Below are 60,948 nucleotides of genomic sequence, written 5' to 3'. Positions count from 1 at the left end.
TAGGATCAAACCCAAAAAGTTGTCTCAAGTTCAATCCGAGCCCGAGCCCGAGCTTCGGGTTCAGGGCTCGGCCTGTCGAGCCCTAATTGGGTAACTCGGCCCAATTAGGGGTCGTTTAGTTCAATTATTATAAAAAAAAATAATAATAATAATAATAAAAAAAAAATAGAACCATAAATAAACAAATTTGAAATTTGAAGTCTGCAATTTACAGTTCATAAAACTACATACTGACATACATGAATCAAGATTCATCTAAAGCTAATAAATTACAAGTTTACAAATTAAAACATACAAACTACAAAGAGATCAGATTTACATAGTTTGAAAGAGATCAAATTTTACCCAAATACAAAGAGATCAAAATTAAAAAGATTACAAGTCTACAACTTCTAGAAGACAACTTAAATTACAGCACAACTGCAGCCTGCAAAATGTTAAGAACAATCTGAGTTGCCACTTGCCAAATGCCACAGGTCCACAGCTCAGAGGAATTACAGGATCACACTGAACTAAGACAAATAATAATAATAATAATAATAATAATAATAATAATAAAAATTAAAAAATTGTTAAACTATTTTTACTCCCTTGCACATTTAATCAAAGTTTTGTTTACCTTGATAAACATGTCAAGGGAGATTTATCATTTAAGATTTGTCTAGACAGACTATACATACCAACTGCAACTTCTCTATCTCCAATAGAAAAGGTATAAAATACAAAGAGATCAAATTTACAAAGGTTTACATGAAGGATGGGTAATTCTCATTCGAGTGAAGGATTAAAAGACAACTTAAATTATGACATATTAACAATTTGAAAATGAATACTTAAAAACAATCTGAGTTGCCACTGCCAAATTTACCACAAACCACACTGCACTAAGACATTCTTGGGATAAAATAAATTGCATAACAGATTTCAGATTCTCACATTTCAATCTTATCATTAGTGCATAGTTTAGGTCATTTGGTAATGTGGCTGGCATGCAAGAGAATCCCACTTGCCTCATATGCTTGTGATTCTCTTGAATTACGCGCATAAGAGGCAAATGGGAATCTCTTGGCATACAAGTCCCAAGCAAAATAATAGACATGGCATACAAGTCCCAAGCAAAACATCATAGATTACAAATTTCTAACTAAGCAAAGCATAACAAAGCATATCATAATTTTTAAAAAAACTCAGTTACTCAAACAAAGCCCAGCAATCAGCATAATAGATGAGAGATTTCTAACTAAGCAGATCATAACCGTTTATAAAGTACTCAGATACTTAAACAAGGAGTGATGTTCACCATTTCACCCAAATGGACAAAATATAAAGAGATCAGATTCACAATGCCACGCGTGACTTGTCAAATGCCACTCCTTACAAGACCGCACTGGACTAAGACAAAAAGAATTGTTAAAATTTTTTACTCCCTTGCATATTTAATCAAAGTTCTTTTAACCTTGATAACATGTCAAGGGAGATTTATCATTTAAGATTTGTCTAGACAAACTATACATAACAATTAAGAGTTAAGACATACCTCATGACTCATGACATGAGTCATATCAACTTCTCCAACAAAAAGGGACAAAGCCAAAAAGGGTATATTAGCTCAAGTTAAACAGATTGTCCAGCAGGAAGCAATTCAAGTTTTAAACAGTTCAAGTTTAAACAGATTGTCCAACAGGGATTTAGGATATACTTAACAAAAAATAAACATGTATAAAGTTAATAACGTCCGAATATCTAAATCAAACCTCGAAAGAATCAAGATGATGGCAATTCAACTTCAATCAGTTTCTACAAAAACAAGCATAAAGTCAATTAATAAAGTTAGTTTATACCTAAACAAAAATCAGTGATAAACACATGTAATTTCATGCAAATTATGTGCTTAAAATGCCACTTACAGTTTCAGAAGTTTTTTTTCTTGAGACCATGGATTGCTCTCACCCAATCGGAGCCACACAAAAGCATTTGAACAATTTCAGTTTTCAAGGATGCTTGGTGTGGATCAATTACCCTACCACCTGCACTGAATGAAGATTCAGAAGCAACTGTCGTGATAGGTACAGCTAGAATGTCCTTAGCCATCTTAGACAAAATTCGGTACTTCAAGGCATTGAACTTCCACCATGCCAAAGCCTCGAATTCGTTATCAATATCTTCACCACTGTCATCCTTATCACCTATGTACACATCCTCTTCTAGATAGATATCCAAATCTGATTTAATAGGCTGAATGACATCCGTAGTTCTGACACAATCCCAATACCTTGATCGAGCTGTGGACACTTTAGGAACATGTGAGGTAGAAACACAGGAAAATCCTGTAGCCTGCTCACTAGCACTTAGTTTCAAAACAGAATAATTATGGGCAGTGACATACACTTCAAACAACTCATGCAAAACGGCCAACACATTCTGTATGTGCTGTGGATACTCGGAATCAGGGTAAATAAGAGGAAAACAGAAATTGATCAACTTCATCTTGTATCTTGGATCCAAGACAGCAGCTATGGACATCAACAAATTGCATTCCCCCCAATACTTCTCAAACTTCTGAGCCATTTTTTCTGCCATTGATCTAATGTAGTCATGCCTATCAACACATTTCAACTGCAGAATTTCCTTCATTCTCCATACCTCAGGTAGAAACAGATTTGAGGTAGGATAATCATTTCCCGATACCATGTTTGTAACTTCATTAAAAACCGACAAAACTTGGTTTTCATTCTCAACCTTCTCCCACTGTTCCGAACTCACAACCCACTAAAATGCTTGATCAACTTGGTGATATCTTGGGAACACTTCTTTGAATGTTCCAACGTGTAGCTAGGGACATCTAGAACCAGTTTCTTAGATGGCAAATGCAAACGTTTAGCTATTTCACTAAACTCTTTCAACCTTCCCTCTGAAGCAACCACATACTTTATTCCTTGCCTAACAGAATCAACAATGTCTCCAATTTCAGCAAGCCTTGCTTGCACCAACAAATTTGTCACATGCGCACAACATCGCACATGGAATAACCGACCCCCAACATCCAGCTCATTCCTCAACTCAAAATCATCTTTAATGATTCTAATGGCAGAATCATTTGCTCTTGCATTATCAACTGTTATTGTTAATACCTTATCCTCAATGCCACATTCTATGAAACACTTCCTAAGGGCATCAGCAATAACAACACCACTATGAGGATGATGTACATTAAAAAAGTTCAAAATTCTTTTTTAGAGGAACCAATCTGAATCTACATAATGGCAAGTAACAACCATTTATGACACCCTCTGTGAAGATGTCCACATATCAGTTGTTATGTTTACCTTCTCAATCCCACCAAGCATTGCTTTAATCTTCTTCTTCTCACTAAGGTATATAGTTATGCAATCACTTTTCAAAGTTGCACGACTGATCTTTTTCCAATGGGGCGTGCATACCTTCATAAACTTGTTAAAAAGTTCATGTTCCATCATGTTAAAAGGGTACTCGTGGAAGAGCACCATGTGGACAGCGAGTTCCCTAACCCTCTTCTCACTAAAAGAAAAATTTGTCAAACTAGCCCCCCCACCTAGCTCACCACGATCACGTGTCAAAACCTTTTGCTTCTTACTGTTGGACTCCACATACTTCACACAAGCTACCAAATGCCTACCAAGTGTTGAGGTAGAACTAGATTTGGAAACAGCAAACAGCCTTTTACACCAATTACACTGAGATTTTTTTACACCTAAAACTTCAACTTGAGAGAAGTCATCCCAAACTTTAGAAGTCTTTTGCCTCTGTTTCTTCTCAAATACACTAGTACTAGTACTAACATCACCAGGAGTAGGAACACTACCCACAGTGTGAGAAACAGTAGGACTAGTAGTTCTTACAGTTGGGGGATCGAAATGAGGAGTATCTACAGTTACTGATTGGTCTGGTGCATTTCCACTGCCAGCAGCTCCAAGGGTAATGGAATGAGTAGTTGTATCATCACCTAAGTCTACTTCATTGACTAATACAACTTCATTGACTTCCATAGGCCGACTTCTGTCCTCCATGTGCCGTTTTAAGTTGTAAACAACTATTAAACTTTTATTTTTATAACAAAACTAGGGCTGTTAACTACAGATTATGTCAGGGACTAGGGATTTAGGGATTTAGAGTTTTAGGGATTAGAGATTTATGATTTATGATTTTGAGGGATTAGGGATTTATGGTTTTAGAGTTTTAGGGATTAAGATTCAGAGATTAGGGATTTAGGGTTTCAGGGTTTTAGGGATTAAGTTTTAGAGATTAGAGATTTAGGGTTTCAGAGTTTTAGGGGTTAAGTTTTAGAGATTAGGGATTTAGGGTTTCAGAGTTTTAGGGGTAAAGTTTTAGAGATTTGTCTCTTACGCTTGTGATTTAGGATATAGTGTTTAAGATTATGAAATATTAGAGTAACGAAGAGTTCTATGGTTTAAGTATTTAGTGTTTTAAGGTTATAGGGTTTTAGAGTCTTTTAGGGATTTAGGGTTTTAGAGTTTCAGGGATTAGGGATTTAGAGTTTTAGGGATAAGGGATTTAGGATTTTAACTTTTAAGGAGAAATGTTTTAGAGTCTTTTAGTTATTTAGGGTTTTAGAGTCTTTTAGTGATTTAGGGTTTTAGAGTCTCACACTATCAAACAACATGGCAGAATGGCAAGATATATACTCAAACAACATGCAGAATATATAAAGCAAAGCAAAGCATAATTTTAAAAAAAAAACTCAATTACTCAAACAACAAAACAGATGATGTACTCAAACAAAGAAACGCATAATATATTATAGCATCCTAGCATAGATTACAAATTTCTAACAAAGAAAAGCATATATTTTTAAACAACACAATTACTCAAACAAAGCATCGCATAATATATTATAGCATCCTAACATAGATTACAAATTCCTAACAAAGCAAATCATATATTTTTAAACAACACAGTTACTCAAACAAAGCCTAGCATAATAGATTACAGCCTTCTAACACGACTACAAAACACAACAATAATGTCAATAAACAAGCCAAAGCAAACAAAATTAAAACACTTTGTGCATATTATTTTTTGTTAACTAAAAAATTAACATGGCAAATTATGGATTACTCAAAGAACATGGTAGATTATGGATTACTCAGTTACCCAAACAAACCGTAAACCCTAATATATCACATATTTTCGAAAGACCTTTGAGTCGATATTGTTCTAATTGGTTTCATCGCTTCAGGTTTGAATCTGCAGTCAAGGAGGTTGATTTGGTGTCTCTGACTCTCTGTCACCACCTAGATTTGGACAAAAACCCATACATTAGATCTAAGTAAAACTGAAAAAATTAAAAACAAAAAATAAAAATAAACTTGTTCACTTCTTGAGATTTGAGAGTTAAGACCGAAGTTAGATACATTTAGGGTAGGTAGTATGCTCGTAGACTGTAGTTGTAGTCGGCTTTGGCAATCCAAACCCTTCACTCCTTCAGAGTTTAGAATATTTTCTCTCTCAACTCTAAAACGCCAAACCGTGAGCAATAGCGTGTAAGATCTATCATATGAGAAGATTAGAGAAAGAAAAAACATAAAAATAAATAAGTAAATAAATCACTCAAACACAAGTACTCGAGTAGCCCATCCATCAGATCATCTAGGTTTAGGGATTCTGGCTGTGAGATGTGAGGCATAGTAGCCTTTGGATGGATCGGGATGGGATTAGATGGCAGATCAATCATTGCCTCCTTGTACCCTTTACTGGTTTGAAGTCGACGAGAGTGAAGAATAAGAAGGAAATGGAAGACAGGAACCGCATTTGTGCCATTGGATTATCTCCTTCATCGTTCATCAACGGCGGATGAAGAGAGTTGATGAACGGGTCGTTGAGAAAATTGAATGAGAGCATAATGAGCATTCAATTTTCGTCTGATCTCCCATTAATGCTTGCCAATTCAATCGAGTGACGGTAGGGTTTTTTCTTCATTTTCTACCTTTCGATTGTGGAATTGGTAAAACAAATTCTTTTGAACGGCTTAGATCTATCATTGGTGATGACGGTTGAAGAGAACATTTAATGGGTTGTCGGCAAAATGGTTTCCCGGAAGGACCGAAACCATGCGTAGGTTAAAAAATAAAAATAATCCCCTACATTCGTGACGATTCGGTATGGCTGAAACCGGTGGCATCTCTGCATCTTGACCGTTGATTAGGACTACCATTTTTATTAAACTTAAATCTGCTCATTTAATATTGAGCTCATGTGGACATGCAAACACCGGATTAATTCTACCTCAGTGGTGCGTTCTAGCTGTCATCCATCTTTCAATCCAACGGCTAGAATTTCTTCCACTTTTAATCAGACGGCTAGGGGCGTTGCATTTTGAATTCTTGGGAAATGATGCTGGCCGAATGGATTTTTTTACCCCCCCCCCCCAAATTTTTTTCGGCTTCTACACTCTTCCTCAATTCGTCCTTTTTTTTTTTTTTTTTTTCGTTTTTTCTCTTCATTGAATTTGAATGGAAAAATAAAAATAAAAAATAAAAATCATATTCATTGTTTTCTACCAAATTCCCAGTTTTAGCTTCTTTTTTTCTAATAATACGAAGAAAAAAAAAATTAAAATAAAACAATGACTAGTCTAAATGTCTAATAAATTATAATATTTAATTTATTTTTATTTTTATTTTAAAAAAACAACAACACAATTACTTAACGAAGACTATTAGACTACTTTAATAAATTAATATATTAATATCATAATTTGTTTATTTTTCATAAGATGATTAAATGATTAGAAAAGTGATGAGTTTTTTTTTTTTTTTTTTTTTTTTTTTTTTTTTTTTAAGATTAAAATTTAAAGCATTAGGGTTATAATGTAGATATATATAGTTATTACAATATTACTTATTAGTTAAAGATTAAAGCATTAGGGTTTTAATATAGATATGGTTAAACTTATTAGGCATTAGCTAATGTTAGTCACTTAGTAAGTTAGTATGATAGTATTACACTATTACTATATAAGTTAATTTAAGTATGAATCTTACTTTTTATTTATTTAATTTGTGAATATAATTTTTAATATAACACATTACAATTGTTAATTATAATACTATTATACATTTATACTAATATTACTATATTAGAGAGAACCGAAGAAGATACAAGAATGTAATAAAACATTGAAGAAGCTTCAAACTGTGCATAACAAATACATGGAGAGACGAGAGGTTAGTAGATATATTAACGCAAATCACACACAAGACTCATAGAGTCATAGTCCATAAGTGAGTCTTGTGTGATGCAATCAGTCTGGAAGTCCAAAGATAGGAATACCGAGAGGTCAAAAACTGCAAAAGTTGTTGTTGGATTAGGAGAAAGTCTTAAGAGAAAATTAAAGATAATCGATTCAAAGATAATCGACTCAAAAGTTGTAACTTGTAAGGATTTAAGGAGTTTGGAAGGCAGGATGTCAAATATTGTGAAGATTTGAAGCACATAAAACAAAAGATCAAGAAACTTGATGATAAACTTGAAAAGGTGAATAAGATATTTCTCTAATTGAACCAAACACACATTTCTTTCTCTAATTAGAAAAGGAGTGCGAAAACTCACTCACAAACCTAATTCCAAAACTTGAGAAAAATATTCCAAAAGTGCAAAAGTTATTGCTGGATGAGGAGAAAGTCTTTGAGGAAATCAAAGATAATCGATTCAAAGATAATCAACTCAAAAGTTGTAGGAAAGAGTTTAAGAAGTTTGAAAGGCATGATATCAAATATCTGGAAGATTTGAATCACATGAAGCAAAAGATCAAGAAACTTGATGATAAACTCAAAAAGGTGATGAAGATGATATATGAACTAAATAAATAAGTGATTATGTAATACTAAGTTAATTACATTATAAATTATAATGTTAAATAACTTAAATCCCAACATATTTAATTACTTATGAGTTATGAGTTATGATAATATTAAATTTGGGAATTGTGATTTTAAATAATCACATTGTTGATTATAATTTATAATACTATTACCCTAACAACGTGATTTGATAAATTTATCATTGCATAAATCACATTGATACGTATGTAAGTTATGTAACGTATCTAATGATAATATATATATTGAACGGATCATATGCTTATATAATTATAGTTGTATTCATATGAATATGATAATGATATGATCTATATATGATATATCATATAATTAATAAATTATTATATCCAAATTGTTGATTCGAATTTTCAAAATTTCGAGCCCTAAACGAGTCGGGCGAGGGGATCGGTCGGGTCAAGCGTTACTCGAGTTGAAATTTTTGAGCCATAAACGAGCCAAGCGGGCGAGTCGGTCCAGTCGAGTCTTAAACGAGCTGGACTCTCGGGTCTCTCTTACAGCCCTACATATGCTCTTGTCCATTAAAACTTATTTGCATACTAATACGTCTAGCATAAAACTACTATACATCATATCATAAAGACATCACACTCATAAAGACAATGTCATACATGCTCATGCTATTTTTTGTTCATTGTGACTAATTACCCTGGGTTGTGATCTCCCGTTGCTCCTTACCAAATAGTATGGGACGTGAACCCCAATACTACCTGACAAGTACCATGGGACGTGAACCCCCACTTGATTAGTCCATTTACTCCTTGTTGCCAGGTACCATGGGACGTGAACCCTCACTTAATTATTGTCTGTTCATGCTGTTCTTGTTTCATGTTCCATGCTAATGCTCAATTATATATTCTTACTTTCATGCCCATGCCTTAGACACATGCTTTCAATATAAAACAATAAACAATTCAACACATCAATTCATCAATCAATATTTGCGTAATTTAAATCTCAACCGCAGTAGGTAGTCAAACATTTAAATCACAATTCATATCACACTTCACACACACATTTCAATTTGCAATAATATCATTGGCATAATTTTCAACGTACTTGAAACTACTCAAATCATCCAAAACATATATTTTTAACATATCGTCGGTTCGGTAAGAAGAACACATATTATTTGCATTTCTATAAGTTACATAAAAAAAAAAATTGTATTTTTCTCAATGAGTAGAATACTTACATTGGCTGCGCGGATAACAAGTTAAACTAAGCTTCCTAGACAACTTTCTGCAATGTGCCACTGTAAAAATAACACATTGCACATTACTTATTATTTCTCTAACACTAGAATAATATTTTAGCTCTTAAATTACCAAAGAACTAACTAGGGTTCCAAACACATACCTATAATATAAAATATTAAACCAACACATATACTACTAACCCAAATCATTTGTTTAGGGTTAAACACTAAAAATCACAACCTAAACAAATACACATAACAATAAACACTAACCCATAAATTATATTCACTAACCTAAAAATAAACACTAACCCACACTACAAAAAAAAAAAACTATTTTTTGAGCAGTTTTTGTTAGAGCCCTTTTAACAAAACGGCTCTAATTAATTTTGGGCCATTTTAGTAAAAACGGCTTTAATTAGATCCATTTTTGTTAAAACGACTCTAATTTGAGTCGTTTTTTCTAAAACGGCTTCGATTAGAGCTGTTTTCGTTACAACAGGTCAAATTAGTTTAAGCCGTTTTAACAAAAGCGGCTCTAATTAGAGGTGTTTTGTTAAAACGGCTCTAATTTGAGCTGTTTTAACAAAACGGTTCGAAATGGAGTCGTTTTGATAAAAATGGCTCTAATTGCAGCCATTTAAAAATAAAATAAAAAAGGGTCTCACATTGATCGTACCACGATCGATCACATGATCGTACCACGTTCCATTACTTAGATCGTACCATGATCAATCAAAGATCATACCACAATCGATCATAGATCGTACCCCGATCGATCACATTGATCGTACCATGTTCGATCACATTGATCGTACCATGTTCGATCACATAGATCGTACCACGATCGATTACACTTAGATCGTACCCCGATTGATCACACTTAACTCCTACCAAGATCGATCACACTTAGATCGTACCACGATTGATCACACTTAGATCGTACCACGATCGATCACACTTAGATCCTACCACGATCGATCACATAAATCGTACCACGATCGATCACACATGATCATACCACAATCGATCACACATATCATACCACGATTGATCACATTGATCGTACCACGATCGATCATAGATTATACTACAATCGAACACATAGATCGTACCATGATCGATCACATTGATCGTATACGATCGATCACACTTAGATCGTACCACGATCGATCAGACTTAGATCGTACCATGATCGATCACATTGATCGATCACACTTAGATCGTACCACGATCGATCAGACTTAGATCGTACCATGATCGATCACACTTAGATCCTACCACAATCAATCACATAAATCGTACCATGATTGATCACACAGGTCATACCACGATCGATCACATTGATCGTACCACGATCGATCACACAGATCGTACCACAATAGATCACATAGATCGTACCACGATCGATCACATAGATCGTACTACGATCTATCACACATGATCGTACTACGATCCATCACATTTAATTTTATTTTTTTTCGTTTATTTATTTATTTTGAAACAAATTTTTATTTGTTTTTTTTTCATTTTTTCTTTAATTTTTTTTAATATTTTTTATGTGTACTTTTCCCTATAATTAATATGTAATACTATATTTAATTAGCTAGTATACTATATGCTTAGTTATCAAAAAATTAATTAAAAATAAAAATAAGTGATTGGAGACAGCTCAAGTTGGAGCTGTTTTTCTTCCAAAACGGCTCTAAATTTTGGGCGGGATACGAAAATTTCATGTCCCCCGCGCACAGCAAAAAAAAAATTCAACTTTTTGAATTAAAATTTTTTTTTCCTTTCACTCACCCATAAAAATATCTAGATCTCTTTCTTTACTCTCTCTCTCTCTCTGATCGTCACTTTCATGTCTCCATCTCTCCTTCTCCCTTTCTTTCTTCTTTCATTTTCTTCTTCTCCCTTCTTCCTCTCTCTCTCTCTCTACCCACATCCTAGGTCTCAAGAGACCCACAACATGTTGTGATTTTGAAGAAAATGCATGTTGCTCTTCTTTTTTTTTTTTTTTTTTTTTTTTTTTTTTTTTTTGGTTTTCCCATTTTTTGATTAGGTAACTCTTGGATCTGCTGCTGATCGTGTTGGATCTGTCTAGGTGATGTTGTGATTGAATTTGATGGAAGCCTGTTGAAAGCATCAATGAGGTATTTGCTGTTCTGTTTAGTTTTCTGTTTTTGCTACTTTGTTGTTGCGGTATTGGGTGTTTCTGTTGTAAAGGTTTTGGTGTTTTGTGTTGTCTACTGCTTTGTTGTTGTAGTAATGTGATAGAATATTTTTTTCTCTTGATTGCGATTCATCTAGCCATGGCTGCAGTAGACCATATTCATTCATTAAAAAAAAAAAATTCTTTCTTTTTGTTTTCTTTAGGCCGTGAATTGTGTTCGAGAAATGGTTATAATCTGTTTGGTTGTTCGAAAAATGGGGAAAAGAAAAGAATAAATGGTGGATTTTAGTTTTCTAGGTAACCAAACGCTGCTCTGCAAGTCTTTTTTTTTTAAAAAAATTTTTAGAGTTGTTTTAGGGTCCTTAAAACGGCTCTAATTTTTGAACCATTTTTCTAAAGCGGTTCTAACTATTTTGATTCGCTTTTAAAAAGCGGCTCTAACTATTTTGAGCATCTTTTATAAAACAGCTCTAACCGGTTAAAGCCATTTTTATAAAAGTTGCTCAGCTTAGAGTCGTTTTAGGTAAAAAGGGCTCAATTCGGGTTTTAATACTTGATGTGTTGATCCGCTCTCAAAATGTTTTAAAAAAAAAAGGGCGCAAATTGTTTAGAGCCGTTTTAAGGGCTTAAAAAAGCTCTAAAAAAACGGTTCTAAATACCTATTTTTTTTGTAGTGCCATTAATATTGAACACTAACATATTCAAAATAACATTAACCCATAAGAAATTTTTAGGGTTAAAAATCATAAAATACCATTTAAACTAAATACCTATAAATTTGATTTGAGGTATAAGGCTTAAGTTTTAGTAGATCTAGGGTTTTTCATGAAAAACCCTAGAGAAAAGTGGGAGGAATTCTGCCCCACCCTTTTTTTTTTTTTTTTTTCAATGAAATAGGCATTTTGGCTCTTTCAATTAAATAAAGGGTCCAACGCCTTATTTTGTGAAGGGCTTGTGAAGGGCTGACTGACCCTTCATTTTCTTATGCGCCTTGTTTTGGGGCGCATGTGGTGTGGGGTGCAGGTCTGCACCTCACATCACACACACGTGCACACACACATTTTTAATTTTCTTTCTTTTTCTTTTTCTATTTCTTTTCTTTCCTTTTTTATTTTTTTTATTTTTTTTTTATTTTCTTTTCCATTTTTTTTTCTTTTCTACTTTCTTTTATATTTTATTTTCTTTGGACTTTAAAAATATTTTCTTGCATTTTTAATATCACTAAATTAATTTAAACCAATTATTTACTTAAAATTAATACTTTAATTATTAAATAATGTCTCGGATATTACAACTTAGCTGTAAATATATGTACATGTTCCAACCTCCCGTTTGGAAGCATACACATATAAGCTCATTTATATCATACATGTATGTATATCATATATCTTAGCTATACTCATGTATAAGCACACCATGACTTTCGAAAAATACAAGCGTACATATACATCTAAGCAAGAAACCATAAAAATCCTCAAATGCAAATCGGTCATAACAGTATACACATGCTTTGTTCCATTCAAACTCATAAACATGCCAATACATCTAACATAAAAATCCATACAAACCATGTCATACATTATCATCGTGTTATGCATACTTTTCGAACGTTTTCATCACATTTTAGTGCTGATGGGACTTCCACCCAAAAGGTCTTGTTACCTAATGCTGATGAGACTTCAACCCAATCAGTCTTACACATGATTTCGTTGGGACTACACCTCAAATAGCCTTAGTTTCACAGTGTCAATGAGACTCTCACCCAAACAATCTTGGTTTCGTAGTGTCAATGAGACTCTCAACCAAGCGGTCTTGTTGCTTGATTCTGATGGGGCTCTTACCCAAATGGTTTTGTTTAAGCGTTTCATGTTCTCATTTTATCTTTTTATAAACTACCCACTTTATGTAGGCAACTCTTTTCCCCAAAATAGGACCGAGTGTTACACAATCACTTTAGGTGTGGGAGTGGAAGAAAGACACGATATTCTAGATGGAGCTATTTTGATATTAGGAAAGGTAAAAAAAAAAACCTACAAAATGTGGACATGTTGTGGAAAAAGTAATTAGATTAGGCCCGGGCGAGATCAAGATATTTGCAATTATACTGTTTAAATAAAACAAAATTCGGACAACTTAAAAGAAATGATTGCAAAATTGAAATTATGATCCTCTCAAATTATTTGTCTGAATTTAAAAGAAATTGGGCAGATGATTGTGTTAGATTAGGACTTACCTGACCAAATAAAATTAGGCTACCCAACAACATATCTGGTCATGTAGGTTCAATAAGTAGTCTTTTACAATCACTTGTTTGATATTTATTAAAATTTCAAATAAATAATTTGAGAAGACTTAATACGACTACAATCAAATATAGGAAACCACTTGTTTGAACAGTAATGACGGGCAATCAGCTGGACCGCATAGGGCCGGATCCAAAATAAAGTCACATCAGCTGAAGAAATCTTAAAGCACTCAGTGATACCATAAGGGCCGTATGAATCTCAACCGTCAATACACACGGCTTCCCAAAGTATAGACGGTTCACAAGATAGCGTAACCACCCGAAACTACCCCTGCTCTTCTTTGCCTACTCGGTCCCACCCGTTCCTGCCTCTTTCATCTCTTCTCCCTCGCAACCCCGCCCTGCCTTCGTGTCGAAGAAAAAGCCTCTCTCTCTCTCTCTCTCTCTCGGTGCACGAATCCTTGGCCATGCAAGAAACTGAGCTAAACGATTTGTCCGACGACGCGGATTACGCTGCGTCACAGCTACATGTAAGCATTTCGCAATCGCATATAATTTTTCGATTACTTTATACCAATTTGTTTTAATCGAAATTGCGGTTAATCGGGGAATCATATTCAATTTTTGCAAAAAGTGAATCCCGGACGTTAGCTGAGTAATCCAACGGAAAGTAATGCGTAATGCGTAATCCTTGAGTTTGATTTAGGTTTTTGCTTGCTGAATTTGGTTTCAGGGGTCTGCAAGCATGATGCGAAGCGATAGTAGCAAACGGAGTTCGTCGAGCGAACCCGACGGTGCGGAAACAGTTTATCTGAAGGATAATGTGACCATTCATCCGACGCAGTTCGCTTCCGAGAGGATCAGTGGGCGATTGAAGTTGATTAAGCAAGGCTCTTCTCTCTTTATGGTAATTACTACTTGTTTTATATGTGTTTTAGTAGAGTGCATCGGTTTTATTGATCTTTGAGCTGCTTCTCTCTCTCTCTCTCTCTCTCTCTCTCTCTCTGTAACTCTAGACGTGGATTCCATACAAGGGGCAAAGCTCGAATGCGAAGTTGTCTGAGAAAGGTTGTTGGCTTTGGATTTGTAATTTAATGAGTGTTGTGCGTGAGATTATAAATAATTGCTGAATTTATTGTTGTTTGGTTTGTTAATGTAGATAGGAATCTTTATACCATAAGGGCGATGCCTTTTACGGAGGTGCGGTCCATTCGCCGGCACACCCCGGCGCTTGGGTGGCAGTACATTATCATTGTTTTGTCTTCAGGTAAAACAATCACACATGATTTTATAGGGTGTAAATATTTATAATGCTGACTACAATGTTTTGAAGCTCTGAAATTTATGATTCTGAAAGTAGTGTTGGATATGCTTATACTAGACTTTAATTTATGGTTTAGTAGTGTGGATACGATGATGGATTCTCAGATACAGTGCACTGAACATAATCCTCATAACAAAAAGACGTGTGGTGCAAAATATGCTAATGATGTTGAAATGTTTTACCTGGGAAAGAAATTCTAAGATCTTTGATGTGAAAGAATCTCAAACAACATATGTGTAATGGATGTTTGGAAATAGCCACCGAAGCCTTAACTTGCTCCATTTATCTGTACTCGATCTAGATAATTGTTTTGGGTGATTTGATTTTTTTTTATTTTTTTTATGTTCGTTTGTTTTAATTTTTTTTTTTTTAATAGTTCTATGTTTTTAGATCTTGAGTTCTTGACAATTATGTGAGATCCAATTTTCACACCATTTTTGGTTGAATTTTAGTGCTAAGTTATGATTTCCTGCTACCCTCTGTTTGGCTGGTTTATCCTTTTGTAATTCAAAGAAACTGTTCTCTTCTATGCTGCGTGGCCTGATCCATTTACTGTCGTGTATTTCTATAATGTTTAAATGGAAGTCTTTTGTAGGACTTGCTTTTCCTCCTTTGTACTTCTACAATGGAGGAGTCAAAGAGTTCCTTGGTACAATAAAGCAACATGTTTTTCTTGTGAGGTTGGTTATTGTTTACATGTGTTGTTTCTATTATTTTTGGTTTTATGTTATATAAGTACTTGGCTGTCTCATGCTATGCATGGAAATTCCTTTTTAGAATAAAATATTTGACCCAATCTGATCCAAAATACTGGTCAACAATGTAATGTATGAAGAGGTTTCCAATTTTTTTTTTTTTTTTTGGATAAGTAATCAAAGTAAGACGTCTCTATATACACAAGAAGTATACAAGAGAAGCTGCCTAGGTAGAAGGGGCAAAAAGAATAAGGAATTCATGAAAACTAATCACTAAAGAAAAAACATAAGCAACTATTCAAAGGTGCAAAGTGTTTAAGAAAAAGATATCAACTCTTCCAAAGACTTCTCGTGGTCCTCAAAACACCTATCATTTCTCTCCTGCCATAGACACCACAAAAGGCATAAAGACATCATCTTCCAAATAATGGCACTCTGAGTGCTGCCGTCAGTCCACCAACAAGCAAACAAATCAACAACTTGTCTTGGCATAACACAAGACGACCCGAAACATTTGAAGAAGACATTCTAAATGGCACATGCAACCTCACAATGAAGAAGAAGGTGATCCGTAGGCTTTTTTTTTGCACATAACACGCCAGTCTATCACGATGACCAGGGGTTTCCCCCCCAAAAAAAAAAATCCTAAAAAAAAAAAAATTAATTAATTTTACCTCTAAATTTTGTTATTTTTATAGTTTTGGCCCCCCCAATTTTTTTTTTTTTTTTTTTTTCAGTTTGGCCCCCCCAAATCTTAAAATCCTAGCTCCGCCCCTGACGATGACATGCCACTTTCGGAGATTGTCAATGGTAAGGATCTTCCCTATGGCCGCCGCTCACACAAAAAAGGCCACCTCAATGGAACCTTAGTCCTCCAAACACTATTCCAAGGGAAATGAAAACCATCAAGACAACCCAAGACACTGTAGAAAGATTTGACACTAAACAACCCTTTTTTGGAAGGGACCCACCATAACCTATCAATCCCTTCTCGTCTCAATCTTACTAAATACAACAACCTATAAAACAAGGCAAAAGCATCCACCTCCCAATCCACAATGCACCACAGCTGTTTGGTTCACCTTAAACATTCATTTACACACTATAACCAATACAACAAACTGTGCAAGCAACAAATCTTGGTGACACGAAGCACATAAAGCAGCAAAACTTTTGAAATATAGAGAAAGCAATTATTCTTTTATTTTTTATTTTTTTTTTATAAGTAATGTAATTTATTAAAAAGCGTAAGGCGCCCCTAAGTACACATACAGTATACACAAGAGGCACCAATTTCTTCTTTGAAACCATTAAGAATATAAATGAGGAATAAGATGCATATATTGGAGGGACTTTTGTTAGTAAAAATTATGTAATTTTATTATGTTAATAATTTTTATTATTATTATGCCATTTTGTGGTTGTGTTGTGTTACAAATTTCAGTATATCCTTCCATTCTAAGTTTCTTTTCATTAATAACCAGGTCCGCCGAAGATGCAAATGTATTTCTTGTGAATGATTTTGAAAATCCTCTCCAGGTGCACATTATACTGATTTACTCATTTGGTTGGTTGGTTGGTAGAATTACTACTACTTTTCGTTCATTAGTCGATGCATAATATTCCTCCTGCCAATGATGCCGACATGCGAGAATCAATTTTTATCATAGGAGAATATTTTTCTCTTTGTTGCAATATATCTTGCTTTAGAATTAAATGGAGGAGTATACTAACATGTAAAACATATATTTTGGTCGACATAAAATAATCCCCTGATTGGCCTATATTTTTAAATTCTGACCTAGTGTATATGGTTTACGTTGTATTTTGTTTGACTTTGTCTTGATGTCTTTATTCTTTAATGATGGACTGCGAAATAGAAAACTGCTATGTTTTATCATGTTTTCATTGTTTTACACAGAGAACTTTGTCTTCTTTGGAGCTGCCTAGGGCTGTTTCTGTTACCAGTGAGCCATCTACATCCATTTCAGTTGGTGAGTCCCCTTTAAATGAAAACCAGGAGAGAACTGATGTGGTGGTTGGCAATTCCAGTACTTCTCGGTACAATGTGAAGCAAAGGCAAAAGGTTCATGATCCTGCTCGAGATCTCTCGATTCAAGTCTTGGAAAAGTTCTCTCTTGTGACCAGATTTGCCCGAGAAACAACTTCACAACTCTTCCGTGATGGTAATGAATATGCTGCGCTTGAAAGGAGAAACCATAACCAATCACCCCTTGATTACCCTCAGAAAGCATCCAGTGTTACAGAAAAAGCTCCTGATGGAAGCCCTGTAGCCTCAGATCCTTTGGAGGTATCTTTTTGTTCAATTTGTATTCTAATGAAAAAAAAAGAAAAAGAAAAAAGAAGAAGAAGAAGGTAGTTTGAGGAAAATTGATGCCATGAAGTTATGAGTTTTTGAATATGCTCAATGAAATGGAGTATCAGTACATCCTACCTTTAGATATTGATAAATTCCAGTGCAAATTGTGAAGATGTTATGATATGTTAATTCTCCGGATCTTAAATAAGGCATAATATGCATACAATCATTATCATCAGATTATTATTCTTTCTTTTTTTTTTTTTTTTTGCCCTTTTGAAGTGGAACTCTGTCTAGATACTATGGTATTACACTTGCAATTTTGGTGCATCATATTGCTTTATCCTGCCAATTCTGTTTTATTTGCTGGTGTTTTTATGTTTTTAATAATGGATTGTGTATTTTTCTTTATCCTACCGTTTTATTTTTTTCCTGATCTTCATCCTTTTGTTTAGTGTGTGTTAGCCTGTACATGTGTGTGTTCTCTATCATTTTCCTTCTTTGTTTTTTGGTCAAACAGCCCTCTTAGAAACTGTTCAGGGACTTTGTAGACAAATTAGTCATTGGACATATTAGAATGCTTTGCATTTCTGTGCTCTCAATGAGGCATAACATGCACGGAGCCAGCTATCGGACAAGGGAAGCAAAAAGTTACTAGATAACTTTTAGAACTTTTGTTATGATGGATCTCAGTGATGCAATTCTTGCCTGTATCTCCTAAGCATTACAAAGTATTGTTGTTAATAGATATATGGTTCAAATCAGAGCTTTATTCTCTTGGTTCAACTGAAAGCTCCCGTGTTATTTTAGTTGGAAGAATTTGAAATTCAATTCCAGGAGTATCTGATGCAGACATCTATCCCTATTAAACGGAATATTTCTTATATGAAACACAATCATGTCGAAGAAGCTGCTACCAATTTGGGAACTTTTGAGCTAATCGATAGTAAGGAGGTATTAAAAGGAGCCTTCTGCTTAATTTAGTTTCTGGGTTTTTACTTTTCCTTTAGTAATCCTCCCTTTTAAAGTCCTTAGTTCACAAGGGCCTTTAGTTTTCATTGCAGACTGATCTTTTTGTAAGCCTTTTGCTATACCCTGCGGTTTGTGGTGTAAATTTTGTATTTGTGGCACATGATGACCTGGTTATTTATTAGCATAATTATTGCCTTGGCTCACTATCTTTTCTACATATGAGTGCTGTATCATTTACGAAAATTAGTCTAGCAGACCGACTATCATCCTCGATTCTTTATCCATCAAGTTGGAATATCTGAAGAGGATGGAAAGATTTTACAGGCCGAGGTGCTAAGCACTGAATTGTTACACTTGAGTTGGTTGCATTCATGGTGGACCTAGGACATATTTCTACTGGGCTACAATGTATTGACATGCATGCTTGTTCTTGGAATTTTAGCATGTTAATAAATTTCTAATCTGTTGCTGAATAATGATTAAGTTGAATGCTTCAAGCCTTCAAGCTTTGGCTGCAGATACACCTGTTGCCACTCAATTACAATCCAAAAAAATCTGGTTTCTGTTAGTGTGTTTGGTAAATAGATTATTATATATAGCTTAGTAACGCCCTCTATTGGCCATAAGAATGATGGGGTTAGGAGCTGTGACCTTGGAATGTTTTTATTGCAAAATGGTGTCATGCGCTTGATGGCTTCTGAGTTATATTTAATTACAATTAAAGCAAATCCAATTATTGTTTTAAATTTCTTTCTGAAGTTAGTTGATGAGAAGTTTTTCAACACTTTGTTTTATTAACTATTGACAATTCTGACTATCATCTAGCCATTTATTTTTCCTTGTATGAAATTGTGATATGCTGTGTAAGTTTCTGAATTTCCTTAGCACATTAATGAGAGTTGTTTCCACATTTTGGTTAATAAACAATTGATAGTTTCTGACTACTTATCTGGCCATTTTTTACGAATGTGATATGCTTCGTAAGTTTCTGAATTTGCTTCTCACAGTAATGAGGTACCATAAACAGACTCATTTAGTGAAAGCTAGAGGTAGAGGCAATCCATAAGCTGATGTACCATAGCTGACTTGTCCTAACGTGTTTCGCGTTCTTTCTATACAATATATCCATGTATATGTAGTCAATTCAAATAATACAGAAGATTGCAATTGACATGGTCATAGGGTTATCAATCTACTACCATTTTCTTTAAAAAGAAAAACTACCATTACATACCATGAATGTCTTTACATGGATCTTAAACTTATCTTACTTTGTGCTATAGCTAGTGATAATTAACATAATAGTGGGAGTACAATATGACTTGTGATTGCTAACTGTTTAATACAGATACACTTTTCTTTTTAATTAGTAGACAAAACAAACTTCTTATTTGCCATTTTTATCCGATGGCACAAAATTGCTTTCCTTTTTCGCATCCCAAATCAACAGTTTTTTTGGCAGGTTGATAAATTGACTCTAGTATGGGGAAAACCACGGCAGCCACCTTTGGGCTCTGAAGAGGTAAGAGCTGGGATTTATTGAAGATAAGCTCTCTTTGAGATTGCAAATGATATTTCTATAAGCAGATGTCTGCCGTGTCACGAACTATGAATTTTTCTTGTCAAAATGATTCCACTTCTTTACCAAACTATTTATATATTTGTACCATTGATGAACTGAACCATGCTATCTAAGAAAACTTTTTGAGTAACTTTTTATCCCATTTCTGTTCTTCCAAAGAAAGTACTTCTAGGCATACGGAGTATGATCATATTGGTCTATTAAAGGTTTAATTGTTTTGCAGTGGTTCACCTTCTTGGATTCTGAAGGGAGAGTCCTGGATTCAAAAGCTTTGAGAAAGAGAATATTTTATGGGGGAGTCGAGCATGGATTACGGAAAGAGGTATATATACTATAGTAGGCGAGGTGTGATTTATTCTTAATAGAATATGCCTCTTGTTCTCAGAAATCTCAATAATGAATGTAGGCATGGGCATTCTTGCTGGGATACCATTCCTATGATTCAACATATGCAGAGAGGAAATATCTTAGGTCCATTAAAAAGTCGGAGTATGAGACCATAAAGACCCAGTGGCAGGTTTGTAATTCTAGTGTCTTTTATACTTCTTGCTATCCTTCCCCCACATGGAGACTAATTTGTTTCTATGTGCATGAATCTGTGAGCACACATGCGAGAGTAGATGTAATTATGCTTGAGTGAAGATAACTCCTTACATCAATGTATTTTTTTTTTGGTTTTATTTATTTACTTTTTATATAAGTAAATGAAGTTCATTAAAAACCAAGGGACCCAACCAAGTACACATGAAGTATACAAGAGAAACACCTAACCGAAAAAAGAAAAGAGAAAAAAGAAAAAGAAAAAGATATGAAACCTAGAAATATGAATAACAATCATAAGCAGCTATCCACTGAAAAAGGGTATGGAAAAAGAAGGCCATTAGCTCCGCCACCGTCCTCTCTCTGTTTTCAAAGCTCTGGTCATTTCTCTCTCCAAATGCACCACATTAAACAAAGCGGAATCATCTTCCACAAAGCTTCACTTTGAGAATTACCAATCTTCCTTTTTCGCCATGAACACCATCCATCGCCCAATCCAATGGCATGTCGGGATGTAAAATACCCAAAGGGAAAAGCAAGAGATTGAAAGTGTTCTAAATTCTACAGAATCTTAGCTTGAGCCTACCTTCGCACACCTCTGTTACTCTTTAGGAGGCATCTGCCCCAGATAAACTACCCATCTCGCAAAGTCCACCCCCCCCAAAATGATTGGTGCGGCAGTTAGGCATCCTTAGACGAAAGAGCGGTCTTTCAGGATTGGTCGTTGTGTGTCACCACCTCCCACCTATCCTACACATTCGATCGATCCCACACTACAATCTCACCATCCAGGCCAATGCCTACTGGCCACTTCTAAGACTGTATCAAGCCATTAATATTGGAATCCTCACCCTTTTCATCATTTGGAGTGTTGCAACCACCCAAAAGGGTTGGAATCCCTTCCACCCCAACTTCCTTAGCAACAAGAGAAGATGACGACGCGTCCGACACTTTAGGCGAGAGAAGGGGTTGCACAGACAGACTCGGATTAAGGATACCCCTTGCCGAAACAGATTGCTCAACAACCTTCAAGGAAGCTGCCAGTCCATCAGAATCCAGCAATCGCTGTGCTGCAGCCACTGAGGCTTCCTCGACAGGCAGAGGATCCACCCCCTTCGAGCGCTGCAGAGACTTAGTCTCACCGTCAATATCTATCTTCATTGCTGCCACATACTCTGCAACTAAACTCTCATCCAAATGCACTGCTCTGCATTCTCTAGCCTTCCTATAGTAACTCTAGAAAAGCTTAGATACCGACAATGCTGGAATAGAGAGACGTATCCTTTCTCCCAACTCTGTCGTCCCTGAGTATAAGTCACCGAATAAAAGCGAGTTCTACCTAGCGGAGGTGGGCTGAATTCAGAGCTCAACAAACCCAACACCATTGCTAACTGGTGCCGCAGATGGCCCCTCAGACTTGTGGGAACCTTCCAATGATGCTGAAGACAGCATCCCCTTTGCTGTAGCAGAGAACGCAACAGCAGCAAACAAAGGATCAGGAGAGGATGTTGGCAAGGGAGGAACCCTAGCCAAACCTTCTATGCTTGGTTCTTTCATGAAAAACTAGGTATTTTAAATGTTGTAGTATGCTAGCCTCTCTCTGTCTCTCTCTCCTTCCTCTTCTTAGAGCGTTTACAGTAAAACTGCCCCTATATCCCTAGTCCTATCTCTAAACCCTAGCCTATCAATTTTTACATTTCTTTAAGCTAGTCTGGAGACAACTTTTCACCATTCGTTTACAAGATTGGCTATAAAAGTTGAATTACCTAGGATGTCCTGCATCGTAGGTGAGCGACAAGGCTAGGACAGTAAACAGGCAAATTATCTTTAAATAATTATATAAAATAAAATACGTAGAATTTTCTACTTTGTTCATTCTTTCAGCTTGAGCATTTTTACTACTATTGAAAAGTGGGGACTACCAATGCTTGAGTCATTATCTTAATATGCTATCCAGTAGGGGCTCTACCAGGGTCTTGTGAACCAATTTACACAAGATTTTAACATGACATAATTTTGTGTAAATTGGTTCACAAGACCCTGGTAGAGCTCTTATCAAAAAAACAAGACCCTGGTAGAGCCCCTAGTGGATAGTATATTGAGGTGAGAATTGCACGTTACAAGCAGTGTGCACCCATTTTGGGATCTCTCCAAGACAAGGCCAAAAGAATAGTATGAAATATTTAATTTTTCTCTTGCCTTGTGGTTTTCACTGCATTCTGTATATTGACAAAAAATTATCTTCCTCTTTCCAAATTAAGCTTCTGTTAGTTTATTGGAAAATTCTCATATTTCTCCTGATTATGATTTATCTGAGGCTTTACCTATGTATGCATATTTCCCTGTGCAGAGTATCTCCCCGGAACAGGCAAAAAGATTTACAAAATTTAGGGAGAGAAAAGGCCTTATTGAGAAAGATGTGGTATGCAGAAAACTAGCACATTGTTTCTGAACTTACAAATCGAATTCATTGGATAAATTTAAGAATGTAACTTTAAGTACAATTGTATGTTTATCCATTTTTTAAGGTGAGGACTGACAGATCGCTCTCCTTCTATGATGGGGATGATAATGCAAATGTGAATCTATTACGTGATATTCTACTAACATACTCATTCTACAACTTCGATCTTGGTTATTGTCAGGTAAATCTTTCTCATGAAAAGTTTATTCTACTGGACATTTGGTTTGTTGTCTGATATTGATTTTGTGTAGATGCTTCAGTGATCGGTTGGTTGGCTCAGATGTAAATCTTAGGAAAAAATTCTAAATGCAATGGAAATAAATAATATCTTGGAAAGTATGCATTCTTGCTTTTTGCTTGTTGTTTGGATGTAAATATAGGACTGTGCATTACATGCTTGTTCTGATAGCCATTTATGTAAGAGACCCAAGGGCCGGATAACATGGATGGTCTAAAACTTGTAATGAATGACATCTCTTTAACAAATCAGTTCATGTAAATACAAAGATATGCTATACCCTGACATTTTGAACATCTAACGATCGAATATACATTACAACACTGGCTTCCAAAGCACGTTCAACAGGCGAAATATTGTTGTATAAAATGTAGCATAAAAGCACGTTCAACATCCTAGAAAGTACTTTTGGTTATAACATGATCGAACATAGTTGCGTATTTTAAGCTCATCAACAAATAGCTGCAATGCGAACTCAATATTTCTGATACATGTCATATACATATTCCAAGTAAATGTTGGAAAGAGATATCACCCCCTGAAAATTCATGTTGAAAGTTGACACAAGCTTGAAGCTCTCGTAAGTCATATCATGTTATCTTAAGTTCACATACTCAATAGCCATCTCAAGAATATATATTCTCTTCTAGATATATATGAGATATAAATTTTTTTTTTAGGAAAAAAAAATCCCCTATTTAATTTTTTTTTTTCAAGGATCTTGTCAATGGATTGCATTTAAGAAAGGCTGAATTATATGTTCTCACACAGAAAATTTTGTTGCAGTGATAGTTGCATTTGGCTGTTACTTTGTTATGTATGTGTAAATAAATGTATTTATACATATATGTATTGTATGCATGTGTATGTATGGTGTACGAGCTTGATAGCTATTGGGCATATTCCCTATCAACTTAAGCTTTTGGATAATTGATTATTCAACATGATATTTGATCACCCCTCTTTGGCTGTCATGAGGGTTGTCTCGGGATTATTCAATATGATATCAAAGCCTAATATGTTTGTATGAAAGTCTTGTGTTCTTATCGTGAGAGCTGCTATTTGTTTAGCATGTGGGGGAAGGAGGATAGTTGCTGGCATGTGTGAGCGGAGTAAATCTATTAATACATTAAATGTCCATAAAGTGTTCTTCAAAAAATGAGGTGGCTTTTAAAATCACCATTGGGTGTGTGATTGATCAAATGATGATTTTGATCAAATGATGATTTTAAAAGCCACCTCATTTTTTGATGGACACTTGATGAACATTTAATGTACTAATAGAATTACTCGTGTGAGCGTGATGTACATTGTTAGACCTATTTCTTATCACTTCAACATTTTGGGACCATTGGTTAGCCAGTAATATGTATTGCCAGCATCGATCATTTTTCTTTTTTGTGGCTTAAATCTATAAATCTTCTTCCTGAAAACATTATTGTTTTCAAGATTATGGTTTATTTTCTTTTGGTGGTGTTCAAAAAGCTTATGAACTCTTAATGGTTAGTTATCTATATGCTGAATTGAGTATGTTTGATTCTGGGTCTGTTGAAGTTGTTTTAGGTCCTGCATTGCTTGTTCATTTATTCCAGTGCATGTACAGAAGCTTTTCTCCCCCTTGTTTGTATATTGTTGGGGATGTGCTCTGGTACTTATATCTGCGCATTATACATTTTTGTTCTATCCTACAGGGCATGAGTGATCTTCTGTCCCCAATATTGTTTATAATGGGGGATGAGTCAGAATCATTTTGGTGTTTTGTTGCATTGATGGAACGCCTTGGACCCAATTTCAATCGCGACCAAAATGGCATGCACTCTCAACTCTTTGCATTATGCAAGGTCCCTCTCTCTCTCTCTCTCTCTCTCTCTCTCTCTCTCTCTCTCTCTCTCTTAAACGTGCAGAAAGAAATCGGTTGATATATCATGTTTTATCAGTAGAGAGGTCACATTTAGAAATATAGTTTCTTAATTTATATTTCCACTTGTTATTTGGATTTCAGCTTTCTTCCCTGGCCAAATGAGAATATGAATATTTTTAAGCTGATGTGCTTTGATTTTTTATTTTTTAATTTTACTTATCTCATTTTATATATATTATCTATTTGGAGCTTCTTCACTGCAACACATGATAGTGTAACTTAATGGTATGGAATTTTGCCTTAGTTGTAGTAGTTTGTTTTGTCATGCCAAGTGATTTTAGGATTTTGCTTAATGGTTTTCTTCCATGATTACCTACTTTGGCCGTTTTATCTATAATAGTTGTTCTTGGTAAAAAGAAAGTATAAAATAAAAAACTTCAATGAAAATGAAGAAAGAAAGCCATTAGGCTTAGGAGTTCCATTGTTTTTGAGAATAAAGATTTGTGGTACAGTCTCTAACAGACTTCATGTGGGTCAGCTAGCTGGTGTTCACAAAGTATAATTGATAATATGATCTTTTAATTACCTTATATGACTTAATTGGACTATCAGCCTTGCAGTAAAATACTTTTGACATTGATCATTTCGAAACATAGTACTGGAATTTAGTGTTTTATCTGTTATGATCTTTTGGTCATTCACGTTACTGCATGTATGCGTTTCAGTTTCTTTATTAATATTTGTGGGTTTGATGAGGCTCCTTGGTGGATTTTAGACAAGCCAATATGGTACATAAAGAATCTTCTATGGAAGCCAGTGTCTTCAATGACCCCATTATCAACTTAAGAAATGGAATCTTTGTTTAATTGGACAATAATGACCTAAAACAGGCATAAGATCTCACTCGAAGTCTGTTTGGTTCATCAGTAAATGCATTCTTATATGTAGTATAATATATGAAGGCATTTTTCTTGTTGGTGGGCTTTTTGGTTAAATCTTCATGCTGTTATTGAAAATGAAACAACATAATAAGCTGCGAGTGTACATGTGCACTAAGTTGGAATCAAACTTCAATACTATGTTTCAAATCATTAATCAATATTTGGATGTGTGCATGAACATTTGGTGCCTCAGCTCTAAACGATAACAAGTGTTTTGCTAGCATAACAGTTGGTTCTTTGTTTTAGTCCTAATGATTTCTCACTATCCTTGTGGCAGTTGGTGGAGTTGTTAGACAGCCCATTGCATAACTACTTTAAGCAGAACGACTGCCTGAATTATTTCTTTTGTTTTCGCTGGATTCTAATACAATTCAAAAGGTCAGCTCTTTTACTAGTTGATTTATTTAATCTTTTGTTACATATTTCTGTTCATTTGGGATACCTGATCCTTTAAACATGTCGCACTCTACTTGATTTTTTATATTCGTTTGCAAAACGACAGTGAACATTTTCCAAAGGAAATTATGTTCTTAATAAATTTATGTTGTCCTTCAATTGCACTTTTTGTACTAAAAAGCTGAAGGAATATGTTGGGAAGCTAAACAGATGCACATCGTGCTGGAAAAAGACAGGAGCAGGAAAGAGAACTTAATATGATGGAACAGTTTGGTGTTAGTGTGTTTTTATGAGATTTAAGTTCTCTTTTCTCGCTGTTATCTATACAACCCAGCAGATTATTGTTGTCTTAGAGTAAATAATATGCTAGCATGCTAACACGTCTGCCTTTTTGTTTTTTTTTTTTTGTTTTCCCTTCTCTTTTGATAGGAAAGACTTGACATGTTTCAAATTTTAGACTGTCATTGATGCCTGAAATTGCCACTCATTGTACCTTTGACTTGTAAACTGTATCCAGTTTTTTTTACCTCTGGCAAAATCACAATCATCTAAAATTATAAGTTTCTCATTGCCAGTACATTTTTTTTTCTTCTCTCCCCCCTGATACATCTGTTGAGGTTATAAACTTAAAACATGAGATTGGCACATATTTTACAATTGCTACAAATTTGTCTCTAATATAATAATATCATCACTTTTGTAGGGAATTTGAATACGAGAAAACAATGCGTTTGTGGGAGGTATTATGGACGCATTATTTGTCAGAGCACCTCCACCTGTATGTATGTGTTGCAATCTTGAAGCGATATCGAAGTAAGATAATGGGGGAGCAGATGGATTTTGACACACTGTTGAAGTTTATTAATGAGTTGAGCGGTCGAGTTGAGCTGGATGCAATCCTCAGGGATGCAGAGGCTTTGTGCATATGTGCTGGTGAGAATGGCGCCGCTTGCATTCCTCCTGGAACCCCACCCTCGTTGCCTGTCGATGACGGTTCATTCTACACTCAACCGGATGATGACGTATTGTAATTGGGGTTCCCATCCTGGGGATGATATTTATCAGCTTTGTATTGTCAATTCTGTTGAAACACATTTACTGCTGTAGCGCTTTGTAATTGTTGATTTTCTTTTTATTAATTGACAATGTTATTAGTAGAGCCAGCAAAATTGCCACGGAACTACGGAAGTCCATTGGGAGATGGTTATTCTGTTCTGCTGTGATGACATGAGGAAGAAATTTCTACATCAATTTGGGGTTTCACGTGCATAAGTCTGACACCTTATGTATTTTGATGTAGAATTGATGTGATATAAAAAAATCATTACCCGAAAGATAGTGCATCCTCTGACAAGAGGCAAACCCGGGTGCCACGTCACGTTAGCCTTTAGGGGGTGCAAGGCCAGCACCTCTCTGCCAAGCCAAAACCGTGATTGTCACAATAGACCACTTTTACGGTAGGTCTTATTTTTCTCAAGGAATTTTCTTCTTTTTTTTGTGGTGTTTTGTTTTACCGGATAGAGTTGAGATAGCCACCGGCAATTTTATAGGGTTTTTATAAGAGATATGTTTCTTCTTCCCATTTTACATCCAACGTACACTCAATCTGACGTGGTGTTCATTTTTTTTTTTTTTCAAAAAATAAAAAATTAATTAATTAATCAATTTTTTTTAAAAGAAAAAACCAAAATTGTTGAAACCTTCTCTCTCTCTCTCTCTCTCTCTCTCACTCACTCACTCATGTTGATTATTCTTCCATAGCCAGTGGCCGACAACAGAAGCAAGATTCGACGGCTCAAGTCCGTTCTTCCTCCCTCTCTCATTCTTCAACCATATCCAAATGACCAATTTTTCCTCATGCTGGTTTTCAGTGTTTTGAATTTTTTTTTTCTTATATATATTTAAAGCGACGTCGGATTGGGTGTAAGCTGTGTGTAAAAATGGGAGTAGAAGAAACATCTCTCTTTTATAAATATCCTAATACTTTTACGTAGGTGTTAACTGGGTCCTTATATCTTTAAATAAAATAATTAAGCCCTCATATTCAAAGTTCATAACAAATTAATCATTTTATTATCGTTTTCTGTTAGAAGTTTACCACCCAATTCGTCAAAAAAATTCAAATGACATTATCTTCTCTCTACCCCAATCACCAAATAACACCAATAATGTAATGTAAGTTGATCGAAGCATCAAATCGAATATTAAAGCAACGCAGTCCAATGTACAAACTACAAGGTGTCAAATGCGAAGTGGTAAGTACCAAAGCACACGAAAGTATGGAAAGGCATAGTGCTTCACTGCTTCATATACCCAATACAGAGCTAACAGGCCCAGCCGATTGGCCCACTTTGAGAGTGCAGGTCGAAGCCCAAGTCGCAAATCACAGGAAGGATGGGAGGGCAGGCCGCTCAAGGAACAAACACTTGTTACTTGAATGACAAATGACAAATGGAAGGAGCCGCAGAGGATCAGATCTTCACCCGCGGCCATGCATTAACTCTCCGTTTATTCTCGGCAAAAAGGCAAGCAACGACCTCGATCAAATAATTTGTGAGCGCAGAAGTTACGTACCCGAAAGGTTCTTAGTTTAGACCAGTTGAAGAAAGAGCTGCACAATCTAGGAGATATTTGTACAAACAAATAATGAGTCTCCACCATGGATTATAAGACAAATAACAGTAATGCTAGTGTATATATTCTAAGGTTCAGATTTTGGATTTGAAATTTTCTTTGCAGCAAAAGAGCTCCACATGTAGGGAGCCAAAGAAGCCCGGGTAGAGAACCATCAAATCTATTAAAAGGAGCCAAAATGGGCGCTGGCGCATGCATCGTCAATGGAGAGAGAGGCGGATGGCTTGTACGTGTGGGTGGAGAGGTTACCGTACATCAAATGTTCCAACTCAAAAAAAAAAGAAGAAGTTATTTTGAAGTTAAAAAAGAAAAGGAAAAGGAGAAACCAAAAAGAAGGTTAAAGAAGGCTCATTTGGGTGTGAGAAGTGTGGCTTTTCCCTCCTTCCATGACTCACATCTTAATATATAGGTTTTTCTTGGTAGATATAATATGTTTACAACTTTTATATAATTTTTGTACAACTTTAACAACTCTTTTTAAAATCAACAATTAAATATGTATGTCAACCCACATGTAAAAATATAGATCTAATTGTTAATTAGAAAAGAAAAATTGTTAAAATTGTATAAAAGTTGTAAACATATCATACATATTTTTGTAAATTTAAGATTTTTTTTTTTTTTTTTCTGCTTTCAGGAGAGAGGTTAAATTGACATTTAAACCACTTATTTGTGATGAGTATATTATGACTGAATAATTTGTGAGGTTGAATTGAAGTTAGACATCCTTATCTCCCTGTTCTTTAGGAAGAGAGAGAGAGAGGTGTTTGAAAAGTAGATATATTTGGGCAATTACATGCGTACACAAAATGTCATAGTACTGCCAGTGCAGGGGAAAAGCACATGGCACTGCGACCCCTGTAGTGCTACAACTCCTGGCATGCACTCACTACTACCACAAAGTATGGAGGTGCTCGATCTTTTCTTTGATTAGGTGGGTCCTCTCTTCAGTCTTCTCACTCTATCACCGATTGCATCTGCTCGTACGCCTCGTCTCCAACGCATCCAAATGCTTCAAACAAGACAAAAGAATCCAGGTAAGCTATCAGGGGCTCATCATCAAACACGAAAGTTGCATTATTTCCACCCATTATTGGGTACTCCATGTCAGTACAGCTGAAGCTGTTTGTGTCCTCCTTCCAAGCGTTTGAAGTCGTGCTCTCCTCCTCTTTCTCTTCTACTTTCCTCCCATCCAAACACAGTTTTGTGGTGCCTGTCAAGTTCGGGCTTCCGTTGGGCTCGGAGTGGCACATTAATGGAACGAATTTGTTCTTCTTGTTTATGTTCTCGTCGTTTTCCTCGTGATCGTGGTGGCTTGAGTCGGTGGCTTTTCTTTTGCCGACAAGGCTTCTCTTGTTCAAATGGGTATTCCAGTAGTTCTTCACTTCATTATCCGTTCGACCAGGAAGCCGACCGGCAATCAATGACCACCTACGTACATGAACAAGAAAAAAATATTAAGGTTGATCACATGGGGTGATGAGTTTTCATCAAGCTTTTATAAATGGAATTAATGCAGTAATAAATTGCAACAGTCCAAATATCCAGCACTCGACAATAGACAGTGGGAACATTTATCTCCTTATTTGTACTTCAATGCTTTGTGAGTTGTGACAATATCAAAAAACATATGTTTCTTTATATTTGTACTTGCCAATAGATTTTGTTGCTGTTTTTGGGGGAACTGGTTTTGGCAGTCAAGGAAATCAATCAAGAGCCTAAAACATTCTCAATATTCTAAAAAGGATAAGTGGAGATCGATGTGGATCAAAAACATCAAAATATATATATATTTTTTTAATTTCTATATAAAAAGGAATAATGACTAAGAGTACATTGATATTTATATGGTAAATGGATGCTTTTTTTTTTTTTTTTTTTTTTTTTTTTTTCTAGCTTCCAATATTCAATATATTTATCCATTTACATCACATATTTCTACATGAAAAACAAATCCCATGAAATTCACATGCATGATATTCTAAAAAGCACAAACTTTTCAACTTAGTAATTAATTAACCTACAAGAATACCAAAAGTAGAATTATTGAAAATGAAGAAGAAATAACCAACATGATGAAGAAGGATTTCCAATCAATTTGGAGCAGGTTTTTGTAGGCTAGAGTAAGCTAATTTCAGTTACCTGTTGCCAAGAAGCTTATGCATTCGAATGATTAGGTCTTCTTCCTCTTTTGACATCTCACCACGTTTAATGTTAGGTCTCAGGTAGTTCTTCCATCTAAGCCTGCAACTCTTCCCACCCCTCATCAAACCTGAGAGAGAGAGAGAGAGAGAGAGAGAGAGAGAGAGTTATATATAATATAATTTGTATAAATTACAGGGGGATCGAAGTGATGGTAGAGAGAAGTTTTACTACCTGATCTCTCAGAGACAGTAGCCCAGTTGCCTTCACCATGAGCTTCCACATAATTTTTCAAAATCAAATCCTCCTCTGGCTTCCACAGATTTTTCTTCGGCTGTGGCTTCAGCACCCTCTGAACTTCCATGACTCTGTCTCTCTCTCTCTCTGTCTCTGTGATCTCTTTGATCACTTAGATTTGGTTGTATTGTGAAAAGGAGTGAGACAGTATGAATGGGTTATAAAGGAAAATGGTGGGAATGTTGGAAGCTCACTGCACGCACTCGTGCATGGATTTACATTACAGTACCATTATAGTGCTGGAGGATTGACCTGAGGGCCCCCTTTTGCTTCCTCTTTTGCTTTCCTTGGAATTATACCCTTGTAAAAGCAAATCTCCATCCACTTTTAACACTCAACATTCTCTCTCTCTCTCTCTCTCTCTCTCTCTCTATATATATATATACATATATGAGAGAGAGCTAAAAAAAAAAAAAAAGTAAATGTCAAAATTTGTTATATAGAATTCATTTATCGAGATAGATAGTCGAACAATCCAAAATTTATTTTGACAAATAAATTATATATGGACTCTCTTGCATTATATATCTAAATTGCTAACAATTTTAACAAATAATTATTGTGAATTTTAATCCAAATATAAGTGGCGCCCCTGGTGAACTGGGTATGTATATATATAGAACTCATTCTTAGTTATGGATATAATTAAAGAAATTGTGAATATAAAGTGGTTTCTTTCCATGGCAATCGGATTTAGCTTAATTAACTTAAAGAGCACTAGTTAATCTTAAATGTAAAATCTCCCCATCAAAAAGTAAACACCAATTAAATCCCAATTATCAGTATTGATCAGTTAGAAAGGATATTATTAATTAATTGCATGTGTTCCTTTTTGAGCCGCACGAGTGTAACCGGCCGGCCACTTGCGGAAGCATTAGGCGCGCGTGCATGTGGGTTTCTAGTTTCAAGTTTCAACCTGGCCTCTTCACTCTTGCGTGCGTGTAATTAATTTCTCCTCCCTCGCCTTTGCTGGGCGCGCGCGGTGTGGGTTTAAGGTTTTTCCAAAAAGGTTGCCGCTAGACGCTAGTGTTGTAAAAATGGTAATAAAGCATTCTTTTACTTTTTATTCTCTTCTTTTATTGCATTGCTAGTCTAGTCTAGTCTAGTCAAGCTTTTCTGACGGACGCACGATGTCAAGGAAAAGGTTTTAAACCCTTTTCTTTCTTTCTTTAAACCTAGCTTTAATTTTTAAGGCCCAGCTAATGCCCTATTTTACCATATTTTACTAGCTTAATTCATTTCTAGCTTAGTATATATTGGGGTAATTAACGCAATTCTATCTATAGACACAGAGAGTTCATTTAAAATGAGTGGCTTGAATTTATAATTTTTACAAATTTTTCACAATTATAAGGAAATTTAATTCCAATGATTTACATCATTCATTTAAAATGAACCTAGTTCCTAGATTGAACCACCTAGCTTAGTATTCAAAGGAATAATAAAAGAACAAAAGAAAACAAAAGAAAGTAAATTAAAAGGTGGTCGGACCACCCATAAAAGGGATTGTTAATCATTTTACCCTTTTATAAGATGATTGGCCACCTCCTGAACCTATGGGGTAATGGTAACACATCCTAGCCCTAAAGAACTACCCTTAAATCCTCAATGGGTGGTCGCACCATTGCCTGTGGGCTCGAGATCGAGTGGTCATACCTCACATTTTGGGTGCCTGGCCGGCCACTAATCTCAAAAGTTGAGAGGGTGATTGGCCAACCTTTTGGGATGTGTCAACTTACTTCAAGTATAATCCTTAGTGTGGTTGGAGGGGGGTGACCGATGTACCCCCTTCTGAGTGTGACCCACCACCTTATTTGGGGTTTTTTTTTATTTATTTATTATTATTGTTATTATGTTTTTGATATTATTACTTAGGTGACTAGCTTAATTAATTCAGGCTTTCATGTTCAATGAATGGCTTGATCGATCCTTAGAGGCACAAGGGCAACAAACACTTCCAAGGAATTGTGGAGGGACCTTGACCCCATCTAGCTAATTATAGCTAGGCTGCAGTAAGCCTCCAAAGTTTCTCAGTTCAGGATCCTGGGGCTACATATATAGCTACACCACTCACCATGTTCACTCCACAATGTGCTGCAATGAGCATGCATGGAAAGCTGCCGGGCGGCACAATAGAATAGAGCAACCTAAATTACCGAATCGGAGAGCCTAGCCTCCTTGCAACAGAACCGATAATAATAATAATAATATCCATTAATTATGAATAGGCTTACTTTTAATTAGTAGGGTCGAGGTGACTACTTGCTTGTTTTATATAAATGTTTATACATTAATTATGATGAAAGGCACCACAATATCAGAAATGCAAGCTTTTTAATTACCACCGCATGGCATGCATTATGACTGGCAGCTTATTTTCTGCCTGTACTGCTTTTCCGGTCGGTAAAAATCATTTCCCGGCCCTTTCTATTTGGAGAGAATGATATGTCTCTTCAGCTACAAGAAAAGACATTTCTGTTCTGCTCGATCACAAAAAAAATGACACGTCGACTGATAGATACGAAAAATCCAGCAGGACACAGAAGATACAAAGGTAAAATCGAAATCTCTTTGCTGTCACTTCAATGTACATTTTGGGAATTTGCTTTTGAAGAGCCTATAATTTCTCCCTTTTCGATCACATCCTTGCATTCAGCAAATTAATTTTTGTCTCCGTGTACGTCCAGGTGGCCAGACAGAAGACAGAAGAAAGACATGTCATCGTCGTTATCATTGTGGATGGCACTTGGCAGTCAGTATATCTTCAGTAATGGGGCTTACCAAAATCTACCACCTGCTGTTGCATGCACCCAGCCCCCATGCATAGATACCCGAGGAGAGAGAATAAATATATTACTATATATGAATTGTATTTGATTTTCTTCGGCAAAAATAAAATAAAATTTGCAAGCAGTACTACTTCATTATAACTCTTACTCTTCTTTTAGTTTGACTCCAAAATTGCCATATTGTAAGTTTAAATATTGATTTTATCTTTCCGGGTTTAGGCTCGGCCCAACAACGTCATTTCGACAATCATACTAGGCTGCAAAGTACTCAGCCACTCTTTTTGTCTAAAAATCTCGATGTTAGAGCAGTTTTTCTGGAGAATTTACGCCAGAAATGGTATGGGAGTACCAGTTTTGAGAACACTCATTGCAAGAACTGATGACCTTGGTTCATGAACGAACCACACATGACACATTTAGTCGTACGAGGGAGGGATGATCTTTGACAGGAAGGAACAGGGTTAAAAGGGGAGGTAAACACTTCATTCACTCGTTCAAAAGACACACTAATTCTAGAACTTCTCATCTCGGAAAAGAGTGATTATTTCTTAGTTCTCAATTAACTTAGGCATCATAACCAGCCCCAAAATGCCTGTATATAAGCCATTATTCTTCTAAGTGATTTTAGGTCCTCATTGATGTGACATTGGTCTTGCAAATTTCAGCATCATCAAATATTATCTTTAACTATCAGCTTAACAGGTAATCATACTTAAGGCATATATATATATATATATATATATATATATATATATATATATATATATATATATACTTGGAGTGTTCGATGAAGCACTAGTACTATATATACAGGATCTGAACAAAGAGTACCATAGTTGGATATGAAGATCTAGAGAAAAAGAGAGGAATGGAACAGGAAAAAGAAGTCGCTACCGACAGAAATGAGAGTAGAAGTACGTGGCTCTCAAACACAGATATACTGGGGGACAGACAGAGCAATAGTAACACAAGAATCATTCAAACTTAATCTTGTTTGTACAAAGAAAGGTACCAAGTGAAGCCATGTTTTGAATGTATGGAATTTATCCTTAAAATTTGGCAGGACGTCTACGACTACTGCTAATTATTCTCTTCCATCTGCCTTTTTGCTTTTCCAGTCATTATCGCATTGTAAAGTTCTCCACCACCTCATAAAAGGAGGCTTAGATTGAGGGGATGTAAATGACAAGTTTGTGTGGACTGCAATCCGTACGCTTTTTGTTTAATTCCTCCACAAGTGGATTTCCTTTGCAGAAGATGAAAAAACGTGTAAAACTGGGCTCTGCTGGGCTGGATGGAACAGGCTGGGAGCGGGTGCCACCATTACAAATTTTTTTTCCTAATTTTTCTTTTTCAAAAAGGTCTCTGTCTAAACTTAGGATCGGCAATTTTTAACAAGACTTATGAACCCTACACGAAATTAAAGGATTATGGCTTAGGTCATAAACGGTTCGATCCACTTGACTTTTTTAATTAATGGGTAAATTAAAAGGTGATCAACCTGCTTGACCCACAAGCCGACTTGCGGCCGTTTAATTATTATTTTTTTTGGAAACTTTATTTAACTCTTATGAACTTTTAGGACTTTTGCAATCTTCCTCTTCTTAAAGTTCAAAAATTCTCAATTCAGTATATCAAATTTTCAATTTTTTACAATCTCGCCCCTTCGTTAGAATTTTCCATCAAATCCTAATAACAGAGGACATGAAAGCTACCAAAAAATACCCTCTATCTTTTTTTTTTTCTTCTAAAAAAAGGGGATTTGTCTAGTAATTTTATAAAGTTTACAGGAGTATAAGTGTTATTTTACCCTTTAACTATCTGATTTAACCCCAAATTCTAACGGAATGGATGAGATTGCAAAAAATTGAAAGTTGAATATATAAAATTGAGAGTTTTTGAACTTTGGGGGAAAGATTGCAAAAGTAATGAAAGTTCATGGGGGTTAAGTGAAGTTTTCCCTTTTAGTTTTATTTTTTTTCAAAAAATACAATTTAAGGAAAAAAAAAAAAAAAAAAAACCTTATACGACTTCACTTCACATCTTCACCTAAGGATAAGGTCCTAATTCCTAAACAGCTAAACCCAAAAAATAAAAAAATAAAAAATAAAAATATTGTCTTCTCTGCATTCAATTCACATTGATATCGGAACACATTGGAGACAAAAACTTTCCGTGTTTTACTGACAATTTAATTGAAATTGATGTTGCCTCATAGAAAGTTATATACATTGGACTTTCATGAATGCGAAAATAGGAAAGCAAACAAGTGGACATTCCAAGAATTTATATATGTTGAAAAATTTATGACGCGGTGGGCCTTAATTATTACCTTTCATAGAAGAGAAATGCTTTCTTGTATTCTCCTATTGTAATAATCCATGGAAAAACTCTAGTCACATCTGCGCTATCCTCAAAATGATTAGTCAATTTAAAGCTTCTCTAAAATCACTTATAAATCTCAATTTAATATAGTCAGTAAGCAATGTAGGACTTAGTACTCATGAATATCTCTTATAAACTACCAACTCTCTATGTGGGCCACTCATCTTCTCAATATGGGGTTGGAGTGTCACACATAACCTTCTCCTATCCTCCCATTTTGAAAATCATCATTGGATCTTGCAAGACCCACACCTATTAAGCTAGTTTTTATTTTTCCCTCACCAAGTTGATTTAATTTAACACTACAAAAAAAAAGATGAATTATTGACGGTTTTTTTAGAACCGTCCATAAAATTCCAAACGGTTTGAAACAAACCATCTAGAAATGTAAACTTACAGACGGTTTTATTCAAACCGTCTATAAGTTTATAGACAGTTTGGACCAAACCGTCCAGAAATTTACATTTCCAGATGGTTTGGTCTCAAACCGTTTGTAAATTTTTACTGACACTTTTTTGAAAAGCGTCAAGAATTAAAAAATTTACAGACGGTTTGGGAGAAACCGTCCCTAAATGTTACTGACAGTTTGGCCAAACCGTCCCTAAATGTTACTGGAGGGGTTTTCAAAACTTGTGAAGTACTGATCGTGGCCATTGAATTTTCGCTATCGAAGACTTTAGTAGATTTGGAGAACTGCACACGAATCTGTGGCCTGGCGCCTTCATGCTGCTACAATAATAGTTTTTTTAAACCCCCATTTGCACAACAAGATGGAGGTCCTCCAGCCGGCCACTTGTCGAGCTCTCCAATTCCCAGGACTCCGCCGCCGGCGACGACACCTCCACAAGGCATGCAGCCACCAAGGCCGTTGAGGTCCTCATGGCCATGGCCGTCCTCGTCGAGGTCCTCACGGCCATGGCCATCCCCGTCGAAGTCTACCAGTACCTTCCTCAACAGCAAGGTTGTCAGTCAATACTCCACTCTCCTCGCTCCGCTGGCCTTCGATGTTGTCCCTGTCGTCAACCCGACCAAGCCGATCTCGTGGACTCCATAACTGAAACTCCGAAAAACCATTCGAAAACAAAAAAATGGAAAACTTTGATGAATCAGTACCTGACCCGAGCCTTGGAGAGCTCCCAGTAGCAACGAGAGCAATGGCGAGGGAGGTCGGCAACTTGGCAAACCCTAGCCACCGATTCGACGGCCATGCACGAGAAATCAACGGTCCCATCGGGCTTTGAAAACCCTAAATTGAACGATTTAACGACGCCATATGAGGTGGAAAATGAAAATAATATCATTATATTATATTTTTTTTATATATATAAAGTAATAAATCGAAATAAAAAAAGAAGAGAAATAAATCATAAAAATATATATGCGACTTGGCGAACCCTAGCCACCGATCCGACGGCCATGGACGAGAAATCGACAGTCCCATCGACCTTTGGAAACCCTAAATTGAACGATTAAACGACGCCATATGAGGTGGAAAATGAAAATAATATCATTATATTATTAATGATATATATATATATATATATATATATGTATATATATGTGTATATATATACACATATATATATATATATATATATATATATATATATACACATATATATATATATATATATATATATATATATATATATATATATATATTTTATGTTGGCTATATTCTGGATGACAAAAACACTTTATGTAATGGTTGCAAATTAACAGCATGGTCGGTTTTCAATTCAGAATCTTCATGTATTCAGACAGTGTTTAAATCAAAGAAAATAATTGATCATAAGCTTCTAGAAGATGTCCATGAAGAGTCCTTGCAAAATCCAAGATAAAACAGCCGATTCCTGTGCAACCGTTCGAATGAGCCTTTGAAAGCGTCTAGACGCCTCGCAGTGCCAGAAGCTCTTATGGTCAGAGGCCAATGGCCAAAAAATTTTTTTTTTGTAGGGGCCAAATAAGCTAAATTTTTATTTTTACCTTATTTTTTAGAAATTTTTTTTTTCCCACCTAATAATTTTATTTTTTAGGAAATTGGGGGGGGCATGGCCCCTGCCACCCCCCCTCCCTTCGTCCCTGAGTGTCTTACAGATAACAATGAAGATGTCCGGACGTCAGAGCATTACCGTCCAGATGCTAGGTCAATCATTGTTCAACACAGAGTTGGATTTCAGAAGTCAACATTGTTTGGGAAGTCTCTGCAAGCCGTCCGGACAACGTGGCAACACGTCCGAACGATGTCCAGTATTTTAGAATATTTCAGAGTTCCGTTTGAATGCGGAAAGGATTTTGGCGAAGACCGTCCGAAAGCTCGATCAAGCCGTCCGGACGTGAACCTGATAAAGATAGAATTATGTTGTTTCTGAAAGAATATCACAGAAAACCATCCGGACGTGGCTAACTTTCGTCCAGACGCTCGACAGCCAGATCCTGAATCTCAGCAGTTTTAGGTTTCCTGTAAGCCTATAAATAGAGGGCCCTAGGCTTGTATTTTGTACAGAATTCGACAATGAATTCCATAGTGCTTTGAGAGGGTGTTTAGGGAGAATCGAAGATCTGCTAGCTCTCAAGCCGTTGCCAGTATGTGCTCAAAAGTTCGTGTGAAATCTATCTTAGGGGTCAGCCCTAAGTTAAATGAATCCATCAAAAACCCCTTTAATCCATCAAAAACCCCTTTAGGTGGAAGATCTGGTTGGGAAGCGTTCACGATGGGTTTCGTGTCAAAGTTAAAAGTATGACTACTGCATAAGGGTATATGAGTACGAGTGTCTTGTAACTAGCTTTGTTTTTGGATAGTGGATTTCCTGAGTTTGGCTGCCCCGTAGTGGTTTTTCTCTTCACAGAGTTTCCACTTCGTCAACAAATATCTTGTCTTTTAAATTCCGCATTTTAAGATATTTTGTTGCACACAAACACACGTACTTGGTTATTAGAAGTCAATAATTAATTATCAATTGGTATCAAAGCAAGTACACTTGTGTTTGGATTTATTTCCTAAGTGTGACCCATGACTTCTTCTAACATAAATCTTCATGTGTTCTCTGAAGATGATTTTTATGATTTCTCTAAAGATATCCTTTTGATAGGTAAATTCTTTAAGAAATCCAATAAAGAACTCAAGAAGATTAAGCAAGAAAAAGAGTTTTTGATTTTACAATTATCTGAATTACATGTTTTGATTGACTCTTTGAAATCTAAGAATACCATGCTTTTTGATATTGTTGATACACTAGAGAATAAATTAAAAGAATCAAAGGATCTCTTGAAAAAATTCTCTAGTAATAATTTGAAAAGCATGTTTTGTATTCATACAGATATTTATAACAAGCCTGATTTAATTATTAATGATTTAAGTACTTCTACTTCACATGCTTCTAATCCTGTATTAGATTCTATTGATATTAAGCCTGTGATAGAAGATCCAACTTGTTTAGATAATTCTTGCTTAACGAATCATGTGATGCCTAACTCCAAGAAATCATGAATACAAGGTAAGTTTATTCCTAAGTGTCATAATTGTGGGAAGATTGGTCATATTAGGCCAAATTGTTATTTGTTGAAATCTCACAGGCCTTGGATTAAGTAGGATGCTATGAGGAAAAGTAAAGTTGAAGATTTTTCCTCATCAAAATATGTCCCTCCGCATAGGAGACATATAAAAGGTAAGGGCAATATTGTTTGTAAGAATGCTAACCGTATTTCTACAGAGAAATTCAAGCAGCATTCCAACAAAAGAAGTCTGCTCACCTGTCATCACTACGGCATCACCGGTCACATCCGACCCAAATGTCTACAGCTTCAAGCTCAGAAGAAGAAGGCTCAGAGGAAGTTGCCGACTAAGACCACATCAGGTACTCTACCTTCGGCGAGACATCAAGTTCCATAGAATCAACGGCAACAACAGCGGTCTGTTCCAAAGAACACATCAAAGCGTTACAAGAGAAAGCTGCAGAAGCCCATTAGCAACCATGGCTATGAAGGGTTGTTAAGCCTAATGCAATGTATGCTAAGAAGAATGGACAACGTGAACAAGACCTGCAAACCACCGCCACAGGTCAAGCACGTATGTGTCAGGAATAATGAGACCATTCACTCCTTGAGAGGGAGTGGACTCACCTAGTATAGGTGCAGTCTCACCATGCCTAAGATTTTGGCTCCTAAATCCTAGTGCATACCAGGTATATTTGCATTGCATTGATTGTCATATCCTATTTTTGCCCTGCATTCTGTTTAAGGAACCACATTTTCCATCCTTAGATTTTCTCTTGGTTGCTTTGAGAATTTTTTACAAGTACATTCTAGAGATGACAGAGAAAGCATGTCACTGCTTGACTATCTTAATATAGTCAAACCTCTCTCCCTGAGGTCAGGTTTGCTCTTATCTTACATGCTTGGACTAAACTATCTTCTTCTCTATGTAAGCATGTTTTTGTTGTTTTTCTATTTTATTGTTTTCAACAAAAAAAAAAAAATTGGGGGAGGAGATGCATAATTCTTAGAGTTGCTTTTTAGATATTGTATGTGTTTTTGCCTGATATCTCAGTTCATTGTGCATTAATTGAGTATGCTTATATATGATTAAGAATTTATGTATGATATCTGCTAAGTTTTCCTGTGCATCTTAATACTAGATAGTTGCTTTTCTCATGCGACGAAAAATTGTGCACTATCCAAAGCTTACCTAAGGTACATTTTTTCTCTCTAACTTTTTAGATTCTGGAAATTCTAATGAGAGAGATTTTTTTTTTTTTTTGCTAAAATGGTCAAATTGACCAACTCACTAATTGAACCTAGAACCTATAAATTCTGGCATTCTTTCTAGGTTGCAGCACCAAATGATACAAAGCATTCAAAACTGAATAAATATGGATAAATAAAAAGATCCACTACTTTTGTGCTATAAATATGTTCTTAAACTTGTCCCTATAGAAACAGTTAGTGACCAAATCATTGCGAAAATAGACGGTCACTAAAGGACGAAGTAAAAGAAAAGTGCTGCAGCTTAGGAGGAGTGTATCAGATGAGGGTGGCTAAGCCCTAGTAAAATAAGGTTTGACTTTTGACTGATCTAACATTGATTTTCTCTCTTATTTAGAAAATTCGGTTGCTTTAAGTCATATCAGTGAACTTCATACCTTATTGAGAAAGCTTTCACACACACACGCATTGCATGACTTAAGTTTACTATTAAAAAATTTCTATCTGCAGGGAATTTTTAGTGCTTATTGACTCTTAACTCTCAATTATATCTTGGTATATTTTTGAAATGCTATTTGACTGTTTTATCAGTTATTTATACATACTTGTTCTGAAGCAAACGTTAGGAAATTTTTGTTCTGCATATTTCCCTTTGCTTTTCAGCTTCTAGTGTGAAGCGTCCAAACGGACATGTTCTTGTGTCTGGACGCGCTAGGCTTTGTTGATCTCTTATCTAACAGCATGCCGTCCGGACGAGTATGTACCACGTCTGGACACGAGCTTTTTGCTTTCTCTGCCAAACACACACACTACTTTTTTCCTGTTCTATCATGTTGTGTTGTGTGTGTTTTCTCTCGAACTGATCCCGATATTTTGGCATTCTCTGCACATCTTTTCTCATTCCCAGGTATTTCCTTTGACTTTCCTTATTCTCTTAAGCTTTGGTTCTTTTTAGAATATTAGAATCTTTAATTGATTATGATTTGAGAGATTGCGCATGAATATCTTTTTCTGTCTTTATGCTGGATGGATATTACTAATCTGTGTCTTTTGGATTGCTATATCTACTTTTGTATTCTTTATGCATCCAATTGATAGCCATCATAATACCACATTCTTTTTGAAATTAACAAGATCTAATATTTCCTTGTGGTGTTATTTTTGGATAGATTTCTGTTTAAATATTTTCAGGAATATGTTCTCCAGCGGCTTCCAGTATAGTGTCAGACAAAGGGCTATTTGGAAAACAGACCAGTGTTGAAATCATATGTTCCAAAGATCTCAAATACCACTTGTCTAGAGGATTTCTTTCTGCGGATGATGAGTTTTGGGCTAGAAGACTCAAGTGACTGAAAATTTCCAGTCTATTATTTCCCGGCTTCAGGAGCAAGAAGCCAAAGTGGCTCAAATTCAAGAAATGTGATATCTTGAGGTTTTGGTTTTCTCATATGTTGATTTGAGCTTTTGATGAGACACTTTACTATTATTCTTGTTGTTTTGAATTTTAGTAATTGTGGTTTTCTCTTATACTATGTTTACCCATTGTCATTTTGAAACAAAAAGGGGAGTATTTTTTGTTTTAGACCGGGAATGCATTTTCAAACCAGTCAAGTGTTTTTTGTCCCAGAATGGCCAAAGGGGGAGTTTGTTAGTATTTTATGTTGGCTATATTCTGGATGACAAAAACACTTTATATAATGGTTGCAAATTAACAGCATGGTCAGTTTTCAATTTAGAATCTTCATGTATTCAGACAGTGTTCAAATCAAAGAAAGTAACTGATCACAAGCTTCTAGAAGATGTCCATGAAGAGTCCTTGCAAAATCCAAGACAAAACAGCCGGTTCCTGTGCAACCTTCTGGACAAGCCTTTGAAGGCGTCCGGACGCTCCGCAGTGTCTTACAGATAACAATGAAGACGTCTGGACGTCAGAGCATCAGCATCCAAACACTAGGTCAATCATTGTTCAACACGGAGTTGAATTTCAGAAGTCGACACTGTTTAGAAAGTCTCTGTAAGCCGTCCGGATGTCGTGGCAACACGTCCGGACGATGTCCATTATTTCAGAATATTCCAAAGTTCCGTTCGAACGCGGAAAGGATTTTAGCGAAGACCGTACGGACGCTCGGTCAAGTCGTCCGGACGTGAACCTGATAAAGATAGAATTACGCTGTTTCTGAATGGATATCGTAGAAAACCGTCCAGACGTGGCTAACTTCCTTCCGGGCGCTCGACAGCTAGAGCCCGAATCGTAGCATTTTTAGGTTTCCTGTAAGCCTATAAACAGAGGGCCCTAGGTTTGTATTTTGTACAGAATTCGACAGTGAATTCCATAGTACTTTGAGAAGGTGTTTAGGGAGAATCGAAGATCTGCTAGCTCTCAAACCGTTGCCGGTGTGTGCTCAAAAGTTTGTGTGAAGTCTATCTTTGGGATCAGCCCTAAGGTAAAGGAATCCATTAAAAACCCCTTCAAGTGGAAGATCTGGTTGGGAAGCGTTCATGATGGGCTTCGTGTCAGAGTTAAACGCATGACTACTGTATAAGGGTATGTGAGTACGAGTGTCTTGTAACTAACTTTGTTTTTGGATAGTGGATTTCCTGGGTTTGGCTGCCCCGGAGTGGTTTTTCTCTTCACAGAGTTACCACTTCGTCAACAAATATCTTGTCTTTTAAATTCCACATTTTAAGATATTCTGTTGCACACAAACACACACACTTGGTTATTAGAAGTCAATAATTAATTATCATATATATATATATATATATATTATTAATTCTGGACGGTTTTAAACCATCCAGAATAAACCGTCTAGACTTTATTCTAGACAGTTTTTTACCATTTCTGATGGTTTCAAACCGTCCAGATATGGTGAATTTTTTGTAGTGTAACCAAGTCAAGCTTTTTATTTATTAGATTGGTTGTTTTATTTAATTAACACATGGGGTAGAGAGAAACTGTGGATGAGATGCAAGAGGGAAGATTGGGCATTGGGATAAAACTCAAACCCAAGGGGAATGCAAATGACGCATGGGCCAAGAATTATTCCTTATGTGTCATGTACCAAGTGAGAGTTCATTCTTGCAACCATCCGTGACAACTTCGTCGTGGCAATTGTGGTTATCAGCAATTTTTATGGGGAAATCATTCTTCCAATGACTCAAAAACTCTCTATCTCTAATGTTCTAATAGGTGAAGTTTTTGTTGCTCTTTTCGCTACTCGGCTAGCTACTTCTACAAGTATTGGAGATTTTATGCTTGAAGGGGATGCGCTTCTAATGATTCTAGTTGTGAATCAGCCTCATTTTTTTTTTCTTCTTGGCATTTTGCTCCCTTTATTTTGAATATTAGACTATTTCTCTTCTTTTCTTAGCTGGAATGCTATGAAAGTCTCTAGAAGTGCCAATTTACATGCACATGTTGCACATGTTTTAGCTAAATGGGTTGCTACACACCTTGTGTTTGGTAGCATTTCTACAAGATCTCCTATTATTTCTCCAAACATGATCAAGAATGGGAAAGATCCACCCTTGTAACATTTTTTCATTATTCAATTAGAAAAAAAAAAAAAAAAAAAAAAAAAAAAAAAAAGGTACCAAGTTGGAGTTCTAAATCGACTAGAACTTGTACAACAGCTTATCTCACATTGCTTATATCTCTCACTTTCCTAGTCTTCATAGCCTATAAATATAAATGTCTAAAGCTCTAGTAAAGATAATTGTAGTCTTATCTACATAGTTCTTAAGTTGTTAAGAACTAATATTCTTCAGTTAATTCTTGAAGAATAAGTTTGAGTTTGAATAGCTAGTTGAGAGCTCACACTCTCGGTTATTATTAGTCATTGGTGAAAAATCTAAAAGTCTCATTATCCCTGAGATTGCACGTTTTTCTTGAGGAGCAAAAAGGAAATTTTTTCCCTAAAAACCAAGGAGTGGCCTTGATCTTCAAGTATTTATGCTTTGCAGTTTAATTTTAAAATAGCATTATTCTTCATAGAGTTTGATCTTAGCTTGAAAATTTTATTTTTCGCTCTGTAAACATGTTTTTACAAACCAATTTCCAACACTTTATTGGATAGTGACAAAGGTATATTATATAATGAAAAACCAGTTAACAAAACATCTTCCTCTCCAAAACTTTCAACATGAATATATGAATCCTTAAGGCCAATTGAATCTATTCCTTGTGAATTTTCATCAAACACTAGTTGGGTGATATGACCAATAATATTGAGTCTTTTTTTCTTTTCTTTTCTTTTCTTTTCTTTTCTTTTTCTTTTTCATTGGCAACCAATAATGTTGGGTTGCATGCTATCTTCAAAGTAAGGAATTTTATCAAACACTTAACGTGCATCTCGTCCCCCACGAAAATTTCGGCCAGCCAGAGTTCCCAATTATTGTCTGTTTCTTGTCTATATAAAAAAGATCTTCATCATTGAAACTAGTATCATAAATTGGTGGAGAAATCGAATCCTTTGAACATTGAAAGAATCTTCAAATTCCTTTTCCTGTTGGAACTCTTTATCAAAGCTATCCTCGTCATCCTCCTCCAAAAAAAATGCAAATTTGGTTGATGGCGACACCCATTAGCAATGGCTAAGGAGACGATCTAGTCAACCAATGCATCAAACAAATCACCAAACTGATCAAGCCATTATTCCATTCGCTGCGAACGTTCCACTAGTTTATTATCACATCTAGCCTCATCACATTTATACACATCGCCGGTAGTTACATGTCTTCCTCCAAGTGCCATGGTATGTTTAATGCTACTAAATGTTTTTAGTTTTATGATAATTTGGAGCGCTACTCTTATACCTTACTTTTTTAAAAGATCAAAATTAAAAATAAAATAAAATAAAAAAGAAAAAGAAAAAATACATTTTACTCCCTCGAAGTTATACCACTTTTTCGATTTTGACTCCAATGTTTAAAAATTGGTAATGTACCCAAACCTAGTTTATGAAATTTTCAATGTAACCACTCCATTAATAATTTTCGTCTTCTCTGACAGAAGAATGCCCACATGCTTTTCTCATATTTCAAATTATTTATTCTCTTCTCTACTTTCTTTAAATATTTATTTCTCATTTTTTTTATTATTATTTTCTTTCTAACCACACATTACATACATGCAAGGGCAGAGTGAGGGGGGATCGAGAGGGATCAAACACCCCCTAGACCCTAAAACGTTTTTTTTACCATTGGTAGAAGTCCTCCCGATTCCTTGGTGGCCCACCTTCAGCCACTTCATTAGAGGCATCAATAATTTTCAAAGTGGACCAAGATTCAATTAGACACACTCTGTTTTCAAACTCACGGAGGACATCTCTGTATTTCTATTTCACCGTTACTATTTTCTCATGTCTTTTAGTTATTTGCCCAAAACAATGCATTTAAATTAAAGTAATGTTACACACACTCCCACTTCTTCATACTCATTTCTCTACACCCTTAGGTGTCTTTTAAAACTACAATTGGATTAAAATCCAATAAAGATCCATGCCAAAGTCAATGGTAGTTTTGAAAGCAACCTAAGGATATGAAGAAATGGGTGTGGAGAAATGGGAGTGTGTATAACATTACTCTTTGAATTATATGTCAAACGACTGAAATAATGCATTTAATATATGGGTCTGGACTTTCTTCTCAATTGACCAATGCCAAATTAAATAAAAATAAAATAAAATAAAATAAAAAAGGGGTGGGGCTCATGTCAATTTACGAGGCGTTTCAGGTTTTTGTTACTTTTGTTGAGTCCGTCGTTTGCCAGTTCAAAGGTCTCCCAGTAAGGTTAGAAAAGCCACATACGACCCCTACTATTTCTCTTATTATTATTATTTATCATCATCATTATCATAAGTATTAGAGAATCGTAGTCATACGATGCGAAAGTATGTTCATTTAGTGATTAGCATTAAACTCATATAACACATTTTTAAATCAAATATTAAAATACATGAGTTTGATGTTATTGGAAGGAAAAATTTCACCATTAGTTCTTGTAGTTGACCTAAATTATAAATCACTCCATATGGTATAAAAATAACTCAGAGGTCCCCGTGGTAGGCGATAATAACAATTTACTCCCTAAAATCAATTTGCGTCTATTAACTTGATAGAAAACCATTAGGTTGCCATGTCAGCCCAATAAAAATATATAAAATAAAATAAAAGGGAAAAGTGGAAGGGGTGGCTGCTAGCCACCCTTGGTTGGCAACCCCTATGGGATTTATTCTTCTACTACTTCTCCAATTGGTGCTCCAAACATAAGGTGAAGGCACCTCCTGGTGATTTCCAATCCCATCTCACAGTCCGCCTCTTCATCTGCGAATTTCGAATTTCTTGCCTCAACCAATACGCAATTCAAGTCTCTGATTCTTGTTGGTATGGTATTGGGTTTATGTTTGGTAACTAAGAAAAGGAAGAAAGAGTTGGCATATATGTGTTTTGTGAAGATAAAACATTTTTTTAGAGAATTCTACCACAATGCTCGCCTTCCTCCACTAAGGCTAATAAATAATGATATCCAATTTCTGTTTTCTTTTTCCTTGCTTTTCACATCTTCCAAATGGAAAGTCAGAAATTGTTTTCGTTGTCCTTTCACTTTCTTGTTGTTGCTACATTTGGTGGGTTTTGCCAGAGTGTTCTGATAGCAATGTGGTTTTCTGGTTTGGAAATGCGAGTGAGGTCAAAACAATCGATGAAAAAGAGACTACTAACAGAGATGGTGGCATTCGGGCTACCTCCAAAGGGGTGGCCGGCAACCACCCCTTCCTCTTTTTCCTTTTTTTTTTTAATAACTTTTTTTAGTTTATATATTTATATTTTTAATATATTTATTATTTTTTAATAAAGTATGGCACGAGTCATGTTTTCATTGGGCTAACGTGGCAATCTAACGATTTATCTCAAGTTAGTGGACAGAAATTGACTTTAAAGAATAAATTATCATTTTCACCTACTACAGAGACCTTTGAGTTAATTTTAGGAAAAAATATACTTTAGCCCCCTTAAACTATGACCACATTTTCATATAATTTAAAAAGTGACATCGAAGCCCCATGAACTACCACCGCGTGTCAAACTAGACACTTTATCATTTTTTTTTGCCGAAAATGCCCTTGAGGTTATTAAAAAACTTACTATTTGAAAAAAAAATGAAAATTATTACAAAATTAAACAAAAGGGGAAAAAACTAAAAATACCAAAAAGGGGGGGGGGGGGGGGAAGGGGGGGGGGGCTTTTTCATATTAACTCAATTTTTTGTTTTTCTTTCAAGCGATTATTTTTATATATTTTTTAATTTTATTTTTTAATAACTCCAAGGGTATTTTGGGTAGACAAACGCAAAAGAGTCTAATTTGACATGCAATGGTAGTTCATGAGGCCTAAATGCCACTTTTTAAAGTTTATAGAAGTAGATGAAAATGCGGTGATAATTCAAGGGGCTATACTTTCCCCTTAATTTTTATACTACAAAGAGTGATTTGTACTTTAGATCAACCACAATGACTAATAGTGTAATTTTCCTTCATTGAAATAAGGTTTCAGCCTTTTTAATATTTTCAGGTATATAATTAAATTTTTATATTAATTTATTTTTAATTTTACTATTAATAAAATTATCTATCTAACATTTTAGATCGTTCTTTTAAATTAATTGTTGATGAATGTGTATTTTTTATTTTTATTTTTTTTAGTTTATTTTAATTGTATGAAATATCTAATTGTAGTTATTAGATATTATGAAAAACAATGATTCTATTGAGAGCCCATAGAATTTTAAAAGAGCTTATGTCGAAGTAGATTTAGTGTCTATTTAGTATTGCATTGGGAAATAGTGATTTTAAAAACCACATCAACTTATTTTCAAAAAAAAAAAAAATCAACTTTGAAAGAATAAAAAGAGGATCTGATTATAAAGAGAAGAGATGTGTTATACATCATCCTCCTGTCCTACTCTCATTCCTCACTTTTGAAATTTACCATTAGATCTGTGACGCCCATATGTCGAACTCACATGAACCCACAAATTCAATGGTGATTTTCAAAACTATAAAGATAGAAGGAAAAGAGGAGGTGGAAATGAATCATTGCTATAAGAGAAATTAATCTCAACCGATGATTATACACATACCATGAATCAAAACATTCCACAAAAATAAATGATTATCTTTTACGATTTCGTAGACAAAAAGTGCGATCTTAAACCAAATCGCAAAAAATGAATTGTTTGGGAATTGCGTTTTTAAGAAATTACGATTTAAAAATACAGAAAATTATCTCTTCAAATCGCAGACAATGGAGTGTTTTTTTGAAATCGCAGAATTTTAAAGGCTAACTTGCGATTTTAAAATGCCAAACTAAAATTTTGCCAAATGCTTAACTGCGTTTTTATAAAATTATTTTTTCAAATCACACATTTTTAAATCGCAATTTTTGAAATCGCAAACCCATACAGACCATAAGAATATTGAAGTATGATTCTTTTTCATTACAAAAAGTAGATCATGAAGATACAACAGTAAAAAAATTAATGGGAAAACTTCACTTAACACCCCTGAACTTTTATCATTTTTGTAATCAGACCCATAAACTTTAAAAAAATGTCAATATAGTGTATCCATCTTTAAATTTTTTTCAATTTCATCCATCCGTTAAAACTTTTTGTTAAATCCTAACGGATGGGTGTCAAAATTCCAAAATACACCTCTTTTTTTTTTTAGGAAAAAAATTGCAAAGATTTAAGCATTGATCAGAATTTAACGAAATTTGCAAAAATACTCATGCTTGAATCTTTGAATATTTTTTTATAATTTTTTTTTTAAAAAAAAAATGGGTATTTTGAGAATTTTGACAAAATTTAACGGAAAATCCTAACGGATAGGTGAAATTTATAAAAAAAAAATAAAAAATAAAAAATTAAAAAATAAAAAAAAATAAAAAAATAAAAAAATAAAAAAATAAAAAATAATTAAAAAATAATTATAAAATAAAATAAAATAAAATAAAATTGAAAGATGGATACATTAAAGTGACATTTTTAAAGTTTAAGGATATGATTGCAAAAGTGATGAAAGATCTTGGGTAATAAGTAAAGTTTTCTCTAAATTAATTAATTATTAGTTTTTTTTTACTTTGAAATTGGAAAAATCCTATTATTGAAAGCATAAACACAATTATTATGCTAAATATGCAACGGAAAAATAAAGCAGTTTTAGGATTACCTTCAGCCATTATGTTCAAACTGAATCTCTAATGCAACAACACCTCAACATGAACGACTCTGCAAGAAGAGCTACAATTAAACCAAAAAATAAACTAAAATTATTTATGCATTTTCTGACCTATGTCTATTGATGCTGGATCGATGGAATACACATGCTCTGTATTTATAAACTAGGCCAGAGACCTCTGAATTAGAATTTATCGTATTTATTCCCCCTATCAATGAATAAAATAAAATCATGTAAATTATTGTTGATTCCATAATATTAGATAATTTATTGTGGAATAAATTACCGTACACTGTAATCTTTATTAATAAAGATTATAAGTTATATACACATGTGGCATACAGGTCACACCATATAAAGATTTTCTTACAATTATAAGCACGATTTACTACAATATGTTATTAATCAAAATGATTGAGAATACCGGCTTAGGTCCATTTAGGGGTGTACATGTGGATGCAATTATTTGCAATATCCGCATCTGCATCCGCAAAAATGCGATCACTTTTAGATATTTGCATCTATATCCGCATCATATTTTATTATCCGCATCCACGCGATTATTGCGGTTATTAATGGTAGTTATTATCTGCTATCCAAAAATAGGTAATGTGGCTATTTTAATTGCTTTAAAAATAATTTTGACCGATTTATAGTCTTTTGGGCTTGTTTTGAAAATATAATGCAACACCAAAAATATGTAAAATCGAGAAGAAAAAAAATGGGATGATAGATACGACCTCAAAGTATTCATGGTAATCAATGCTCACAAGAGACACCCTTATGTTTTTTATCGATGATTTAATGAGCATAACAATCAAGCGAGCAAACATAAAAAAACATAAATTATAAATCCAACAAAAAAAAAATACAAATTCATAACGTAAAAAACATAAATTGTCTGAATATAACATATTCATAATTTGATGTTGATAGCGTTGTGGTGTGTTTAATATATTAACTATAATAAATATAAAAATATATAAAATATATATTATGTATAAAGGGTATGCGGATGCGGTTGTTAACTGCATACGGATATTCTAAAATCGTTATCTACATCTGCACATGCGAATAGTATTTTTGTTAACCACATCCGCATCAGTATGTACAGATAGTAAATCTAGACGGTTAATATTCACTCGCATGTACACCCCTAGCCTCACTGATGCCTTAATGAAGTTGAGTCATACAGGCTATATATGGCTCACCTTTGTTTGATGAAACGCATGCCATCCCCTACTTTGAAGACCATCTAGGCTCCTCCTGTTGAAGTCCCAACTGATAGATGCTACTGTTGATACAGTTTATAGCATGGTGACGTGTTGGATGATGATTCGCCTGAAGATTCGCTTTGTTCTTTATGATCTGCAAAATAATAAACACTACATCAGGCGGGTGCTGACGATCCCTCTCCGATACCAAAGTCAGATGATAGTTTGAATATGAGCAGAGTAATTTTTAGAAGCATAGAATAGCATGTACCTTAATATCTAAAGAGACTCTGGTATTTATAGAGATTGAGAAGCAGTTAGGATTGTTCCCAGTTTGTGCGGGGATCAGTAGTTGAGGAAGACGTGGCCTCGGGTGCATGGACATTTTGGGTTCCATGACCGCCTATCTCGGGCGCACGATCCTTTATGGGTGACATGTTTGCGAGACAGTTCGGGCGCACGATCTAGTTATGTATCGTGAGTCGTGTCCCTTAAATCTCGGGTAATACCGAGATGCTCGAGGACTCGAGTGTTACGAGGTATCCGGGTCGACCACCCGAGTCGGGTGGTCAGGTCGATTGAACCGGTTGGGCCCAAATGATTTTGATGGGCTTTGATAAACTAATATTTTTCCTAACAGTTACCCCTCAATTCTCTTATGCAAATTTTGTGCGTAAGGGAATTTAGGAACAATTAAGCGGCCTTAACTTACTGCAGATTCCAAAATTGAGTCGAGTGCATGCTATCAGGAAGGTTCCAATTTTTCAGTCGTTACTTCACCCGAAGAGTGTTGGTCCGGAGGCCCGCACTTTTTCAAATTCAAAATGTCAAATTTGCTCTCACATTTAAAATCTCAGATTTCAGGATCGGCTAACGTATGCAATAAGGTGCATTTAATGCGATTCAACGTCGGTTCGACTTTTGAGGCTTGGGACCAAGAGCTGAGTGTTCCGGATTGACTGAGAGAGACTTGTGATCGAGAGCTCAAGGTTAGTTGAAAACAACGAGAAAAATTGCAAGGCCGGCATTTGACTAAGTTGTCTGAGTTATTCCCGAGGGTGTTGATTATTTGACCGTGGTACCGTACAATCCGAGGAAGGTAGCTCGTATATGTGACTGAGTTGTCTTTCAAATCGGTTGTATTTGAATCATTACCGAGGGAGATAATCAGAGTGAATTAATTGCCTTCCCGAACCGGTTGTATTTCAAGCCGAGGGAGACAACACTTTGAGTTGAACTGAGTCTCCCCAGTGTTACTGAGAGGCATGATCAGGGTGTGTGTTCCGAGCCGGTTGTGTTTCAAACCGAGGGAGACAACACTTTGAGTTGATCTGGTTTGAGTTGAACCGAGTCACCCCCATGTTACCGAGGGACATGATCGGGGTGTGTGTTCCAAGCCAGTTGTGTTTCAAACCAAGGGAAACAACACTTTGAGTTGATCTGGTTTGAGTTGAACCGAGTCACCCCCGTGTTACCGAGGGACATGATCGGGTTGTGTGTTCTGAGCCGATTGTGTTTCAAACCGAGGGAGACAACACTTTGAGTTGATCTAGTTTGAGTTGAACCGAGTCACCCCCTGTGTTACCAAGGGACATGATCGGGTTTGTTGTAGGGGTTGCCTCCCTGTATGGTTTGTTTTAGGGGTTTCCTCCCCGTATGGTTTGTTGTAGGGGTTTTCTCCCCGTATGGTTTGATGGCCCGAGGCTTACGGCGGCTCGGGGACGCAAGTCTTTGGTACTCGAGACTCGGCATGACGAGACTTTTGTCTTTTTCTCCTCTTGAGCGTTTTAGTGGAGTTTCTATATTAACACAGCACACGAAGACAAACAGATCAAAAACATAAGTTTGAAAGAGATGCTTTGAGTGACCATTGATTCTCGTGAGGCTTCTAGCTGTCACCGAGAGTGGCGGCATTAAAGCTCCTTTGCATGTTGCGCAAACTCGGGGTAGTGTAGCTTTTTGCTGCTATAATGTACCCCCCATCGCTGCGACATAGAATTCAAAATGGGTTTTTTTTTTTTTTATCTCGCTTGATAGAGACATCTGGCCTAAAAAGTATTAGCCTCGCCTGCGTCTAGCAATTAACAATTTTTTAATGCAAAGTATGCAAAATTGCACTGAGATTCAATCATGCAACTTGATATATAGTCTTCTGTTTCACTTTTCTATTTCACCGGGTAGGTACATGAAATTTTATAATATTTGTTTTGTACTACCGGAGGAAAGGTTTGTGGGTACTCCCCAATTTTTAGACTTGAGGTGTAATCATTTTTGCGGTGAGAAGTTAATTTTTAAATTTCACTGATCAATGCATGAGATGTATACTTGACTGTCTAAAAATTTATGAGTAGGCTAGCATAAATGAAAATGCAAAGAGTGAACTTATCTCGATATTTTAATGAGGTTGTGCACTGGGACTCCTCGGAAGAGACCCTCGAAATGAGTCCTCAGATTAGACCGTTGGGTCGGAATGCAACCTCGGCTCGGGATGATCTGCAGCTCGGATGAAATCCTAAACTCGGATGGAATCCTCAACTCAAAATGGATCATCGGCTCGGGATGGACCATCGACTCGGAATGCACCCTTGGCTCGGAATGCAACCTCGGCTCGGGATGATCCGCGACTCAGATGGAATCCTCAACTCGGAATGGATCATTGGCTCGGGATGATCGGTGGCTCGGAATGCACCCCAGGCTCGAGATGATCTGCGACTCGGATGAGATCCTCGACTCGGATAGAGTCTTCGGCTCGGAATGCACCCTTGGCTCGGAATACATCCTCGGCTCGGATGGGATCCTCGACTCGGAATGGATCATCGGCTCGGGATGATCGGTGGCTTGGATGAGATCCTCGACTCGGATGGAATCCTTGGCTCGGAATGACTCGGACGGAATCCTCAACTTGGAATGGATCATCGGCTTGGGATGATTCGTGGCTTGGATGAGATCCTTGACCCGATAGAGTCTTCGGCTCGAAATGCACCCTTGGCTCGGAATGACTCGGACGGAATCCTCAACTTGGAATGGATCATCGGCTCGGGATGATCGGTGGCTTGGATGAGATCCTTGACCAGATAGAGTCTTCGACTCGAAATGCACCCTTGGCTCGGAATACATCCTCAGCTCGGATGGGATCCTCAACTCAGAATGGATCATCGGCTCGGGATGATCTTCGGCTCGAATGGGATCCTCGACTCGGATGGAGTCTTTAGCTCGGAATGCACCCTCGGCTCGGGATGATCCACAGCTCAAATGAGATCCTCGGTTGTCCCAAAGTCCTGGGCATGATAGTGAATTCTCCTTGGAAATGGTTTGTAGAATGAAGACAGTATTGCTTAGAGTGCTTCCTTTCTACCAACATCCCCAACAGCATCAATCTTCAGATTTTTTGCAGGAAGAACATAAAACAAATGGAAGATGCAAAGTTTCTATGGTTGACATGAATGGTCAAAGCTACATATAAGAAACCTCTAAAAAATTTCACACTACTCAAGGCAGATTCACATAGCGCAGTCTCTAAAAACATAGAAAAACATGCGTTAAAGATCAAACATATCTGGTATATATGACGAGGTCCAAAACTGGTTTGATGTGCCCGGTAGTTGCACACCTTGTTGGATGGATCCATCTCGGGCTTCTAGTTTGGGCCGAAGATTCGAGACCGAACCCAGCATCCCTGGAAGTTGCAGCAATGGCCAACCAATCAGTTCTAAACCCATTGCCTGTCCAAAATACGGTGGCTAGTGCTCGAAGTGTGCTTCTCGAAAAGGGACACTCAAACTTTTTGCTTGAACAATTTTTTTTCAAAATTTCCTCTGACATGGCCTCCCGACGGCAAGGTGGATCTAGTGGTTATGGCATTGAGGAGCGTAGCGGGATCGCCCACCACGTTGAGCTGGTCGATGAACTCGTGTCCATGTCTTTGTTGCCTTGGGAGTCCGGAGGTATTGCTCGGCAGGCGAGAGAGCCAAGGCTGCGACGAGCTCGGTTTCCCATCGACAATTTCCTTCGTGAATCAGGTCAGTGGTATGTTCGTCCCCGAAGAGTCAGCCCTAGGTGTTGGGGCCGACCTGCCCGAGCCCAAGATCGCTCGACCCGATACCTGAACTGCTGCCGCCCATCTTTAGCAACCAATCACCGGCGATCGAGGAATGGAGAAGGTCCACGCTCCTGGGCCTTCCTTCTAGCGCCGAAAACCAATCATATTTGAGGAGAATTTGATGATAGGAAGGGATCTTCTATTGGCTCTTTGGCAATTCTGTGACAAAGATGCATTAAAACCAGAAAACACAAGTAGGGCCTTCACTAAAAGCCATCACTAACATATTTGAGGAGAATTGAACGCAGATTTAAGATTTATCAGCATAGATCTATATAAATCCATCACATAAGAATGTTGATCTATATAAATCCATCACATATGATGTAGATCTGTTCGGATCCAAATCTGACAAATAGGATATTTATGATCTAACTATCTAAGAGTTAGAGAAGCAGACCCATCAACCATTATTTAGCCGTAATTCAAACCAAATGAGAGCTGTCGTTCCATAGACGTAGTCACCATTGAGGATTTCTTTTTCGCAAGAAACGATTTGTCGTTCTCACAGACGACGCCAAAGTGTTGATACAGTTTCCAGCATGATGACGTGTTGGATGATGATTCGCTTGAAGATTCGCTTTGTTCTTTATGATTTGCAAAATAATAAACACTGCGTCGGGGGGGTGCCGACGATCCCCCTCCGATGCCAAAGTCAGATGATAGTTTGAATATGAGCAGAGTAATTTTTAGAAGCATAGAATAGCATGTACCTTAATATCTAAAGAGACTCTGGTATTTATAGAGATTGAGGAGCAGTTAGGATTGTTCCCAGTTTGTGCGGGGATCGGTAGTTGAGGAAGACGTGGCCACAGGTGCACGAACATTTCGAGTTCCATGACCGCCTATATCGGGCGCACGATCCTTTATGGTGGCATGTTTGTCGAGACAGTTCGGGCGCACGATCTAGTTATGTATCGTGCGTCATGTCCCTTAAATCTCGGGTAATATCGAGATGTTCGAGGATTCGAGTGTTACGAGGTATCCGGGTCGACCACCCAAGTCGGGTGGTCGGGTCGGTTGAACCGGTTGGGCCCAAATGATTTTGATGGGCTTTGATAAACTAATATCTTCCCTAACAGCTACTATGGTCTCGTCCAAGTAAAGAAACAGCTCCGATCGCCCCGTCTACCTTTTTAATTAGAACAAAAAAAAATGATAGAAATTAAACTAGGGTAAACTATAATATTTTGAAATTTGAAATTCCTAAGAGTTAAAGAAGGTGATGTTACACAATTACGCACGCATTACGAAGTGTAGAGAATTTAGACACTTTCAAGCTGGCATGCTGGGGGCTTTTTAGATCAGGATTCATTCACTTTCCCACCGTTTCCACAATGATTTCTATCTTTTCTTTTTTCACCTACAAATCACATGAATCTTTCTTCTGCAAAGTGAAAGCAACCACTTCAATCATTCTCCACATAAAACCCCACCACCTCAATGCAAAATTGTCGTGTTTTGGCCAATCTTCTTTGCTTCTCCCACCCCTCAGCCCCTCCTTTAAGAAAACAATTCATTTCGATTGATGTTGTTACTTAAAAAAGGAAAGAAAAGGAAAAGCATATATATATACATGTCTTTGTCTTACTTTTCTTTATAATCACCAAGGAAGGTTACTGGATGTTTCCTGGACACTCATTTGTTTTATACATTTTTCTTCAGCTTAATTAGAAAGAATTTATAGATTCCTTTCTTTTTGAAATGATCTCTCAGTAAGAAAAATTTATGATTTTATTTCATTTCAAGTAAAAAAAAAAAAAAAAAAAAAGGAAGAAGAAGAAAAACCCAAAAAGAAAAAGATGCATAGAGGAAGGAGGGGCTGGTCGGGTAATATCTCAATAGACAAGAATCTTTTCCATTTCAAATGAGTATCCAATTCATAATCAGAATTTGAAATTGGTGTATTTAATTTATCGGTTTACATAACTTAATATTATTTAATTTTTTTAATAGACGTGCTACCATTGCCTTCAAATATACACCGATTCTTTGTGTTTTAAGACTATTACATTGGTCGTAATACCGTCGTCAGTCTATTCCAAGGACAAGTTAAATAGTAATTTCACTTGAAAACTCAAGATATGACATTGATAAAGTCTATTATGATCATTGGAAAGTTTGGGATCAAATCTCATCTATACAGAGACAGGGGGGTTTCAAAGAAAGAGAAAATGCTACTTTCCTTTATGTAACTCATAGTAGCCTAGTAGTCTTCCAATGGGAATTTAAAATTTAAAAAGGAAAAAGAAAGAGGAGATATTAGTCAAAAGTACTCAAAAGACAAATGATGCAAAATCTTAAATATATGTATATATACTACCGTGGAAGGGACAAGGTGACAAGTTACATGAAATTTAAAATTAAGAAAGAAAAAAAAGTGAGACAAACATCATAATTCCAAAGGCATAGGAAATTATTTGGGTAAAGTCCACGTACCCCTCAAGCTACGGTTATAATAGCTCATTATGATTTCAAAAGAGTTAGCCATTTTATAATCAAAAACAAACTTTTATTTTTTTGTTTTAGATATTTAGTATTGTTGGTTTATTCGGTGATCAAAACAATAGTTGTAAGTCGTTTCAATCTTAGTGTTTTGGTCATCTTCAAACTGTTGTTAATTAATGAAAAGAATAATACTGATGTCAACAACCTCGCCAGCAGAAATGTCATGACGTGGTCACATTAGAAGGGTACCCAAGAGTCTCATAAGCAAAGTCGTCTAATGACATCTTGACGTGACATTTATATTGACAGTAGTACTCCAAAAAGCCTCGTCAGATAACCGCCCAAACGAGAGGACTTTAAAAGAGCTACAGAGAACTTCGTCAATAAAAACACTATTTTCCTCAACCAATCGAGGCATACCAAATATGTCCCTAGTCAACAGTCATCTAAAGAAGCTCTCACAAATTAAGCATCTTCGAGATTTATTTATTTATTTTATAGTTATTTTTGAATTTTGAATATGTTAGCTTTGTATTATAAATAGGTTTGTAAAGGAAATACACGGTAGGAAGGTGAGCACACAATTTTAAGCAGCTCCTTATTTATTTCTTTCCCCAACCAGACTAACATATACCAAACAAATCCAATCCGACTGTCATTGGTCGGGCTTAAGTCTTGGCCCACAGAGCGGGCCATTTTTGGCCCATTTGAAACTCAAATTCAGCCTGCTTTGGATTTTTTGAATTTTTTTTTGCCTTTTTAATAAAAAAAGACAAATCCGTATATCAAAAACAAATTTAAAATGCCAGGGAAGGGGAGCAAGGTGTCAGAGAAATTAATGGAGAATAAAACAAGTGGGTCTGTTTTCTAACCCTCTCCTTAAGATTTTTTATAATTATTTATCTGAATTTTAAAAAAAATTGATAGGTAGTTGTGAAAGACTTTATGATACTCACCTGATCAAATAAAAATTAGGCTACTCAGTCACTTATTCTGTCATATGGATCTCACAAATAGTCTCTTATAATCATATGCCTGAATTCTCCCAAATTTAGATAAATAATTATAGACGATCATAATCCAACCACCCTCACCTCCCCTTATTTTCACTTAAAAAAAAAAAAAATTAACTTCAAAATATTTTAAATTTTTTAAATTTTTTTTGACTTTTTCATACAAATTTTTTTTACTTTATATCATATCAATTACTTTTTACTATTATTCATTATTAAAATAATAATAATAAAAAAAAAACAGCTTAACAAATATTTACCAAACACACCGATATTTAGAGACCATAACTGTAAACGACAAAAATGATGTCATAGAAAGTGCCGTTAGATCCCACGTTTTAAGGAATTAAGATCCCCTCAAATTCTTTGCCCGAATTTGATAGAATTCGGGCAGATAGTTGTGAGTGAGCATTTATGAGACCCACCTGACCAAATAAAAGTTGGGCTGCCCAACTGCTTATCCGGTCAGGTGAATCTCATAAATGCTTACTCACAACAACTTGCCCGAATTGTATCAAATTCGGACAAAGAATTTGAGAGGATCCTGATCTCGTTTTAAGAGGTTCCCTGTCTGGATCCATAAATGAACTAGGCCCAACCATTAATGTCTGTAGTTCGAGTTGATTTTGACGCCTACTTGATTGAGCTAAGGGACTTTGGCCCTATCACCCTATGTGTGTTGTTGGACTATAGCTTTAGGCCTCTAAATAAATGGCATGTTATGATTAAAGCCGGCTTGCTCTTATTGTTCGACTTTTCTATATTGTTTTAGGTGATTTTTAAAATGAGAAATGATTTATTTGTTTTTTCTGGTCATTTTTCTCATTTTTTTCACTTTTTAAAATTACGATTGAATTTATAAAGTCTAGAAAGACAAGAGAATGATTAGAGAATAATGTATAGCACGTCTTTTTTAAAATTACTATTGAATTTGAGATGAATTTTTATATAATTGTGATTTTAAAAACCACCTAAAAAGTATAAAAATGGGTGTTGAGAAATTATCATAATCAAAGTCCAAACAGGCCCATTACAAGCTTGAAATTCAGGAAGCCCCTATCAATAGGGAAGTGGGCCTGAAAGTCAAACTAAGGCTCACCCCTAATCCAAAAAGAAAGCCCGTAGGCCGAGTCCATTACCGGG

At 35.9% G+C, this 60,948-nt stretch overlaps 3 protein-coding genes across 3 annotated transcripts; 1 reads left to right on the top strand and 2 right to left on the bottom strand.

The window, feature by feature from the left end:
* Window positions 1-2,759: 2,759 nt before the first annotated feature.
* Window positions 2,760-4,046, bottom strand: LOC133856690 (zinc finger BED domain-containing protein DAYSLEEPER-like). The gene is made up of 2 exons (XM_062291746.1): window positions 3,307-4,046; window positions 2,760-3,192 (listed from the first exon to the last, which is right to left on the bottom strand). Exons 1-2 carry the CDS (start codon window positions 4,044-4,046, stop codon window positions 2,760-2,762), a joined length of 1,173 nt encoding a protein of 390 aa, XP_062147730.1.
* A 9,797-nt stretch (window positions 4,047-13,843) lies between these two features.
* Window positions 13,844-28,024, top strand: LOC133857109 (uncharacterized). Its single transcript, XM_062292239.1, has 15 exons — window positions 13,844-14,041; window positions 14,245-14,418; window positions 14,528-14,579; window positions 14,671-14,778; window positions 15,431-15,515; window positions 17,015-17,069; window positions 17,452-17,841; window positions 20,285-20,344; window positions 20,628-20,726; window positions 20,811-20,921; window positions 23,295-23,366; window positions 23,473-23,589; window positions 25,338-25,487; window positions 26,726-26,826; window positions 27,548-28,024. The coding sequence occupies exons 1-15, from the start codon at window positions 13,979-13,981 to the stop codon at window positions 27,873-27,875; spliced, it is 1,965 nt and encodes a 654-aa protein (XP_062148223.1). The 5' UTR covers window positions 13,844-13,978; the 3' UTR covers window positions 27,876-28,024.
* Window positions 28,025-30,244: 2,220 nt separating this feature from the next.
* On the bottom strand, window positions 30,245-32,103 carry LOC133857110 (trichome differentiation protein GL1-like). The gene is made up of 3 exons (XM_062292240.1): window positions 31,855-32,103; window positions 31,621-31,750; window positions 30,245-30,909 (listed from the first exon to the last, which is right to left on the bottom strand). Exons 1-3 carry the CDS (start codon window positions 31,982-31,984, stop codon window positions 30,435-30,437), a joined length of 735 nt encoding a protein of 244 aa, XP_062148224.1. The 5' UTR covers window positions 31,985-32,103; the 3' UTR covers window positions 30,245-30,434.
* Window positions 32,104-60,948: the final 28,845 nt, after the last annotated feature.

The sequence above is a fragment of the Alnus glutinosa genome, chromosome 14 (assembly GCF_958979055.1).
Source record: "Alnus glutinosa chromosome 14, dhAlnGlut1.1, whole genome shotgun sequence".
NCBI lineage: Eukaryota > Viridiplantae > Streptophyta > Magnoliopsida > Fagales > Betulaceae > Alnus > Alnus glutinosa.
Note: the sequence above shows the minus strand (reverse complement) of the source record. Positions and strands in the feature narration are given on the sequence as shown.

Bases quoted from the DNA above. Each gene is read 5' to 3' on its own strand.
- LOC133856690 (XM_062291746.1), bottom strand. From the start codon at position 4,046: ATGGAGGACAGAAGTCGGCCTATGGAAGTCAATGAAGTTGTATTAGTC. The intron at 3,193-3,306 runs GTGGACATCTTC...TCATCCTCATAG, and splicing joins GTAAACATAACAACTGATAT to TGGTGTTGTTATTGCTGATG.
- LOC133857109 (XM_062292239.1), top strand. From the start codon at position 13,979: ATGCAAGAAACTGAGCTAAACGATTTGTCCGACGACGCGGATTACGCT. The intron at 20,345-20,627 runs GTAAGAGCTGGG...ATTGTTTTGCAG, and splicing joins CACCTTTGGGCTCTGAAGAG to TGGTTCACCTTCTTGGATTC. The intron at 23,590-25,337 runs GTAAATCTTTCT...TCTATCCTACAG, and splicing joins TCGATCTTGGTTATTGTCAG to GGCATGAGTGATCTTCTGTC.
- LOC133857110 (XM_062292240.1), bottom strand. From the start codon at position 31,984: ATGGAAGTTCAGAGGGTGCTGAAGCCACAGCCGAAGAAAAATCTGTGG. The intron at 31,751-31,854 runs GTAGTAAAACTT...TCTCTCTCTCAG, and splicing joins TACTGTCTCTGAGAGATCAG to GTTTGATGAGGGGTGGGAAG. The intron at 30,910-31,620 runs GTAACTGAAATT...TCATGTACGTAG, and splicing joins CATAAGCTTCTTGGCAACAG to GTGGTCATTGATTGCCGGTC.